The 72,089-nt window shown below is 39.3% G+C and overlaps 1 protein-coding gene across 2 annotated transcripts; it reads right to left on the bottom strand.

The window, feature by feature from the left end:
* Positions 1-1,054: 1,054 nt before the first annotated feature.
* Positions 1,055-28,122, bottom strand: pax2b (paired box 2b). Of its 2 annotated transcripts, none has more exons than XM_026315437.1 (10): positions 27,988-28,122; positions 26,302-26,467; positions 25,570-25,767; positions 22,326-22,405; positions 22,095-22,214; positions 13,826-14,001; positions 11,152-11,266; positions 4,458-4,559; positions 2,657-2,743; positions 1,055-1,495 (listed from the first exon to the last, which is right to left on the bottom strand). In XM_026315437.1, the coding sequence occupies exons 1-10, from the start codon at positions 28,028-28,030 to the stop codon at positions 1,374-1,376; spliced, it is 1,209 nt and encodes a 402-aa protein (XP_026171222.1). In that variant the 5' UTR covers positions 28,031-28,122; the 3' UTR covers positions 1,055-1,373. The 2 variants fall into 2 exon arrangements, with proteins under 2 accessions (XP_026171222.1, XP_026171223.1); XM_026315438.1 differs by having other exon boundaries at positions 1,055-1,514.
* Between the last annotated feature and the right edge of the window lie 43,967 nt (positions 28,123-72,089).

Here is a 72,089-nt window from a genome sequence, read left to right on the forward strand (position 1 = left end):
ACATTCACTTGACAGATGAAAAAACCATCGTTCCAGCTTGATTGAAAGAAATGACTTGGCCTGAAACATGTGAGAAAGTTAAAGTCAGGAGGGAACATGTTTAAGGCATTTTAGCTGAAATCATTGCCCTGCTTTAGACCTTACTGCAGTCATCAGAGTCATCCTATCAGTGAATTTGGATGCTTCTGGCATCAAACTGGGCAAATGATTATACTGGTTTGATACTGGGATGGCTGTTATATCCTTTCTGTGGTTGAATGCCAAAGACTTAATCAACTCAAAATAAAAATCTAAGCTGTGAGAACATAATATAGTGCACATCAAGGCAGTGACATGATGGGCCTTGACTTACAGGACAAAACTGTTAAAACTGTAAGTGCCTTTTCACACAGACACGTTTTTGACTTACAGTCTGTTTTATGAAATAAAGCAAATATGCATCATCACTTTTCTGCATAAAAACGCGCCATTGTTGCAAACCTCCAAAATAGTGCAAAATTAACAAAAAACTTTTGCCTGATGGCCTCTTGTATTGTGACAAATAAGAAATAGTAAAATGCTAGCCAAGCAGTCTGCAGTTTAGTCATTACGAATTATAAAAATGAAATAAAAAATTATTTTAAGAATATATTTACTAGTTTGTTTTTTTTTTTTGTTTGTTTTCTTTTTTTTTAAATCTTGCAAATAGCACGCCATGGTGATATAGTGTCATGGCTCCCTCTATTTTCAAACTGATGTTTGTTTATTTATTTCATTTTCATTTTTACATTTTGATTGTGTATCACAGAGAACATGTCCTAATCTTCTCATGGCATCAGAAACAATAGATTTACTCATGCTGGGTGTTTGGTTGGTGCCTGTTCAGATGGATAAAACAATGTTAGCTTGCCACAGCCTTCATGTGCTGCTGCTAATCTCCTCTGATCTCACTGTGCTGCCATAGGAATCGAATGGCAGACAAATGGAAAACGTTTAAAAAAAAAAAAAAAAAAAAAAAAAGGTTGCTGCTACATTTTAAGCTCCGGACAGCGTCCCTGCAGAGAGCTGTCAAGAGAAGGAATGTACAGTATTGATCCATGGTGGGATGGAACTGTGATAGTGCTACAGGAGCAAAATAAATTCTGGATATTTTTTTCTTTTTTTCTAAACCACTGCAACTGGCCACAGGTTTTGTTGTATGTTTAGTGCCTTTCAGTGTCTGATGAAGTCTAGATTTTATTTATTTATTTATTTATTTTTTTGGTTTTGAATGTCCAAAAAAGCTGTGAGGAGAGAGGAGAGAAGTTGTCTGGAATCCCAAAAACCGTTTAGGTTGTCACTGTGTGAGCCAGTTCTTTAAGCGCAGTTGCTCAGTGTCCAGCGGACCATGCTGCTCACACCGGGGCAATATGGAGGCTGAGGCCATGGTCCTGTAGGTTGATTTGGTTTCCATGGTAACTAGTGACGGTCATAGGCAGTGGCAGCAGTGGGAGGGGCGGAGCCTCTCGATGCGGCACTATAATAATAAGGGGAACCTGAAAGTTAACAGAAGAACGAACCATTTGAAACAACAATTACAGTTTTTACTGCCATTTACCAAATTATTATAATTTGTAATTGGTGGTAGCAGTAGATTTGATTAAACTCTTCGTTAACGAATCATTTCGTGCTTAAAAACTTTTACTTTTTGTGGTTGATTGACTGTTGTCCAAGCCCTTTGGTCACTATTTCTACTACTGCTGTTTACAATGATGATGGTCGTCCTTACCTTTGATGACCTGTGATAGTGGCATTTTTAAGTTTTTGAAACAGTGGGCCTGTGATGTCAAACAGAGCCTTTTTTCTGACTTCTGAACTTTTGATCCATCAGTGTGCAACAGCTTTTTTTTGTAGTTACATCAAGAAAGCAAAAGCAGGTTTCTCATTTTTAGCTAATGACAATCTGTTTTACAGGCTGAAATGACAACTTTGACTGTATCTAAGAAGCCTGTTAAGCTAGAAACATGTGTTGGCTGAAAACCTAATCTCCAGTTGACTTTTTCAATGTGTCCACATGGCACAGCATTTTAATGCAACCTGTAACTCCAGATATAAGTGTAGCTCATTGCAAGGTAGACATCCTCAATCTAATAGTTTATGAATTAGTAAGTATGATTAGGAAAATGTAATATCACATTATATAGCTCTTTGTTTGCTTAGCATGAAAATCTAAACAGATGTTATATTGATTGGTTTACAGACTGAGATTGAACTGTATGTTTTGGCTTTTAATGTCATAAGAGGAAATGCTTTTAGGAAGATCGAAGATCAAAATGCATTGTAATCCAGAGTAGCTGTTTATCTAAGCTTTCTTTGTGCAATTTGGTGTCTGTATATCATCATTCAATTTTTGCATATCAATCCACTGTTTTTGTTTGTGGATTCCAAAATAAGGACTAACCAATTTGTTTGGAAGATGTGAAACTAACCTAGCTTTGGCCAACAAGTATCATGACCTATAATATTTCTTATGGATCATTTGTTCCTAGTGTTAGAGGCCTATTGGAGATGTGGAGACATCCAAAGCTTGACTTCTAGCCGTGCGTAGTTGTCATTGCTAAGGTGACAATTGGTGTGTGGGTGCAGGGTTTAAATGGTCAATTAATTGTTCTCATCCAGTGTCTGACTCTCTACTCACTTAGTAATGCTGGGTTGCTGAATCGCCAGGCTTCATTGTAGGTTGTGTACTGTGGATGACTGTAGGGGTTCCCCGAAAACTCACTCCCTGCAAAAGAAACCAACAAATCAATTAGCATTTGAATGCATCATACCATTACTCCTTCACATGCAGTCATTTCTCGTCATTCAAAACAGGATGCAATTTGAGGGGCAAAATGATAGTCATTGATGTGCAACTAGTCAACCAAGTAATTTATTTCTTTTTCATTTCGCTTAAGTTATGCAACACTGAACAATACAGGATGTGACACTGAAGGCGGCTTTCCCTGTCACATTTATGGATGTCTACCCATTCTTCTTTTTCCACTATATTCCAAACTGGCCTAATAAATGCATAGTGGTAATAAACAGTTTCATACATAATTTTTTGCTATGCTGCAGTAAATCCTGCAACCTCTCCAGGAGGAATTTTAACATCTCCAATCAGAAACCCCTGCAGCCTGAGCGCTGGTGTTCCTTGCAACAGAATTTCATTGCCAGGGAAGTAACTTGGAGTATGTCAGTGAGCACTGCTGTTGGTTCAACACATTTCTTTCTTTTTACGAGACAATAAAGGCTAGATTTTATATGAAGCTGGTGAGAAATGGCTTTGCTTTAACAGTGTTTTGCGCCTGTCACTAAATCTTAGTGGTTGTGTATAGGATGAATGGGTTGTAACACAAAACCACAAGCCATGGGATTAAGGCCCTCATCTTTTGCTTTGTGCCACATAAGAACAAATGGAAAGTAAAAGCATGTTTGACTTGATGCTTTTCCACTCACATGATTTAACAGTTTTATTAGTCAAAATCCAAAAGTAAATCTGGATTGCACTGCCATGAGTGTGCAACCAAACATCCAATTCTTCTGACTCAATTATTTGCAGAAAAATGCAGAAAATGTAAAATTTATATTTTTAAATGGCACATTTTTGGATAAAAATTCTTCTGCTTGTCATTTTAATGATATAAAATGAAAATTTCTGTCTTGGTCCGTATTTGTATCAAAACACATACAGTTACAAAGCATCATGCAATAAGTGCAGCAGAAGTAAGTGCAATATTTAATGAGAAAAGAAGGACAGGGCCTGTGATGGGTTGTGTGATTGGTAAATGATATGCTATCACAGCACACACACCACTGGCTTATTCATCCATGTGGTGTTATCGCATAAAAACAAAATGCCAGCTTTGTTTTGGTGGAAATGTGTGTAGTGGGGCTGTAGCTGAAGAAGTGTTTAAACCCAGCACCAAAACTGCATCCCTATCCTGTTCCTGGCAGTGAAACACCAACCCGGTCTCCTCTGAGAGACACCGATTTGAATATTTACTGGGCTCCCATGCCTCTGCCTTTTGACCCTTAACTGTTTGCTGTGAACCTGAACTGCAGGTTAAGTAGAGGAGGGGAAAGGGATATGCTCTGGAGCACAGAGGCTGCGGAGGGCTGGTGGGTGTGTTTATCAGTGGCTGGTGAGAACAACCACAGGGGGAGATAATGAGCCAATAAGAAAGAAAGTAGGAAGGAAGGCAGAGCAACTGTCCTCTCCCATGTCTCTGATCACTTATTCAGCCTGTCTAGTCCAATCATACACACTGAGCTAATATATGGATGTGTGTGCCGCTTACTCTGCAGGTCAATAATCATTGCCTCTTTGTGTCACTTGGCGCTGTAGTTTCCTCACTCTGCTTCTTAGCTTCTACACCTGTTCATTTTGAGCGCAACACCACCTGTTAAATAGTCCCTAATGACAGTATGAAGCCCTGACGTTAGTTCTCACCCACCAGGAACCATTCCAGCGAGCGTGGAGGTTGGGTAGCTGCCCTGGCCTGTGGGGGGAACGTGAGGGGGATACCCAGGTAGGGTTGTGTTGGCCATGTCCCGACCTAGAGAGACAAAACAAACAGAAGCATACATCTTAAGTGCATTTTAATTTGTGTGTGGGAGAAATATCTTCTCAAGCTGGACAACAAATTGAGAGATGCCTGTGATGATGTTACTTTGTGATAAATCCTTTTGCGGAGCTGTTCTGCAAAACGTGAAGAATGACAAGAATGACTCCTAGGACTTTGAGTAAACATCCCTGGTGATTTTACGGATTCAGAAAAGAAAGTACTATTTTTAACATTGTTGAACGGAAAGAGGAAAAATTATTAAAGTCACATTTCGCCATTGTAAAAAAAAAAGTCAATTTTTATCTGGGTAAAATTAAGTATTATCAAAATCCACTGAAGCTGACACCTTTTCAGTGTTAATCAGAATATTATTAAAAATATTCAGTTACTGAAATATTAATGTATTAATGTGCAAGTGATATTTTAAATGATGTTAAAGATGTTTATTTTATTCTTAATTTGACCTATATATGGCTGTTAGTTCTTTTGAAATGTGTAACAATGAATGCCTTTGTTTTATATGTAAAATCTGAATCTGAAAAGTAAAAAGTTCTGGTGTTTTACAGAAGAAGAATTGTAGGTCATTGTTTAAACTTCTGTAAATATGGCAGCTTGTCTCTTTTTCTCTTTGGCTGTAAAGACTGAGCACGCAAGACCGTCTGCAGAGCTCCACCCATCTGCAGATATTCAGCTCTATAATTGAGAGTGACGGTTGGGCTGTCCTTTTTTGCTGTGGGGACGTTTGGACTATGGCACGTAACCCCAATCTGCAGCAGGGGTAGGAGAGGCCTACCCGATAGGGGTAGGGGCCTATGTTGTCAGCTGTGAGCGCCATGCAAAGAGAAAATCATCTCCCATAGAGGTTTAATTAGGACCTAGAGGACAAAATGCGTCATAATAACCACCCAAGACAACAGTTGTCTTGTCAAGAACAGATGACATGCTGTTGCATTTAGGAACAAAGATCTTGGCATCAGACTCAACTATCTAGAGGAAAAGTTTTATTTTATGACGAGCTGGTATAATGTAGCGTTCCTCCAATTGTTTATTGAATCATTGTGTCACAACAGTGAATTTTTGGTCGGGTCTTGTTTGTAGTATACAAAAGCATTTTATAAGATCAGGATTGACAATGTGACTGCTGAATTTATTTTCACTACTTTTAGATTTTTGTAGATAATCATATCTGTTGTTGAATTTTACTCCTTTATTGAATTATAACTGGATATTTTGTGTTTTTCTTTATAGTATGTCAGTTTTTTTTAGTTTGTGTGTTTGTATTTATTGTCTCTGTGCTGATCTTTTTGCAGCATAGAAACCTCTTTGCAGGTCTTTGGTAAATTTGAATTTTTAAACATTAACCTTGTTGCATAAATGAAATTTAAATATACTTTTAGGGCTATTTTATAATGATCAGCATATTTTGTTTTGGCAAACTGCACCACACCTGAAAGACCCAAGTTTAAAGGGTGTGCAACATGTCTTCAATATGCAGAAGAAAAATTGCATAATAGAAAAACAAAAAAGCAAAAACTTAAAAATAAATGCCATGCTACATGCTGAGAATACAACCCTAACATAACTTTAAACCACAGGCAAAGCCAGTTATTGACTTTAAAACAATCACATCCATGTGTACAATATTATGAACAGAGCCCTCTGGACATTGGAGTATCTGATACTATAGGTGGGCATACAGGCAGCAGCAGGGGCCGCAGAGTCAGTAAATGACTGACAGCTGGTAAATCTGGTGAGGAGGCAGGGTGGCAGGCCTAGAGGTCCACAAGACACAGGCCTGTTGGGGAGGCGTGAATGGAAGCCATGGAAGCTGTGTATGGCTGCTTCGTAATGATGGATGATTGAAGGCCTGATTTGATGAATGGGCTGATCTTTATGGTTTATAAAATGTTCCATTTCAGATCTTTTTGACGGCCCTGGAGATCTGGGGGTTCTTGCAGCACGTGCTTCTTTACTCCACTACTTTTCAGAAATATTGTACATTTAGATGTAGCGAAGTACATTATTTCACTCACTGTAATTTACAGCTACAATTTCTTTTTTCCATTTCCATTTGTTACCATAAATTATATGATAAAAAAAACTATTCAGTCTTATGTTCAACAACTGTTCCCTATTATTTGCAAATCTCAACACCGATTGCTGTATTGTACAAAGGCCTGGTGAGAGGTGTCTCTTGGTTAAAGCACTGAGACTGGAGGGCTGCTGAGTTAAAGAGCTTTACAGAGAAGAGTGAGGTCATGCTGGACCTTTCATTTATAATAAGAATTAGTTAGCCACAAGCCAGTGCACATAAGTCAAAGGGAGCCGTGGGAGTACTGTAGGTGGGGGGTCCAGCAGGGGTGAGGCCATTGTGTGTGTGTGAGTGTGTATGAGTGTGCGTGTGAGTGCATGTGAGTGTGTGTCTATATGTGTGTAGAAATTGCTAACATGCTATTTAATTAATAATAATTTTATTTAATAATTTAATTTTCACATTGAAAAACTGATTTTTGTAACTAGGTTTACATTGATCTCTTTTTTTTTTTTTTTTTTTAATCTTTTTTGTTTAGCTGTTTTCAGTTTATAATCTGTACTTCACTGCTGTATGAAACATCACTTTTTAACTATATGCTAAAGCTTTTAAAATTACGTTTTTATAATTTTATAACATAAATAAATGACTAAAATTTGATGTGGTTCGGTCACTTCTAGCCTGAAGTTAATCGATGTTGGCCCTAACTAACTGAGCTGGATTGGAGCATCAATGCTTTCCACTTAACCTTTACTGGTGATTTCAACCTAAAGCAACATTTAGACACACAGTTTGATCAGTTTGTTTGAGTTAGTTAGTTTTTGGAGTACATAAGTGAAAATAATAATAAAAACAGCCAGTGTCTCTACTGTATTTTCCAGGATACAGTTGGCAGAGAGTGCCAGCAGCTCTGTGACTGTTGCTTTATGTCCCCTTTAAATCACTCTTTCAGAGAGGCACCAGTTCAGAGTACTCTCTGTACAGCGATGATAGCCTCATTAGCTGCTTCCTAGCCTTTGTTGTTTTTACAACAGAGATGTGTGTCCAGATTCTCATTAGAAGATAGGCTTCTTTATATTGTCTGCTTCCTCTGACAGTCCCCTTAGATTGAACGCCAACAAATCAAGCTATTTATTTTCCTCTGCCCTCCTTTTCTTTCCCTGCAAAAATCAATTGAAAGATTTTTTGGTTTGCCCTTACAAAAGCCTGTTGATTTCTGTCTTAATTTGAGGAGTGCCTTGTAACTGTCGCTGTTGAGCTGGGAATACAGTGTCTCCTGCTATTGTGGACTAGAAATATTTGTTTGTATTCGTTCGAATCTTGTGCTTTTGCAGATATTTAACAAAAAGGTACAAACACAGAACAAATGACAGCTGGTACATTTCTTTATGAAAACATACAATTGAACCTATTTTAATTATGAATAGAAAACTTTTTGTGAACAGCGATTTACAGGTTTCAGTTTAACCCACTACAACATTACAAGAAACATTATGCAGAGATTTTGCAATATCAACTCAGTTTCTTAAAACAGAAAATCAGGGTGACCTTCTCTTTATTTGGCGCAGAAACAAAGTCATTTGTGAATGACTCTTTTGCTTGCAAGAGTATTAAATTTAGCATGACAGGGACACCTTCATGTTTGCTACAACAACAACCAAAAATCTTTGACCTCCATTTTCTAGGCTATATGCAGAATGGGCCAATTTATCACAAGCCAAAAAATCTCAGCACCCTAATTAATTACAACTAAGTAAAGAATGTTTGGAGAGCCAAATTGCTTTAATTCCCCAAACACCAGCTGAAAGTCATTCATTATCAAATGTGTGCTCAAAGGTTAGTTTGCTTTTGTGAAGACGAAATAAGCATTAATTTCAGAGCCCGTGTCTGCTTTTCCCCCTGTGGGGAGACAGGCGAGCGGTTTGTCATGGGCCCACACATCACTGACGGCAGGTTCGCCGTCTGATCTTTGCTCGCTGCTCACTGGACAGCGACAGGTCTTGATGCTTTCTGTCTCGTTTACCCACAGAGCACTCACTCGCCTTAATTGAATGTTGCGTGGAGAGTTGTGTTTGCTGCATGAAGTCTTGTTTATAAGAACAACAAGGAGAGATAAAGGTATGTAGCAGCTGCTTGAAGAGGAGAAGTGTCATTGACACAGGAGCTTTAAGCCTTTGGAGACCTCCATTAACAGGCCCAGCAGGGAATATGCTTAAAGAGTCTTCAGTATGCACTCACTGAGTGGAGATGTGTAAAACTCCCACTGAATGCTCAAGGGAATCTGCTCAGTACTTGCAGATAGCTCTAGAGTCTGAAGCACCATAGTGAAAACAGGTGGGCTCTGACTAATTTCAGGAAATACAGAAACTATAGAAATAGTGGACAATTGGCCGTATCAAGGCCATCTCTCCATTTATTTCTCAAAATACACTAAAAAGTTCCAGCTCCTCCTTCTGCTATTCACAAATTCACCCAGGGCCCACACTATTTGAATTTTAAGCAGTTTGAATGAACAAGAATAAGAAGCACTTGAAATGAAATCCATCTCTCGAAGGGAATTCATCAAAGAAATTACTTCCCATATCAACAATAGAAATTACCCCACAATATGCAATTGTCCTATCCACATATTCATGGAACCCTTTGGTGTTTTTATGGGGTAAGAGGGACTATTTAGCAGGTAATACAGCATTAATGTGGAGGAGAGGGAGAGAGAAAAAAAGCTGTTTTAATGGAAGTGGCTTCTTGCCCCTGAATTTCGATGATGTGCACAATGCCCTTAAATCCCTTTCTTATTTAAGCCTGCTTTGCAGGTACTTTTGCGCCTTAATAGGATAAGCAGAGGACACAAAAGATTTCTATCTCTCAAGTCTTTCAGTTCAGTTCATCCCGATCTCTGGCAACGAGCACTCCATGAATCATTCATTTTTAATAGATTATGCAAATTCCAGGACATAAAATCAACAAGATCAATAACTGCAGGCGTTTTAATTGGTGTTCGAAAACATTATAAGGCTGAACGTAATCTCCAGTTCTTTCCCCCGTAAAGACACAATTAATTTGAAATTGGATCTTGGCCTAAATACTGCAGATAATTTACTACTTTTTGCATGGCTTAAAATTCCTCTGGTAGGCTTATCGCTGGCAAGTAAACTATAATACTCAGCCATTAGAGAGACCACACACCTGAACATCACATATTATCCACACCGGCAGGCACTGAGGGAAAACTATGCAGAGGAGCCACTAACCAAATACTAATTACCAAGTGGAAATCAGAGCAATGTTTGTTCCATTAGTCTGACCTCTGTGTGCTTATTTCTCTGACACCAGTGAGCTCTACCACCAGAAAAGGGCATAAAATAAACATATATATACTAATACATGAGCATGTCATGTGCTTTTTATGTTCAAACACACACACATGCACACACTTAAACACACTGGCATGCAAACAATCCATCTTTCTTCCTCTACATGTTTCTTTGCACCTGTAACACGGTAAGGAGACCCTCTCAGCAGAGACTTTCTAAAAAATCCCAGGTGCAAAGCAGAACCCAGCCTGCTTTCTACAGGGCCATCAGTGCACAAAGGACAAACACACATCTTTCTTCTCAGGAGGCCTGCCTTACAGGTGAAACCTACCTCCCACATATTAATGAGAAAAGGGCCCTTTCTTTTCTCATAAGACTGCTTGGCTATCATTTGAGAAAGGGGGCCGCTGCAATTTTCAATCACCCTGTCCTCCCCCACACAGAACTCGTTGCCTTTGATGGCGGCTGCATAATTATATGAATTTTAATAAAAGCTCTGTATATTAATCTCAGGCCACCGACAGTCATCGTAAACTTTCAGTAAACTTAACCTTCTTCTCGGTAATAACACAGCAACAACGAAACAATATTTCAATTAGCCAGGCAGTCATTAACTGTGACAAGGAGAGGAGACGACGAGGGGGGAGGAAGAGAGCGAGAGAGATAGGAGGGTGAAATAAATGATCATGGTGTTAGAGTTAGGCGGCAGAAATGCCAGAGCGTATTTACCGAGGCACATTACCCGTGCTTTGAGAAGCACAAACTGTCTCCCCGTGAACAAATCACAGGAGCAACACAGCAGCAGCCAACAAGCAGTCAGTCCTGCATGGTGGCCTTTTTTGTGAGACCTTGCTCTGATACACAGTCATAGTTCTGATGTGCTGACACCCAAAGGTCCTTGTCCAGCGGTGACTGAACAGCTTGCCCCCCCTCCCAATCTCTCTTACTGCCCTGCTTGCTCAGCAAAAAAAAAAAAAAAAAAAAAAACAGACGGAGGACAGCTGCTAAGCTTTTATCACATCATCGTACCACCTTTTCAGCTCAGAGTAAAAATGGTATTAAAAAAGTCTTCACACTTAACTTTTTGGTTTGCTTTTATTTTCACACATTTTTGGTCATTTGCACAAGCATGCTAAGCAGTGTTTGCTTTTATTTTCTTTACATTATTGTTCAGAACCCCTCAGCTGAAGCTGTGGCTCAGCAGCATAAAGGCGTATGGTATGGCACTTGATCTTACCTACAGGGTAGCTTTGCGACACGCTGGGGCCCAGGTCTGGGTTGGCACTAGAGGATAAACTGGGCTTGACTTCATCCAAGCTGGAATTCAGGGCAGGGAGCGAGTACTCATTAGCCTGGGAAAAGGACAGTCGAATCATTACACAACCAAACAATACCTAGATGAAAATCCTCCCTTCTCCTCCTCCATTAAGCACTCCACACAGGCCTGTGCGAGTATAAATTTGTATGAGAGCATTGTGTGTGTGTGTGTGTGTGTGTGTGTGTATATGTGTGTGCGTGTTCAAGCTGCAGGGTGGCAGTTCAAGCATATCATGAATGTATTTTTGGTATTGTCTGAGAGGAAGTGGGATTTTGAGATGAGTGAAAAGCCAAGGCGTCAGCTGGCCCTTTGTGCTTGACTGCAGTCCTACCCCTGATCAGCCAAGGGAGAAAGCAGTTCTGCTTTGTTACAGGCACACCATGTGGCCCTGTTTGAAAGACACTATTCACCTTTTTTTAAGATTTTGCTTTTAATTTGGAGTCCAAACCACCCTTAAATTTCATTACTTCTTAGCTCTGGAGCGAATCATTAGTACAACTTGTGGTTTTTGTTACTGTGGAACTGTTTGAGATTTAGCTTCAAAACTGTATTCAGATGTTTGCGTTGAATAGTTTAATCAAATTATAAAGAACGAAACAAAGCATGTTTTTAGCTGTAGCAATGCAGATAATTTTTTCTGTGCAATCTCAACCTCACTTGATAGTAGATCTACACACTCAGTGGTAGGTTCTCAGGATTACTGAAATACTTACGCTTTCTGAGTACCTATTTTTTTGTTACCTACTATTTACATTTCATAAAAGAAACCAATATGGTGGGAAATTTGGATAATTATGATTTAAATAAATCAGCACACAAAGCTATGAATCTATGATTTGATGGCATTTTGGTAGTTGTTTCTTTGTGTTTGTACCAAAACAGTAATTAAAAATAAGATGCAAAACCTTATTTAACTGCAGCATCTCTTTCCAGAAACAAGGTGGTTGCTCTGGATAATTCAGTTACTTCACGGGGGTAAAAGCTCAGCAAAGTCTGTGGAATATCCAGTTCCACAGGAAAAATCCCATTCATGAACTGAAAACGAAAAATGATGAACTGGCTACTTTTAATTAAAAAAACAAAACTAATTTCACTCATTTCAAAAAGAATCTCTTCCCGGCTTCTCTTTCATCATCATGTTTCTTTTTGTAAATCTGCTGAAACACCCATGGCAGATGTTAGCAGTGTTTTTTTGTTTTTTTAATGAGATGAGACTTCCGGACTCCTCGTGTTGATAGTGTTTGTCCAAAGCCCAGTTTGAGCATGAGTGGCTCAGTGGGCCACGCTCCCACAGGGGGACGCCTGTGACCCCTCGCTTGTCTGCCTCTATCACCGATAAACTCTAATTGTCTGCTACAACTGTTCACTGGCACAATGTCGGATGTTTTCCTCTATTCTCTGAGGCTTCAGACGCCAAACAGACGTTTTATCATGCAGATAAAGGGCAGGAGGGGGAAAGCGAAAAGATAGGCCTGAAAAGGATGACCAAATGGCTAGCAGAAGTGTGGGAGGAGTGAATCCATTGCGTTTTGCATCTCCAGAATGGCTTTTTAATGCCCCTCTACAGAACCCAGACACTGGCTAATAGGGCCACATTTTCCTGAAAAAAAATGTGAGGCACCCATGAAAGGGAAAGTGCTCTGATTAATATTGCATCAAATTAAAGCTGATTTTTCTCGACTGTTCCTTCCTCACTCACCCTCTTTTTTTAGTCTAACCCCTTTCCCTCTGCCTTTTAATACTCTCCCTGACGCTCTTTGTGATTGCAAGTCATTTCCAATTCGTTTTGGTATTGATCTTCCAGTAGAAATCAGTTTTGTAATTAGCTGCAAATTAGGCCCTCTTCTGGAGGTGAGGCCTGTCCCACTGATTTATCACCTGCGTAATTCGCTCCGATTGGAGAGAAATTAAAATGAACTCAATTAGGCGACTGCTTTTACTTTATGGGTCCAACTTGTAGGTTGGTGGGAGAAATTAATAGTCTCTAGTTGTTTAATAGTATAATGAAAGTAAATAAAGGTTATCCATTGTAATAAGACCAGAGCTTTTTATAAGCAATGGTTTCTGGCTGACGTTTTGGCATGGGGGTGGCTGTTCCCCAAATGTCTCTTAATTTTTGAAATGAGGATGGATGGTGACTGTGGGTTTCATATCAGAATAAGCAGTAACATATAGAAGTTGCTCACAATGTTTTAGATATCAAGTAAACATCAAAATATGACACAGAACTGAAAATAAGCAAGAAAGGTGAGAAGCAGCAGTTGAATATCAGCAAAAATGAAGAAAAATCTAGCTATTGATTAATTTCATGTTGCCTTACTGTTATTCTCAATTATAAGGGAAACAAGGAATGTGTTTTCATCACAAAATCAATATTGTGTGGGAGTTTTCCTGGTGATCCCTCTAGCATTATACATGCTGGGTTGTAATCCAGTGTTTGGCCATCTCAGACGTTTATTTAATTAGCTGTGGTTCTGATTTGGGAATATTCATGACAAGTGTTTTTTTTGTTTTTAATGCTGGATTCAGCATCACATGCACAATTTGAGTGCATTTTTGTAGAGGAAAACTGGTGAGCTGCAGTTGTACTGACCTGTTCGGGTTTGATATGCTCCGTTGTAGGGAAGACATCAGGGTACGAGGGGCGTTCAAAGACCCGGTCCAACGCTTCCAGCTGCTGCTGGGTGAAGGCATCAGCCCTCAGATGTTTCCGTAAACTCTCCACACTACCCTGAGAATCACTGTTTGGGCCAGACCCATCTGAACCATCTACAAGAAGAAAAAGCAACAATCGAGACACTGACCCTGGGAAGCTGGCCTTTACTTTAGCTATGCACTTTATATTCTCCTCATGTATTTTCTGTACCACCTCTGTGGGGGATATGACGAGGACAGAAAAGGATGGAGTGCAGTTTTTCTGCACCTTTAATGGCTGTAGTGATCCACTGGCTACATCACCCAGGCTTTTCCCTGCACCCCACACCTCCACACTGTTAACATCATGATCTGAAAGCCTTCTGGTAATTGATGGATTACCACCACTTGCATATATATATATATATTATATATATTATATATATATATATTATATATATATGTTGTGGCAAGCATGTATACTAATGAAAGCAGCAACCAGCCCATTAGAGTGCTCTTTCTTTTGAGCTGGAGCTGGATTTTTTTCTACTGGTGCTTGCTGAAATAAAGAGCAGTTTTTTAAAAGCACAATTTCCCTTTCACAATTCAATACTGCTTTCATTCTCTGCGTGTGTGTGGTTCCATTTGGAAACAGCAGCGCAGGACAAGAGGCTGAATAAAATCGTACAGTCTAGTTCAATCATCCTGCTCTCCAAACACAGGAATTTCCTCCTGACTCCTGACCTGATTACCTGACTGTTGGGAGAAGGATGCCTTTGCTTTTTCCATTGTCACTTGTGTGCAATGCTTTTAAAGCCTTTACAGACCATTGTACCATACCTCCCTCTCTCCCTTTTTTCCTCCATCCTTCTCCATCGCCCCCACCTCTCCTGGCTGCAGTGGCTGTGTCTGTAGGTCTACTCCCTGGATCCCAGAAAGCTTCAGCTCCCTTACAAATCTGTCATTCTAAATTTGCAGCAGATTATGTTCTCCCTTCAGTGGGAGAGTGGTGATATATGATATGCAAGGCCCCTATTGATTGCCTGATCTGGTGGCAAGAGGGAGCTGAAATGAACTTGAAATGAACATCATGCCTCAACTCATTGTGCGTATAATACTCTACTTAATCCCACATTTTTCTCTGCCATGGAATTCAATTGATCAATCATGTCTGTGTGATAGTACCATTTGGGAGGGTTATTGCCATTCTATTCTGCTGCCTGACCTTTTTTCACAGGCTGAGGCCAGAGGATGAACCCAGCTCTCCTGTGAAGAGCTAAAGGAGCTATAAAAAATAGTGTGAGTGGGTGTGTGTGTATGTCCATGCACATATAAGTGTATATAGCCTCAAATTGTGCTGATAGCTGCAAAAATGTCAAGCAATAAGTTAAGAGTTTGCTAACAAGAGCTTGTTACCTGTTTATTCTCTCTTCACAATGAACGCAGACCTGTTTATAAGCAATGCACGATGCAATACACTGGATCATTATCAGTGCCAATATTGATCTTATAAAGCGGATCAAGTATTGGCCATGGGTTTCTTTGTCATTATGAAAATTAAAGGTTTCTGCTTTGAGTTCACTCAGTCATGGCAGGCTGCTGAGTCAGTTTTAGTGATAAAGTAATCCCTGGCCTCATGTTACCTCAAATAAAATGATTTTTCTCAGTTCTGCACTCTCAGGTATGCAGATTATAGGTGTGGAAAAAAAGGGCATAGTAGTAGCAGGGTGGTGCTTGATATTGGCAGGTAAACTGAGCTGAGTTTTGAACCACAAAACACACACTTTTAAAACTGTTGGTTTGGTGGAATGCAGCATGATAAAAGCAATACTTTTACTTTTCTTTAGCAAATAGGCTTATTTACTTTCTTACTGAGGGTTAGATGAGAAAATCAATACCACTCCCATACCTGTCTGTTAAATATGAAGCTACAGCCAGGAGCTAGTTAGCTATAGCTTAGCATAAAGAGTGGAAATAGGGAAACAGCCAATCTGGCTCTGTCAAAGAGTTTAAAAAAAAAAAAAAAAGCACCTTTAAAGCTCAATAATTAGTACATCACATATTTAAAACAAAAAAAATACAAACATTGTAGTTTGACAGGTGTTCAGGTTTTGTACTTTGTAAGTTAACCATCTCCTGGACAAAGTTCCATTTTCAACAGCGATTGGCCTCATCTAAGTCTCAGCAAGAAAGTGGATTAGCACATTTCCCAAAATGTCAATTTAAGGTTGACACAATTGCAGGGTGAAAAAAAAAAACAAAAAACAACAGCTTTGACTTTTTTTCTGATCTGCTGCTCATCTTGGCACACTCAGGTGAATGTTCAGCATGTTTGGCTCTCACCTACTATAGCTGCTGCTTGTCACTTTATCAAACTCAATTGTTCTCTTTGGTTCCAAAGCAAATAGAGTCATTAATTACTTTCCATCAGCCAGCCTGAGCCACAACACCTGATCAATACCCTCCACCATATTTGTCATTCACCACTGTGGAATACACTTCCCACACACAAGACAAACCATCCTGGGTCAACCTACACACTCTTCCTCCCACTCAGACTGAGGACAGCCCCATCTGCCCTCCCAGCTACTGATTCCCATCTGGCAAATCAGCATCGACTGTGTTTTAGTGATGAAGATGACTCTGGTGAAATTTTGATTTTGCATTTACTTAGCTGTGTAATTCTTCTTGTACAAGGTGCATAAATCAAGTTTCAGGCATCATTCTTAATCATTTCAGGACTGTCACAAGAAAAATGATGACAGCAGTTGCCTAATACCAACATGTTTCCTTCAGCCAGTGAATACTTTAAACCCACACCGTGACCTTTTAGTATCCATATCCTAGTTATTTTGGTGCCCAAGGACTGGATAATACTAGAAAAGATTTAGTTTGCATTACGTCTTGTCCAACCATGGTAGTTTCCTTGTTTTACTATAAGTGATTGCACCCTGTGTGAAAAAGTATTTTCCCACTTGACAAAATTTCTGTTTCTTTTGTTTGTGCTCAAAGTCAGCAGAAAAATAGTGATGTGAGGTGTTCATGCACCAGTCCCACTGAATGAGAATCTGATTTTAGTAGATGTTGGGTTGTTTGTTTTTATATGGTGCCCAGGAGATGCTAATCTAATCAGATTTAACATGCACAGCTCTGGTCAAGCAGATAAGTTGAGTTTTGAGTGTAAAGCTTATTCATTTATAAATTGTGATGTATTTTGAAATCTCTAACTTTGATTTGTATTCAGTCACGTATAGCTAAAGCTAAAGAGTGTCTATAGACACCTACCATCTCTACAAAAAGTCTGATTCAGTGTTTGGACATTTCCTGACCTGCAGCTGTGACTAATCTTTGACCACAGTGGCTTTGGTGCTGTGTCACGTGCTTGAACTGCTCTGTGGTCGTTTATTGATCATCTCTGGAGTTGAGTGTATTCATCTTGACACCGGTCTGTATTAACACTCTGGTAACGAGGGATCAGCCTCTATCAGATCAGATAACCAGCTCTATAAAACAGACTCCTCTCTGCGGGTTTGGCACCCCGAGGTCACGACCCGTAGCAGGAGTCTTTAGCCAACACAACACTGGGTCTGATGGTGAATCCGAGTGACTGCCCACTAAACAAAAACAGAACAGTTATTGGGAATGAGGTGCAGATTGAGTATGAATAGTTTCTTTTCTGAAGGTCTGTAATAGGGGAAGAGAATGATTTCAGAATAAAAGTTTAAACTCTTTCACGCAGTGATAATAGAGCTTCTAAGTTCTTGTTAGATGCATGATGGGGAGTTGAGCTGGCACCTTGAGGTCATCAAAATGTCCTTCAGATGAATGAGCTTACCCCTTCACAACCCCGTCCCAGCCTAGTCGCTCCTTGTTTAAATATGTCACCGCACTGTCATACCCTTAACAAATTATGTATTTCACAATAGTACACCTCTATAATTTCCTGCCCGATTCAATACATGTCTAAATGAAATCAAATTAAGACTCATTTGCATCAAATTGGATGAACTCTGGTGCATTTTGTTTTTCTAATTGAATGTTTTGATTATGTAAACATAAATGAAATACAGTATTCGGAATGTAATATGTTTGTTCTGCATCATCGGAGATCTGTGATTAATCCTGAAAGGAATTAGATGATGAATTCATCAGCTGATCCACTAGAAATTAATCAACAGCAATTTTATCAATGCATTAATATTAATGCCCAAACATTATCTGCTCTTTGTAAACTTTGAGGGTTTTGGAGTTGTTGGTCAAACAAAACAAGAAAATTTGAAGACATCGCTTTGGTCTTTAGGAGAGTATGTTTCTAGTGGTTTTTTTTGAAGTTTTATAAACCAGACAATAACATTTTAATTGGAACAAGTGTGATTATTTCTATGATTCAGAGAAGAATATGTTGGAAAGGCATTAAGTAACATTTTCTGTGATGCTCTTGGGATTTTAAAGGCTTTATCAGTGTAGCTTGGATGTTGCACTTAGTGCTGACATTTTGCTTTGCTCTGGGCTCCTGTGTTGAATCTTCCTCTCTCCCAGAACAGATACTGATACACAGAGCAGGGTGTGACGATGGCCCGCTTCATCACTCATCTCCATCCACACACATCGCTTCGGTACTCATGGCGCTCAGAGATGAGAAATAATTAATTCAATAGCTACTGAAGCGCAGAATCACATCCATTCTGACTGCCACTGCCTATTGTTGTTGGCTTTTAAAATATATGATGATCATCTAATCATGAAATTTCTTTCTTGGTGTTTCTCTCATAAATCAACACAAAAGCCTGACACAAAGCAAGAAAGTCTTTGGAATGGTTGAAATTAAGAATCCTCTACAGGTCTGATTGTGCCAATAGTGGCCCCCTGTGAAAGGACATGTAGTACGACTTTGAAAGACCCAACACACTTCATAGTCACCATACTACCAACTTATCTCAAAGCTTTTCGTTCAGGTCAGTTCAGCTCTATCACACGTTCACTAATAGGAAGACCAAACAAATGCATGCATAAAAGCAGATTTTTGCTGATGAGGTGTGAAAATGTTTTATTTCTCTCTCAGAGAAGGTTTCCTTTGTTTTTTCTGAAGCTTATGGTGTCAGTATTGGGAAGTGGTGGAGCTGGGATACAGGAGCAAGGCGAGTGGTGGGGTACTTGGATGTTAATCTATGAGGTAATAGCTTTTCTCTGCAGAATTGCAAATTCTAATATATGTCACTTTGTAAAATGCGCCGACAGCCTTGGTCACCAAAGACACCATCTCCAGGGGTCTCTCTCCCTCCCCCTCTGTCCGTCTGCAACAATGGCTGCCAAGTGTAACATGCTACTTTTAATTTGCTATAACACGTGACAATAGCAGATTAATGGCTCTTATGACACCTGTGTCCCTGAAGCTCCTCTTGCCGAGACCCAGTGTACATAACGTGTGTCACACTACATTATCTCTACATCCCTCCTGTAATGGGGGACTTTTTTTTAAGGGCACTGCTGACTTGGAAACTTAGGAGCTGTCTGCCTGCTTGGAAGAGTGCCACAGCTACTGTCTAAAACAAATACTCTGGGCTGCACAGCCAATCCATTTCACTAAGGCTTGTGTTGCACAGACCTCCCCTCCCCAGCTCTTCCCCTCCTTCCTTTTCCCTCGCTCATTTTTGTTCATGTTTTCAGCCCTTGATAATGACTTCTTGTGCCATAATCATCATGAGGCTTACCAAGTTAAATAGGGCTCAGGCAAGTTACTGTGCTGTGAGGAAATTTAATCCAAGCATTAACTGACTATAGACTACTGCCTACTGAGCGAAGCAAAATACGTCTGAATAGCAAACAAGGCAACATTGAAACACAGACCTCAGCTTTAAAAAAAAGATCTGCTTTGAACTAAAAACGGCACAGCCATGTTTCTTACTGGATTTTACGAGAACTAAGATCTAATATGTGGCTTTCTTGGATATGGAGTAGTTTTTAAATGCTTAAAGTTATATCATTTTATCATTTTTAGAAATTATTTTTTAAGGTCTTTATTTTTTTAATATAAAAGTTACAAAAATGCAAACACTGAAGCAAAGATGGCAGGTCTCCTCCAGCACTGTAATGCATTATGGAAAACATGGCAAAATATGGCATTTACACCAAAATACACCACAAAAATGATCATATGTAGCTGCATAGGCCCACTACAGGTTATGACATAATATAGCTGCTGCATTTCAAAATAAAAATACTATTATAATATAATATATTATAATGACGTATGATTTTCACCAAAACTTAAGAGGTTTATAGGAGGACGGTCTCATTTCACAGAGAAAATTCTCACATTTTTCATCTCAAAAAAACAAAAAAAACAAAACAAAATGCATGAATGGAAGCAGTTGAAGTTGTTGAAATAGATTTCTACATTGATTTTATGACTCAATTATGATATCTATAATGATAATCCATATGTGTATATGTAGGGCCACATAAAGCATCTTTTAGAACATACTGGAGCAGCACATTGATTTTCAAAATAAAAGTAGTCACTGTTTTCTTGTTGATACTTGTGATTTCCCTCAAAATCATAAATGGCATTGTGTTACAAAATCATCCAACCTACAGAGGACAGACCTTATTGTAAGTGTCCTAAATGACAGCTATGGCCCAGCTTGAGGAGAGATTTCATCCTGGCAGTTACAAAATCTTGCAATTCAGGCATTTGATAAGGTGCACTTTAAGACAGCAACAGGACAATAGTGTCTACAGGGTAACATCATATGTAATATACTATTCTTACAAACTGTGGCTTGAGGCGAGACATTGCTTTTGCAGCCATGTGTGCGGCCAAGGCCTGGGGTTTTTGTTTTGGAAAGATAAAGTATCCCTAACCCCATGGTTCCATGTAGGCACCAGCTGGCCATTCATAGAGTATATAAGAAGCACCCTCACCCTCAGTGCAAGTCCTAACCTGATGCAAACACACACACACACACACACACAAGCGTACACATTGACACATAGCTTTCTTCTCTTTCATCGTAATGCTGGCCGAGCACCTAAATCACAGAAATGGCAGCACATCAGGGGAATCATTTGAGACTGAATAGCCATAGAAACATGGTGCTGTCACCTGGAAGACCTCTACAAAACAGGCCATCTCTCGTTCTCACACACACACATACATTATTCCTCTCCGTGCCCTTTAATACCTCTTTGCCCTTCAGTAGCAATCTGCATAGAAATGTGTGCATTCTATCATTCAGTGACTAGACATTACACCCTGGCTAATATGAGAGGTCCTCGAATGACTGAAAATGAACCCTTGAAAATACCAGACGTTTGCATTATGCCTCTGCGATTGCATCTCTTACAGGGAAAGACTTGATTATGTCATTTGCCATGTCCACGTCATGCTGGTTTTTATATCTTTGCCAGGAAATCTACCTCTGACAGGTCATTAGTCATCCCTCCCTCCCCGCATGCACATAAAACATCAATTCCACTCAATATCCTGCAAACCCCTGTGCTTCTCAACAAACGCCAGAACAAAGAAGACGCTATGTAAACTGCTGCCGTGCTCTGATTAGCTCTCATTCCAGAGCACTGCAGAAATAAGGGACTCATTCCCCACCCTGTTTGAGATAACTGCCCCTTTTCAGCAGCCACATCATCCCTCCATAACCATACACGCCTCGTAACATGAGTGCATCTGTTTAGCTATTCTCATCAGCTACTTATGTAGTGACATTAAGGAAGCCTATTGCTTACCGAACCAATAATCTATATCGCTTCAGGGCCCCTTATATCCACTAACCTACTACTTCAGCAGCAGCAGAAGTGGAGACACTTTTGTTAAAAAAAAAGCCCTCCACAGAGGTATAGCAGCTTTCTTGACTGACCTGGGTGGTTGGCTACATCATCTTGACATGTAATTATCTAAAGCCCTTTAATCACTTCCATAAAGATTAATTGCAGGAGACAACAGCGGAGGTCGTGTCTTCAAATCAAAAAACTCCTTGGCAGATTGACACAGCGGTGTAACAGAGTTCAGACTTAGGTGTTTTATAAGGGTCATCTACTGGAACTGAAGCAGGTTTTAAAGCTGTAATTGCAAGTTCAGCAAAATGGGTTTTATAGCATAAAGCTGCAAAGAATTTATACAAGATTTTGGTTTTTTTGTTTTGTTTTTTTTTGGATGTTAGATATTTTATGCAATCCTGAACTGTTCCCACATGACGAAGAAACTGTCTTACCTTCATCCCTTTTCCTCTTTTCACCATTAGATCGTGGAATACCCAGAATCCCATTGATGGAGTAGGATCCTGCAGGGTCATTGGAGGCGCTAGTTACAGGCGGAGAGGTTGTGCTTGGTACTAGAAAAAAGACAAAGAAATTTAAAAAACAGCTTGTATTTAATAAGGAGGACCTGCTTGTACTGTGACGCCTTGTATTTCCCATGCTGATCACGTGAGCTGCAGTATTACCTATTGTATGGCCTGGTGTTGAAAGGGACGTCCCATCAGGTGATGGATGGAAAGGCTGCTGGACTTTAGTTCTGATGATCCTGGGGAGCAAAGGAAAAGCAGATGTCATTACTTTTCTATGGCTGACTTCCCTTCCTGGAGATTGAGCGTACTGTTGGGTCACAGCAGATGCTATGGAGAAATTAAGTGATTAAGATATCAAACACAACTCATACACAAGAAAGGATCTAGTCAGTGGTTCCACCTCGTAGGTGAGGTCTGGAGAAAAGTCTCCATTGCACTTTTGGTCTGAGTGATCTTGCAAACAAAGCATGAAATCACATCAATTCACCTCAATGATCAGCTTCACTGACTCTACCTGGCCCACACTAATCAGCTGCCCCCCATCCCACTGTGGAGGGAGTTTCACAGGGGCCATTGGCTGCCTTATAGTAGCCCTTTGCTTCCCAGATCAAACATCTCTGTAGAACCAGCAGCTTCCATGTGCCAATGCGGATGAGGTTGTATTGATTGGGGCTTGGGGAGAAAAAGTTGGGGATTAGTCACTCGGGCAAACAGATGCAAATAAAAAGCTATAAATTATATGTGACAGGAAAGCAATAGTTCCTTATTGCCTTGCACAAGCTTACGCCAGCATTAGATTCCTTTAATCTGAATGGCACTTGGGGAGAAAAGGAGCTGTCACAATAATTTGTAAACTTTTAAACTATTCATCATGGATGCACAAGAGCTATTTTAGAGTACAAAGGAAAGAGTTTGGGCGAGAACTACAGAGGCTTTCAGAGTTGATTTCTTTGCAGAAATTAAATTTTGGTCCATTGTTTTAATTTCTTTGCATATTGTATTGCAGTGAAGTAAAAACTGCACAATATGTCGCACTCAGATTATAATGTTAAACCAAAAATACTCCTTTCATTTTATTTTCGTCCTGCATATTATCCAGAAACACATAAGAGGATTTGGATATTTATGTTATTAGGTGCCAGGAGGCTTCAGATGAATAAATCCAACACTGTCACAGAAAAGAAAAAAAAATCAGAGGCTATGCTACCTTACAACAAGCTTTTCCAGAGAGCATGTATTGATGTTTTAATTTTTTTCACTTCTCCTCATAACAGTTATTCGACCCCTTGACTCGCATGTGCTACATAAATTCAAAGACTTTATTTGGTATCCATGTTCTTGATATTGAATAAGCAATTTGGGAGAATGAATTAATGACTTGGCTGTTGCTGAAAATCCCCTGAAGAAATATTAAAATTGCTTTACTTCGGAATCAATACTTTCGAGCGCCATTGAGGACCTGTGTTTTTTTCCTACGTCTACCAGCAGGGTAGCGTTACTTGTTGGTTGTGGTGGCCCTGACACATAGTACAACATTGTCGCTGTAGCATTTAATAATGCATGCAGAGGAAAGGTATTTAAATAGAGCATCCTGTTTTGTCAACAGTCCTGAGGTCAGACTGTCTGCCACAGAAACCCACAACTGGCCCCAGTCACAACCATCAAACTGGAAAAGACTCTGGCTCCAGTCTTTAGAGATTTTTTTTTTTTTTTTTTTTTTCCTGAATTTTCTTAAGCCCAGTTTAAACTCCTGTTGTCATTTATTTTTAAGACTGAACCACTTTTTCTAGTGATTTTGAAGCAAATTGAATTGGCATCAGATGATCTGGAGCAAAGTCTGCTGCAGTGTTCAATCCACTAGGGATCTTTTCATTGATTTTTTTTTTTTTTTTTTTTTTTGTGGACTGCTCCTTTAGAAATCCAAGCATGTATTGAAACATTTAGCTCCAGCTAAATCAAAACAAATGTGTTTCACCTCATCTGTGTGTATGTCACTATGTCACTGAGTGTGTGGTGCCAGAGAGCAGAGCAGTACATTGAAATCTTACATTTATTCTGCTAAAAAAAAGAGAGAAAAATAGTCAACATTAAGCCATAATAGAAATTCAAAGTAGCTCTCATATTTCACTGATAGAATTACAGCTCTTTGTACTCACAATTTAATTTCCCACATAAACAAAGCATAAGGCTCCCACCAGACCAAAATAGAAAGCTTTAATTGGGAGTGGAAAAAAAAAAACTTTATAAGGCTCTTTTAATGATATTAATGTACATTTTGAATTTATCACATACATGTGTCTGAGCCTCCTTAAATGGGGCTTTTTAAGCAGCCACGAAGCATGAAATGAATTTTCTTCAGCCTTTTCTCTATTTAAAAGATGTCTTGTGTGGAGCTGTCCATGCTCTCCCATCAGCTCATTAAAATGTAATGCTGATGCTGGCTCTATGGAACAGTGCCTCTTAACCAAAGTTCATCACCAGGGATCTCTGGTGGGGTGGAGGGGTGGGGGGGGTTAGATGGTGGTAAGGTGGGGGTGCCCTGGGTCCTCCTGTAGCTGCCATGCTCAAATTATATTGCTGTTTATGAGTGTTTTTAGGACAACCTAAGAATTGTAGCCTGAACAGTGATGCCTGTAAAGTTAGATTTAGACATTTTACATAGAAATGGAGGCTTTTAATACTACAGTCAAGGCAAATTGATGTTAAGCTTTTATGCATTATCATTATGTTACATTAGTAGACCCATTAATTATAGCAAGATAACACCTCGAATTAAAAATCGGGAGGTTTATTGATAAGCAGAAATGTTTTTAATGCGTCATCTTAAGCTCTTAGCCTCACAATAAAATATTTTAGCTTCATTTTTCAAAATTTCCCATGATTCAGTATTTTACAAATCACGGCCCATCTGTTCTCCCTCATTTACCCTTTTCAGAACATTCCTTCAAAATAAAATCTTGCAGAAAAGCCAGTGGTGTTCTCTCCGTGCAGCAGCTCCAGCACATTAGATGTGCTAAAGAAAATTGGCCTGCTTTATAGCGCCACGGGATCTGGTCACCGAATATTGATCGGTTTTCATCTCGACAGATTCACTCAGTCCTGGATGTACTGCTGATTGTTGAGGGAGTTTGGTCTGAAAGATTGAATTGCACCTCTGAGACCGCAGGCAGCCTCGGCGTGTCGGCCAGCAAAGTTGGTCAAACAATAATCTGCTGTGGGTGGCGCGTTAACACACATATACTGTGATAAATGATTTTCCATTTGCGCTTTGCCCTCTTCATTAAAGTGTTTACGTCCTGCTGGCCGATGTTTAACCCAACTACATTTATAAAACGCAAAAAAAATCTGAACATCCAGATTTTGGGTTGATTTTTAGGGGCTATTGTAATTTGCTTCGTACCTGTTAATGGATGAGACGCTGGGAACAGTGTCGTTGTCGCAGATGCCCTCTGCCAGCAGTCTGTCTCTGATCTCCCAGGCAAACATGGTTGGGTTTTGTCTCTTGTAGTCCGCGATTTTTTCCACGACCTTTGGCGTGGCCACTTTAGGTTTGGACCCACCAATCACCCCTGGTTTGATGCTACCAGTCTCGTAATATCTGCAAAAAATAATATTCTCCATGATAACCTGCAGTATTTCAGACGTGGCGATGCCGAGACCTCTATAAAAATAGGCGTTTGATTTTATTTTCACCCACTGATGCGCCCAAAGACTAAAAACTGAGTCATTATATTTTTTTTACATGAAAGTCACACTTTTTTTTATCTAAACGTCGAACCTGAAGGTGGTGTGAGCAGAATTAGCGCATTCAAACATCCATTAAGTGTCACAACAAACAGTACTTCCCTTAAAAATCCTTTAAATAAAAAAAGCTCACACATTAATACACAATATAGATGTAATTCTGTAAAAGTGCTATTGAATCCTTTCAGTAAACCACCAGTATCCACACAAAAAATGGACGAGGACCCACCTGAACTCTAATTCAATAGAGAGTGATAGTCTCTGTTTTAGGATAACTAAAATATATGGAAGCCTATGAAGAACCAGTATAGTGCTGTTTTGGGGCCATTTCTTTGCAGCCTCTACCATGCAGCCTGCAGGGCTACAGGCCGGGCTCTTGGTCACCTACCTGCCCAGGATCTTGCTGACGCAGCCGTGGCTGACCCGCAGCTGCCTGGAGATGTCGCAGGGCCGGACGCCTTGGTGGGCCAGCTCCACTATCCGCTGCCTCACCACGTCCGGGAGGGGTCTGCCGTTCACGAACACCCCGCCGAGCTGGTTCACACCTCCGTGCCCTACGTGGGATACAACAGCAGCACACAACCGTAACATTACATAAAGTCGTTGAGGAAACAGGCGCAGGTGGGACAGCTTTTTTTTTTTTTTTTTTTTTTTTTTTTTGTCATTTTTGACCAAATGACAGAAAATAGGCTGTAAATAAAACATAAGTTCACGTTAGTGCCGCGACTTGTTTGTGTGCAGAAGGTGCGTTTACATGTTTGTGAGAAGCTTTTAAAAAATATGCACATTAAAAGTATCAGTTTTAATTTGATGCATTTTATTTATAAGGCTGTTTACTTGCGTTATTGTTACACCACACTGTATTTAAAACTCATCATTATGAGCATTTATTAGAAATGATTCCAAATAGTTCATTCTAATTTGTATTTAAGAAAATGACTGCCTGCAGATAAATGATTTCTGGGAATATTCTATATATATTTTACAGTTTGGAATTAAAGTGGACATTGTAGCTGTAAAATGTCCTGGCTGTGCTTGTCACTCTGTGTGCTTTTCTCAATCAACTTTAACTTTTTAAATGACTATTAATTACTATGATGTTTTTAAATGAATTAGCTCAAAGGCTTATGCCACCTAATTATGTAGTACATTTATTTAACCTATTGTGAAGCATGTGCTAGTTGCTCCTTAAATTCTGGTTACACGAACCTGTAGGTATATGGGCTTGTGTTATAACTGCCATCTGATTTCTAAAAAAAATAATAAGATTTTCTAAGATAATTACAAATATTAATTTGATTGAGTCTTCAGTGCCATAAAGTTTCTCACAGTCAGACCTCATATTTTCTTTGCAGCCCCAACGCCTCATGTTTGGTATTTAGTTGCAAGCTCCTTCATTTTCCCTCCAAGGTAATTTTAAATAATTAAACGAGCTTTGATAACTCATATTACATATTATTTTCCAAATAAAAAGGCCATCGATTTTCCACACACGTTCACCAAATTACGCGTAAACCACACACTGTACACCACAATGTATGTGGACTTATGGGACTCCCTGTTATTTGGATAATTTGAATAATAGATGTGTAACTAATGTGTTGTGACTTATTAGGCCTGAACACACAGACACAGACACACACACACACACTACGCGGGAAGCTGCAGGGTGATACACGTGTAAATTACAGAGTACCTGCCAAAGCATGTTCTTTGTTTACTATGGCAAGTTTAATTTCTGCACATCAGTGCTCCGTGTACCGAAGTACTGCAGTCGTTCGTGATATTTTTGCGAGTGTTTTTAAGAGATAATCCGCTGAAATGTGCACACATAAGAATAGGTGCGAAAAATGAGAGGAACATTTAATCCACTATCAGCTTCACGTTCTCATGCGTTTGCCTGTACGTCAGTTTATTCCCTCGTAACTTTGTCTTTTTCATGCACCAAGATGATGTTTGTGCCTAAAATCCGCTATGTTCTGAGCTGCAGGCCCGTGTATTAGGCAGAAATGATAGATTTCTTCTGGTTATTTTTATCCGCATACATGTAAAAGCTGCAGGTTGTTCTACTTACGGTGCATCGCTGTAAAGGGGTCTGCTTTGCAGTGAATATCCATTGGATAGCAAAGGAAAGAGAGATAATCAACTGAAGTCGCCGTTTCGCCTTCCTATCAAGGATGAAAATGGGAAGAAAAAAAGGTGATTCTACTCGATGAAGGGACTTAGTTTGCCCCCCCACCCCCGCTTCTTCAACAACCGATCTGATGGCAACTTCTTCCCCAAAAGTTGCCTGCCTTTTCTTCAGCAGTCCGGTCCGGGAGCGGAGGTCTGGCAGGTGCGCAGCATGACCGAAGGCTTGTTTCAGGGATACGACCTGTGTTCAGTTTATCGGTATTTTTCAAAGCCTGGAGTGACCAGAGGTAATTCTCACAGCATGCCAGCAGCGAGCAGACCGCGTTTGTTTTAACAAAATGAAACGTTCAGGTCCAGCGTGCAGGGCCCGGTATCTCCTCAGTCCTGGTGGCCTCGATTCACGCGTCAAAACGGCGGAGAAACACGCACACACACCTCGGGGTTTCTGCTTCGCGCTGGATGCGTGAGGCTGGATCTTTGGGCTGGGAATGAAGCCTCGCTCTGTGTCTGTGGTTCTAAAAGCTGCAACCCTCCCCTCTTCTCCCCCTCTCCTCCCCCTCTACAGACCCCCCTTTTGCTTATATGGATGACTTGTCAGACAAAGGCAATAGATGCCAACACTTTGTGATTCGCCAACGCAGAAAACCCGGGGTCCAAATGAGGAGGTCTCTGGGTCTGACACACGGGCAGGAAGGGGAGGGAGATAAATAAGAAATGGATTCGGAGTTTATTAGACATTATAGCAGCTCTGACTTTTATGCTCGCTTACAGGAAGTTTTTAATGAATGAATTAGAGATTTTTAAATTTGAGTTTCTCTCTGATCTTAAATACACGGACTACCAGCTTGTCTCTGGAAATATAAAGGACATCTATGTGTGCACAGGTCTCCTCTCAATCTGGATTTAGCTCGAAAACTTCTCTGAATTTTGTCTTTTTATTTCTTTTTCTTTCTTTTAGCGTATTTTTGGCCATCCGTCTTTATGTCCGCTCTGGAATCAAGTAGGCCAAAAGCAGTTTCAGCCTTTTTTCTTCCTGTAATTTGATATAAGATGATAACTGGTGGCTAATATGTGTATCATGCTGATGTTGACCTTTATTTCAGTGAACTGATGGTGTTGATGATTGCAGTGCGCTGTTCGAACTGGGAGTAGAGGTGGTGGGTTTAGACTGGAGGTGAAACTGACCTGCACGCAGCAGTGCCGCTGAGCTTCTGTAGATGGCGCTGTATAGTTTCTCAAATTTAAAGGTGCTGTCAAAGTAGTCCCAGAGAAGTAAAACTTCGGGTGCACTTGAGTGGCTGTGATCAAACTGAGAGGTAAAAATATTCTTATGGAACAACTATCTATAAGCTATGGATCTATGTAAGGTGTTGCAAGTTAAAGTTAAGCAGCTGGTAAGATTTGACCCACACCTGCGTAAAGTCACCTGAATAGGAGATTAAATTAAACAGTGCATGATGGAGTCACATGAAAGTCAAGGTCCTGGATCCAATTTATATCGTAGGCTATTAAAAAAATCTTAAGTGTATAGACGTTTGTCAAAAAGGTATAGTTCACCAACCAAATCTGTGACATTCTGCATAAATAAATAAATAAATGATAGTGAATATATAGTCTTATGATAATATACTTAAATTGGGAAGCACCTTTCTTAATACAGTCACAAAGTTTTACAGGAAAAGCAAATATGTAAATAAAAGTAAAACCAAAAGCAAATAAATGAACTGAATAAATTGTAGCGTTTTTTTTTTTAAAAAATCTATGAAAATGCGTAAAAACAAATAAAAGTTGCAATTTGACATAATAATAATAATAAGAAGAAGAAATGAATAAATAAATAAATAAATAACTTTCTCTGCACATGACCTCGCCACAGATTTGGCCATGTTTGGGGTAGGTGGGGGTGGGTGGGGTATAGGTGGGGCTAGGGAGCATCTCTTTGGGGCAGACAGACACCACCTCTCGCGCTCTGCCTCCTGGTCAGGTTAGGGGATGATTTCTCTTTTTGTTACTGTTTTTGGAGTGAGCTTCTGGTACAATATGTAGCACTATAGGCTGTAATTTCACACCCGGCTGCACACTTCCCTTAAAGCTACATTCTTTTTTTTTCTCCACCCTATAAGACCCCCACCACCATCACAACTACCCCCCGCCCCCTCTTTCTCCTGTGCCCTCCTGCTCCCCACAATTTGATCTCCCCCACTGCAAAAATTAAGCAGGGGACGGGGCGGGTAGGGGGATAAAATGCTGAAATTGTTTTGTGAACACACATCCAAACGAACACACCGTTTTCACGTGTTTACTTTGTTTGGCTTGTGTTTGAACTGCACGTGCTGTGTGGCGTGTTTGGCTGCGGTCAGAGGGGCCTTACGACCCTTCTTTTTAGGAGGGGGGTCACTCCATTCAGCCGCTACAACCCGGGGTCAGAGAGCTTCTGAAGGAAAATCTGAAACATTAGGACGAGGGAATCAATTATCGATACATTAAACCCTGAACACTTCTAGTCATGTGGTCTAAATGGCGAGTTTCAGAAAAATATAAAATGCCAGAATTTAAATCCAAACTGTGTCAACTCTGACGCACAGCCGCAATATTTAAGACAACGCCACTGCACTGTCAAGAATTTGGAAAATGTTTTTGGAGCTGGTGTGCACCCATTAGGAGAGGTGTAATGTATTGACAGAGAGCCATTTATCTTTTGCCCCAATTCCTAATGGCCTGTGCAGAGGAGAGAGGAGAGGTGGCACGGAGGAGGAGGTGGAGGAGGAGAGGGGGACAGGAGCACCGAGGGTCCAGCAGCACCACCCGCCGAACATCAGCTCACGCTTTAGGGAGGATGACCGAGGCGTCTGGGGCGGTGGTAAAGAACTTTTATTTCTGCAGGTGGGAAGAGGTGTCATTTCCTCCTGTTTAGCCTCTGCTGGTTATCTCGCGTTATTCCAACGTCACCAATCGATCAGAGTTCCCCTGCAGAGGGGAGCTGACACCACTGGTTGTAAGTTGAATATTAATCCTTTTGGATCTAAGGGAGGGGTCTGTCAGGCGGTTTATGGCGATGTACATGAAATTGGAGGCGAAATCGAGGCTGATTTTGGACAATTTGCACATCCTGTAAATCTGACATTAATATGAAAAATACGCTTTTCTGCATGCTTAAATACAAATCAGTGAGATTTTGACTTCGTTTGACTAAATTAAAGAAAAGTAGCTTGAACTCCGGCTACTTGCTCCTGAAATCTACATAAGTGAATTTTTTTTATTTTAATAAAGCAGCTGCAGCCTCTCCACGGATGTCCACCTACATGTGATACTGTAACACTAACAAAAATACCTCCTGACACTCTACTGTACATTGGCTTTCCACTCTGTCTCCTGTTCTCCAGCAGCGAGGCTACTATACTCCGGGCTACAAATCTTGCTGGCATGAACAGATGGAGCATCAATTTGATTCCATCCTCGACACCGTGAAAGATTGATTTTGCACTTGCTTTTAATTTTGCCCATAATTAATTGGATCATTACAACTGCTTTCCATTGATCCCGCCGTTTAAATTTAAAACTAAAGGTGAATTAGAATGTGATCTATGTGTCTTATCGTTAGTTTATTTTTTAATTATTTGTATATTTATGTGGAAAAAAGATCCTGCAGCAAAAAAATCCTCTTTTGTATAATTGAATATCGTTTATCTCTAGTGATTTGAGCTTGAACTACCTGTACAACAAAACCTCGCTATATATTAATATTAGTGATACAGTCATTATAATCTCAGAATCTGGCCTATTGATTTGAACACACACACACACTCACATACACACTCGCCCTGTTCAGCATCTCTAAACGAAAAATCGCTATAATATTCCTATATTTTTTCAGATGTCCTTATAATTTTGCATATATGATTTTCCTTTAATATTTTCCATATTATTCCTGCGTTTTCCAATATGTACACTGTCGTTTTGAATTTATTATAGGATTACCGGGCTTTATTTTACCGTCATTAATCTGTCATCATGCTGTGTGGCTGCATCTCTTTTTAATGCATCCATACATCTTTAAAAAAATAAATCACCGATGTTCAGTAAATAAATAGCACGTTTGTTCTCCATAGCTCAGCAGATACAGGGTAGATATTACACTTTCAGCTTCCTGTGCAGGTAATACCCTGGATTAACTGTTAATACTCGGACATCGTGACCTGACAATATTCTAAATAAGCATAAATAATTATATGTATATATGTGTATTATTGTTTCTATAGGTTGTTGTCGCCATATTTATAATTTATATTCAATCCACTTTATTGCTCTGTAGCTTTGCTTTAAAGGATAAATGTGCCAGAAAGTTTAATACGTCTAATTTAACCGTTTACTGTCGTTAATGGGAAATCATCAAAAATTAAGAATAGGCGTAAAAAGTCGATGCGAACTTTTACAGCTGTCAGAGTCGTATTAATCCAGAAGATAAAACACACAGAGGAAGGACAGTCCACTGCCCTCACACTGTATTGCAACTGTAAAAACTCACAGAGCCTCGTTAAAAAGCTGCATCCAGTTTGGCGTCAGCTCCAATTAAACTCTTGGTTTATCTGCAGCGTTTTCAGGTTGGTTGTTCAGCTGTCCCGGCATTAGCCCTCGACACCAGCACGAAATGTGATTTTTTTGTATTGTATTGTATTAAAGATCCAAATGCAAGTGGGATCAGGTTACATTACTTTGATTAGAAAACACTTTGTTAAATTACTTTTCATACCCTGAGCACAAAAGCAGTCAGACAGTTGAGTCTCTGAGCTTTTTCCCTGCCTCAGGTACAGCAAATCATTAAGAAAAATTAACATCTCATTTGCATTTAAACATGAAGGAAGGACCTATTTACAAAAAACACAGTTTATAGTATTAATATTATTTTTTAGATGTTGTTCTATTCTGTTGTATTAAAGGTAGATTCAGATGCAGAATATTCTTAATTGCCATAAATATTTCAACAATTTTCAGACAGTTGTTCCATCTCCTTTACATGAACCCACTAAGTTGTAGAATCAAGTCTTAAAATGCACTCTTTCTCCTCATTCATTATGCAGATTTGCAAGTAATTGTTAAATATGCCCTGCAGTGCTGGATTAAAAATAGAACTGTATCTTTTCATTTTCAAAAGTATTCTCTGTGTTGCATTTATTGTATTGGGAACAAGGGCTGAATCCCTTCTCCTCCCCATCAAAGTTTCCACATGAATAGTTAAATGTGTGTCCCTCTGGTTGGAACTGAACGCAGACTGGAGAGGCTTCACAGAACAGGAAAATTATAAGGACATCAGAAACTAAAGTCAGGAGGATTGTGGATTGTATCTTTATTTTTTCTCCAAAATGTCATCCTCATTATTACTGATATTCAACTTTAACATTTAACAACAGTTTTTTTTTTTCTGTTGTATTATTTTGCACAAACAAGTCATGCAACCTAAAAAAAACAAAAATCATTTTCACCTTCACCTCCACAACCACCAGAGCTGCACAGAAGCCCCTCTTCCGCTGGATAAAGACAGCACACAGCAGCCAGTCCCTCCCGTAAGGCCCTGAGTTTTTCACTGTGGGAGAGCCTGGATCCTTCAGTGGATCACTGTGTGTCTGTGTGTATGTGTGTGTGCAGCAGAGATCAGCCTGAGGCGGCTCAGAGGTGTCCCGCCAGCTGCCTCTGTCCCAACCAGACAGCCAACAGCTTCCAATCACATGTCAGCAATATGGGAACCAGAGCTTCTGTCCAGTGGGCCGCTGACATGTGTTAGCCTATGGCATGTGAATGCATAATGTAGCAGTCACCTCCTGGTGGCAGGCTTTGAACTCACAAATGTTGATTTATTTGACCCCAGACAAAGTAACTTCTTTAATTTTCCCTCTTCGTCTTGTTGTTTTCTTTCATTTCTCTTCTCTGTCTTTGCTAGTTATCTTGATAATGATACGATAATATGAGGAATGTCAGCTGCACAGTTTGATTTACTGATTAGTTTGTGTGTCTGTGGGTGTGTGTGAGGCTGTGTATACACATATATTCCTCTCCCCAGAAATCTACGGATGAGCAGCTCCCACATAAGCTCCTGATCACTTCTGTAAATGCTTCCTGTCACCTTCAGTGGTGTAATGATCATGAAAATTGTGACCTTGATCTATGGAAAGCCATAATGTGACTGAATGGCCTCCTCCCACGTACTTTCTCACCAGCTCCAAGCTCAGAGGTACGCTAAAAGACGGCTCTGAGGAAGATTGTTTAGTGGTAATAAAAAGCCGGTAGTTTGGCTTGTAATGGTTTGGGCATTCCTCCTCTCCACAGCCATTTGGCTAAATCTTCAGTGATGGAGGCCTGTATGAATGTAGATGAGAATTGGGAGATGTTGACGCCTGTCCTCGGGCATCGGGGATATTTTATTGTCTGGTGGGCCAACACAATCAGGCACACAACTGTGTTTAGGGGATAAGAGAGTGCAACACTGATGTTATGTCCTGTGCTTATCATTTAAGGTCAGAATTTAAAAGTCTCTCTGCCATCATGATGATATTATGCTCATACTGGTGTTAGAAGTTCTCATCTGTTGGTTTATTATCATTGTTTACTTCTGAGCTCATGGAGGAGAGCTGTAATCTGTGGCTATGACCAGAAAAATACATACTCTTATGGTGTCAGTCACATTAGACACAAAGCTTGGGTTTGTTTTCTAAAGTGCATTTTGTGCTTTAAATAAAGTATCTGTTTACATGAATTTTAATGTGCGAGAGTCTGATATGTTTGGCACTAGAGCAACTTTTCCAGTGTTTGTTTTTCATTTTTGTTTTGCTCCAAGTGAAGATAGGGGGGAAAAAAAATCCATCTCTGGCATGGTGTTGCTTGAATTCTCATTTAGTCTGGAAAATCTGGTTTGCGCAACATTGTTTATGATCACACCCTTGCCAGCTTTTCATATTTAAACGAGCAAAGGTTTAATTACCAAATGATGACAGTGTCATATGGTGCCATGATGGCACAGGGTGTCTAATGAATGCAGAGGAGCGAGGGATGCGTACGCGACACTGAGTGACAGTGGGATGCACAGATCATAACAGAAAAAATAAGAGGGAGAGACAGTAAAACATCTGTAATTTGCAATTCACTAATGTTCAATGGTTGCTCATGGATTAAGAATTTTAAACTATTGTCTGCCAGATGGAAAAGAAGAGGGAGGGGTTGTAAAGGAGAAGGAGGGGGCTTCTAAGGAGCATATTTACGTCTGTATATTAACCCTGGATTTAGTAATCAGACAGAAGAAAAACCAACTGCCTCCAAAAACACTCAGGGCATTGCGTCTATCACGTATTTCCCAACAGCACAAACATTAAAGAATGATTGTCCCATCGTTTTCTGAGGCGTATTTAAATTTGCCAGGACAGCTTATGGATGGTTGGGAGTTTTGTGCACCACTTGTTCTATTTATCTCGATATAATCATGAGACAGTTTGTAGTGCCGGACCCGGGTCTGCTCACACATCAGAGTTAATTTCACCAGGATGTTGATGTGCTCTGAAATATTGCACTGAAGTAATATCAGTTAGTGGGCCGCCAAAAGATGTACATGCTTAACCAGGCATGAAACCTTGCTGAATTACACCGTATTTATACTTATCTCAGATCAGCGCTTTTGTCATTAAAATTTGGTCTGGTTGCCTGTCTGTTTTATGGATCTGTTTAATGATGCACTGTGTAATAGTGTTACATATAGCCAAGCTATTGGCACATTTCACTCAATGGCATCAATAAATAACCACAGCAACCTTCAACTTTCAACTAAACTCAGAGGCTTCTTCTTTTCACACAATCCACAACTTGGTCTTCACAAGTTCATCTCACCCCCCCTCCACACACATAAATACTGTACAATGCACCCAATCAAAATATCCTGATCCTTTACAAATAATACTATGTACACTATATTAGAATACTGTTTCAGTATTACTGATCTCACAATATCAAAATAACTGATACAATAACCTACAGAAACACATACACATATTTCAATGCTACATGTTGTTAATAAATTACTGGATAATTTCACTTTTTCACTGATCTAAAAGTATTAAATGAATTAATCACACTTTTTATTGATCTCTCCATGACCTGTAGACAAACATAAGCTGTGAACAGGAATAGACACTAGCTAGGCCACACTGAGATCAGTGCTTTTGTCAGTAAGAGGGTGGAAGCCTGGGATCATGTTATTACAATAACCCTGGGGCATTTGTTTATCATTTCATTCTCTTGTCTGTATCTACTCTGTGCTATTGAGTAAAGAGAGTAAATTACCAATAACTGAAAAATAGGGAATATAAATATATAAAAGTTATATTCTCTGAAGTTTTACTGTTGTTAACTGAAAGATTATATTTATTTAATCATTCAAAGGGACCCACTCTTGTCATTTTGATGTTTAAAGAAAAGAGCTTACTCCTTGTTTTCAATACACTGAGGCAGACACATGTAGCAGTTGTTGCCGGCAATATATCCAGGGCCTCTGACTGTACAGGTCTCCCATGGCTCTCTCCCCAGGACTGCGAAAACATCTGTCACAGCGGCTGCCATTTTCCTCTGTGGTCAGAGCGTCAGGTGAAGGTGCTGCCTGCTAGCCTCATGACATGGTACACATGGGTACCTCCAACAACAGTGCTCATTAACAGGCAAATGGAGCAGGAGCCCCAGCAAATTGAGCAGCATTTCGCCAGGATCGGCCCTGCCAGATTGTTCAGATAGCCAAAGTGACATCACCAAGTGCCAGCCCCCTTTGCCACAACCCCCCTCCAAAAAAAATTAACATCCCTAATCATCTGCCAGGCTAAACATTATTCTTCATGATTCAGATCAGCCATGCTTGCCCTCCACTCACAGAGTATCTCTCCTCTCTCTGGGCCAAAGGCAGCCAGCCTTGGACTGATTGCTCAGCCTTTTGTGCCCTTCGTTTGTGAGAATGGCAAATCGATTCAAAAATCATCACCCATGAGCAGCTCTCATGCAGAGCTGGGCGCGTGAGTGTTGCAGATATGAAATGGAAATCAGGAAAACAGAAAATCAGGCCCTATTTTTGGAATGCCACTCAGAAATAAGTTTCCTTCCATATAAATAAAATGATCCTTCTGTGCGAAAAGCACCATTTGTAATACAAATGTAAGTACAAAGATCACCGCACCACCAAGTTCATAACACAGGACTGAAACCTTAACTTCAATGACTTATTCTAACAGCTTTTAAATTAGGTTATTAAAAAGTTATTGATTTCTTTTGATTGCAAGTAATCAGTAATGATTTTAAAACATCCAGTTTAAATAATAGTCAAACCAAAAAAAAATGCTGATTTTCCCCATATTAGAATAAACTTTTCATTTCTGTACATTAACTAAACTGTAATTAAAAATAAATAAATATACCTTTATTTTACCATTATAATTCAAATTGTAGAAATTGCTATTAATTTAATTGATTAACTTCTAATGAACTAATTAAATTAATTAATTTTGAATTTTCAGATATTAATGTGCTCTCTTACTTTCTAATATGCTATAATAACTTTAGTAGAATACTGACAAGTACAATTTGTTTTACAAGATTTTGCCAAAATGAATCTGGAAGAGCTGTTTGCATTTTTATTTGCAGTAATATTAAGACTTTATTAGTGAATATAAGGAGATCAAGCCCAAGAACGACATGTTTCTGCAGTTATCCATCTTACCCCTAAAAAAACTGACCAAAAAAGTGAACAAGAGGAAGAAAGATCAACATATGGAACAGAAAGGAAGCTTGGCATATTTAATTAATTACAGCATATTAGAATGTTTGTTTACAGAAATGAAGTGCTACAAGAGGTCTGATGTTAATTAATTTAAAGTGTACTTCCCCCTCACTCCCCACATTGTGTTGATGACTGCTGCTGAGGTACTTTCATGGCAGGTAAACCTATGTCTCATTGGATTTCCATCAATGGCTCTGAGGTGTGTATGGAACAAAAGCTTGCCACACAGATTAGGGAGAGTGTTAACATGATTGCTGATTAATAACGCCAATTAGAATTCACAGCAAGGCAACAAGAGCAGATCAGCACCATTATGACAAGAGCAAGGAAGATTGTCTGAGTCACAGTATACATAAGCCAGCTCGGCCGTAGCGTTTCCCAACCCATTTTCAGTGTCCAAATGTTGAAAGAAGGCAAAGTTAAGTTGTTTTAACTGCTTCAACCAAGGAATAGTTATCTGCCTCCAGTTGTATTTTTAGATTTTGCAGAGTGCTGAAAATAAGTGAGAAGTGCTTATCCATGTGTCTTGTTGACTTTTTTCGTTGCCACTTTATCAGTGTGTCTGGGAGTGAAGTGCAGGGCTGCACACACAGTATAACCAGAGTCTCAGGAGGTCTCTCTCTGGACAATGATGTATTTAAGCCCCTCCAGAGGTCAGATGGACTGTGTCCAGAACATCACCTGCAATCAATAGTGTTGGTAAACCAGGCACAACTGAGCAGACATGGAGGGTTCTCTTCTAAACACACTGTGAGGGAACCGCATGGGCCATTGCACTGCTAAAACTGGGAGAAGAATGGCTTGACGCGCTGCTACTTAAGCACTGGCAACTGAAGGAGGACTTATTTATGTTGGGATCCACTGGTCGACTCGCATAGATGTAACACCTCCAAAAAAAGGATTACAGAGTATATACTCATTGCACAGAAATAAGCAGTGTTATATGAATTTATAAATAAAAGTTATAAATGTCATATTTATAACATTAGCAATTTCCATCGTTTTGATAAAGTTATTCTTAACAATTCCCTTCAAGAGAGCACATTAAATACAGTATCACAATGATTTTTTTTTTCCTATGTGAAAAAAAAGTTTTTTCTCAGCATTAAGAGTCAGTAACAGTCCCATTTGTTCACTGCTTTAGAGTTTATTTTGATGAGCAAAAACAATTTATTCCAAAAATATCATTTTCTGTGTAGATTTTAAATGTAAGAGAAGGGAGTGAGGCAATAGATCATGGTTGTCATCTGAGTGGATAACAGTGCAGAGAAAGTTGGCTTATTTATCCTAAGATGAGAAATTCACCACAGACACAGTGACAGTGTTTTATATAAGTATATCTGTTTATTTTCTTTGACATCCTTATTTATACTTTTGGGTGATTTTTGCACATCCAGTCACCACACAGAGAATAAATAATGTAAGTTGCTGTCATGTTGACACTTTGTTGTCCAAACATCAAGTTATGGAACAAACTTTTCAAATCAATATATGTGTAATCTTCTACAGTAATTATATTTTTGGTTTTATATGTTCAGCTTTAAAAAGTCTCAGTGATGCTGTCGATTTTAATGTGGCACACGTTTATTGCAGATCCCTCTTTTCTACTTCACCACATCTTCTACTCTTTATTCAGTGTCTTTTATTCTTCACTTTAGTAATCTTTGAGATACTAGGGTTCAGTTAAGTTACAAATATGACTGCCATGCATCTAAATCTTTATCCTGAGCGAGTCTTTCCAACGTGGGCTGGAGTCCATCATGTGTCTGCGAACCTGAGCCCCAAAAACAATGAATGCAGAGGCACCAAGTGTCAACTGCAAGTGGGTTTTGAAGAATTGGCATAGTCATTTAGGCAGCACCTCACATCCTTCACAAACAGATGAAGCCCCCAGTGCTTCAAAGTGAGATTGATCTCCTTTTGAGACTGTACAGAACACTGGGATTCTGAATATTGAGAAAGGTGCCACCCCCCTATGGAAACCCAGTATAAGCCCTCCCTTCCCCCCATCCCATCCTCCACTGGAGTGATGTAGAAAGAGGAACCCGGTGGAGTTTTTCAACTTCATCAATATTCACTCATTCATCGTGAATCCTGGCAGCAAATTCTCGACTGTATTACTGGATGGATGTTCTCCTTTGTCACTGTGAGGAGTGTCTGAAATGGAATTTTAAATTAGAATAGAACAATTCCCAATTTTTATGGACTCTGGTCACAGCCATATATATCACTTAATGATGGAAAACTTTTCAATTTTCCTGTGTAGGTCTTTGGCACTATCCAGCCATTAAATAGGTCAGGGATGAATGTGCATAGTTTACTCTCAATTCTATAAAAGAGATGGGAAATCTTGTATTATGTTGATAAAAGTGCTTATTTGAAAAAGTATAATCAATAAGAAAAAACAATTGAATTTCATCTGCCTGCCTGTTTTATTGTGTTTCTTTTAGTTCACTCTGGATGCACATCTCATCAGTGTGTTAAATATATATAAATCAAGTGATGATAAAGATGTTTCTAGCGGGTTTAAAAGTCAGCGAAGCCAGTAAGTGAACGGATCATACCTGGTCAGCCTCGCTTTCAATGACCCATGTGAGCATGGGTCACAACATCTGTAAAAGCCTGTGACCGAGAATCTCTTTTCATGGTGTGCTGTCAATATGTGTTGAAATTTGGTTATTGCATGATTAGCATGACAAATTCCCTGCAGTGTAATTAGATTAGCATTCATACATGTCAGTGCAATAAAAGAGAGGCCTTTCTCAATGTTTGTAAGCTTGTACCTATCAAAACAATGCTCTTTTGTGAAGATGTGGAGAGAGAATCCATCATCTATGGTGTAAAACAAAATATGAGAAATTGTTCATTTATAAAAAAAAAAGTAGCCAAATGTCCTGTCTTCAAAAGACTAAAATTGAGTTTGTAGTTAATTATTCCTCTGTGTAATCCAAACCTTTAAATCCAGATTAAATGTTCTTTAATCACTCAGCTTGAAACCTGAATTAATTACAAATCTGTTACAAAAGGGTATTTTGTCATAAAAATGTTAATTACCAGGGGGTACTGACCTCCCTTTTGGCGTTGTGTATCCCCAGCTGAGGACAGGGCGTTTGTCCACTGTCGCCACTTAATGACGGTAATATTAAACACTCACAGAATGTTGTCGCGCTTTTGTCTTCATTCATATCAAAATGAAGTTCTTGGAGCCCCGCATTTATCAATCACGGCAGGGCTCCAGCTGTTCGCGAGTCTTTGGCCTGGCTTCAACAGCCGGGCTTACAAATTGTCTCTGAATAGCGTTGAGCAAGGCCCCTTCAACCCCCTTTTGTCACTGTCTCCTGACAAATGCTCCTCGGCTGCCTCTCCCAGACACATGCCTCCTTCCTACCTTCTGCTCCGTGCTATCAGATGGCCTGCTTTGCATTCTCGCATGGCTCACTATGAGCTGCTTTATCTCCACAGCTGCTGGAAGCTCAGCATCAGTCAGGGTTATATTGCACTCACAGTTATGGTCTGTATCCAAACTGCTGAATTCTTTTTCTCTCATTGGCTCTGAACTGGGATTATTATGCAAAACCCATGTACTGGTTTCTCACCTAAGACACTCTTATGTATTTCTTTTTTGGTACGAATGGTAATGGAAGGTGCATGTGAAATGCATTTTTCTCTTCAAATATTGTGAAGTTAAGCAAGTTAGAAGGTGCTATCAATTTCATTGACTTTTGACAGTCAGAAATGCTGTGATTTTAAATAACTACGATATAACAAATAGAAATGTCAGTAACGTGGGGGATTTTGGGGGATTCAATGTTTAATTCACACATTTATTTGAATCCAATAAAATATGATCAGACATGGACCATTTGATGAAATTCTCAAAAAGCTACACAAGTTTGGATTTTTGTAGAATGTGACTTGTTAGTATTCTCTCTAACTTTTTATTCTTTGTTGGAGTTTCATGAAGTCTTTCTTGGAATGACAAATAAGGTATAATTGAAAATATAACTATATCCAACAATATCAATGAATGAGAAAAATCAGTACAGTAGAACAAATATGAGGATGTAAAGGATCATCTAAAGGTAAACCAGTCATTTACTAGAAAAGCATTGTTCTTTCTCTGTCTACAGCATCATTTAAAGCTGTCAAACATGCTGCCCTCAGCTGACCGACAGCTAGTGCTCAACCAACATGTTGAATCATCTGTCAGACTCTCAAAACCTCCTGCTGATGGAGACCAGCTGAAACTGACGAGTGCTTCAAACTGCTGCTCAGCAGCACTTTGTGGTTGGTAGAGGACAGTTTTAGCCCTGAGTGATGCAGTGTTGAAGGACAGGCAGAACCACAGTCATAATTGTCCCAATAAAGTTAAAATCAGGACACCTTGCTCACTGAAGCATTCACATCTACTAAAAATGATCAGTTTATCAAAACTGGTTAGGTATGGTTTGAAATCAAAGCAAAGACAGGAGACTGCTCCCAGTTTAAGTTATGTGACAGCTCACAACTCACACACTGTCTTTCTTCATTCCACATTCATTCTTTAATTTCACCACTTCTGCAGAAAAGTGAATGCAAATAGATCACAAGGTCTCGTAGGTATTGTTGGGCTTAAATGACTTTTGTTCATTCTTGTCATGATAGTCTTGTAAATTCCTGGTGATTTGACCAATCACATAAGAAAAGAATGTGACAAAGAGAAGCTGCTTGAAGATTTTTTTTTAATCCGTATTTTGTTGTATTGTTTGTATAAAATTGTTTAAGTTCCTCATCCAATAGTTTGTTGATTCTGCTCATTGTTTAGTCGGGACTCATTTTCCACTGTGTTCCCACAGAGGCCCTGGTCTTGAAATGTGGCTGCACAAACCAATTTGTGTAGTGTTGTCCAATTGCAGGAATTCATGGCAGAGAAATGCTGCATCATGTAAAAAATGGAGGCATTTCCAGCACATAAAAAATGAAATTGTCACCTGAGAACAAATGAAATGTTCAGTTTGTCTTTTGTATCAATTTCAGTGGAAATAATTAAGACAGATGGACAGATGAATTAGCTGTCCTCCAAGGTCAATCGTTGATTGCCTTATTACTCTATTATTTCACTCTGGTAGAACCACTGACACTTTTTCAGGATTTTTTTTTTTTGTACATCCGCACCAGAAGAGAGAGTGAGAGCAATACAAATTGATTGTTTGGCAGCCAAATCAGTCATAGTCATCTTCGGCAGATGGATTAATGGCTTTGATGGCTGTTGCAGGTTGAAGCAGAGAGACTGGCTGGAGACAAGAGAGATTGGTTTGAACCCCTGGGAGCTGAATAGATGTGAGTTGTATGTAAGGTTGCTTGGTTTTGTTTAGAGGGAGGGGCAGGTGAAAAATGTGTGGTGGAGTTTGGAACGTCCTCAGGATGTACTTTTGTTCCTTTGCTATTAGAAGTGATTGACTAGCATGTTCACATTTCCCCAATGTGTGTCAACCAGCATCTCTGGTCTCATACTTAAGATGTCATCTTTAATGTCCCGTTTTTTTTTTCTTGTTTTTTTTTTTTAAATCCACTGAGCATGTGGTATGTTTTACAATTTTATATTTCTTTTTATACAAAGGTTATGATGGAATTGACATAGTATAGCTAAATTTATAGGTTAAAACAACCTAATTTGATCATACAAGACTTAAATGAAGCCTTTTGTGTTGCTTATATTCAGCATTCTGCTGTTTTATTCAATATTGTGGGTTTTAATATAATGATTAAGGGTTAAATGAATTAACTGGGTCCTTTAATCTCCCAAATTAAGTGGAATTTGAGCTGTGATAGACAAAGTGGAATAAAAAGTAAACAGTCTCATTGCAACACATTTCATTTTTTAACAAATTTACTTATTATATCCATCTTTTACTACTTATTGCAGTTAAAAAATATTCTAAGTTGTCTCTTTGAAAAGCAAATGGATCTCTAATTGATCTCAAAGAATCTCAGAATCTGGTGAAATTATTCAACTCCGCCCTGTAATTTCAAATATTTGTTGCAAGCACTTGACTGGGGTCAGTGCTTCAATACTGTATCCCGGGAACAAGGAGCCCCATAATGATTTATTACCAGGCCAGCTGCACATATTATTATGAAATGAGTTTATTAGTTTTAAAGCTAGCAGTAATGTGCTTTTGCTTTAGGGAAGCAGGCATGGGTGACGAGAGCCTGCATTGACGTGAAGGCTCCATTGTACTACATGTATGCCTAATTTGGTTCAGTACTGTGACATCATGCACACTGCACAACAATTCAGCTGTGTTACTTAAACGTATAAGTTGAAATAGGGAATAATTCTGTCAGTGTTCTGACAGTGTTCTGTCTCATAATCTGAAACGCTTTCATGTCATTTTTTTTTGTTTTTGAAAATATCAAAATATCAGTGCAGGCATCTAAAGGTTTGCAATATTTGTTCAGGTCCATTATAAGATGTAAAAGTTTTTCAATAAAAAAGTGCAGCATGTGGCTCCTCACTTCTTGTTTTCATAGTCACAGGAGAATCATAACTAAACAAGAATGTTACTCTGTAATGGGAGCGAGACAAAATGGTTTCTCTCACCATTATCAACTCCATTTCTTCCTTCCGTTCCTTCTGATGATCAATTAGATCTTAATGGATAGCCTGCTGTGCTGTGAGATGATGACCACCATGTTTTTGTGTTGTAAAGTAAATGACAGACCCATGTACACAACAGCACAGGACTGAACCCCCCCCATTCAAATCAGTCCCCATATGTTTCAGTCATCGCTTACTTCATATTAAATGTGTTGGTGCTGGATTTGTTTGGTATTTTTATGTAATTTATTTCTACTGCTGTGTTTAAAATGAATGTTAATGTCTAGAGCTTAATGAAAGTTTCTGTACCAGTAAATCCTGTGTGGCTTTCAGTGTTGCTGTCTGTTCAGCTTTTCCTTGTAAGTGAAATTTTGCAACGTTCTGTTTTGATTGTGTTAACATGCAGCATGGTGGGGTGGTGGTTAGTACTGTCACCTCACAGCAAGAGAGTTCATGGATCAAATCTAGTTTGACTCTGTGTGGGTTTTCTCCTGGTACTGTGGCTTCCTCCCAGGTGTGAAAGTGAATGTTTGTCTGTCTCTGTGTGTCAACCCTGTGATGGACTGGTGATCTGTCCATGTACCTGAGCTCTTGCTTAGTGTTATTCAGTGTAATGATGCTGTTGTGCTAAATTTTCAGACGATTTTTGTGGTAAACGCAGGATGTTGTTTGTCAACATCCAAGGTTTCCATATGGAAATTGATGCAATGTGTTTTTTCGGCTTTTGCAGTAATTGTTATAGACCTTTCAAATTTAAGACAACTCTTGGCAAGTATTTCACTTGGAAAGCTTGGGCTCCACTTGGAAAACTGAAGCTAGTTGGTGTAGTTCACTTATTTTAGCACTGATTCCTGGATTTCAGGAATTCTAAACAAACACTAGAGATATGTTTATTGATTTCTTAGCAAAAATAAATTTAAAGTTTGGTTCTAGCTTCTAGTTCTGTGCGACTTCTTTGTAACAAAAAATATTTTTTTTGGATATATATTTCACATGCAATTCTGAGAAAATGTAAATGTGAGTGAGTGCACTCTAAAAACCTCACCACACAGTGTGCCTTTTTAGACCAAACTAGACACATAGCTAAATGTTTACATCTATCTTCATATTGAAGTGTAACAGTATAACATGGTGTTTCAGTCCAGTTCTCATTTCAACACAAATGGCAACTCTCTATTTCAAATGACAGCACCATTAGTAGGACAAATATTCTGAACGAAAGCAGGTGAAGCCACCAATATTCACCTGGTAGAGTCGGAGTCCTGCTCCTCTCACAGTGTTAAGTCCCAGCACACTCTGACAAAAGCTGATCAACACCCAAGGTTGCTGCTTGTCAGCTGAATAATATATAAAGATAAATGATATTATGTTAAATTCCACTTAATGACAAATTTTTAATTTTCTGAACATGGTCATTTTCTGGCTAGTGAATCAAGTGTAAGTAGCTAATTACGTGAGGATCTGAGAAAAAATAACTCCTCATTTTCAGGGATAATGGAAGAGAAATGCTGTAGATTAATGGCACTATTTATCTTTTTTAAATTTCTATCTTTCTCTGGTGATGGCTGTGCTCCCTAAGGAAAATATTCATAAAATGAAATTGAAGTCGTAACTTAATAGGTTATTAAAATTTTTGAGTGCATATCACTTCTCTTTTTGCAGCACTGTAAATTTAAATTGAAGTTTGTGGCGTTCAGAGTTACCAGTGGAGTTTTTTTTCTTTTTTTTATGATGGGACAATAGAGGAGGAACATGCATCTTTGTCAAGAGGTATTTGCTATTCTAATTTTACGGCAGGCCAGATTATCAAAAAGGAATGTCACAGTGTTGGCTGCTGACAACACCTCAGCCTTCAGCCATGTGTTTCCATTAGGGGCCCTGGGCCGTCCAGGGGTTTGTTCCCCCTATTATTTTCCATTTCAGTCTTTTATCTTGATTTAAAGTGAGGATGGCTGAATATTCTCTCCCACTGTCATTTGATTCCCTTTTTGGGAAGTGAGAAATGCTATACTGTATAAGCTGTATAAGGTTTCGCAAGAGGGACTGGTGCTCTCGAGGGAGGTGATGTAGATCGGTTCAAGGTGGAATAACTATCTTTAGCCTTGCAGAGTGTTTGGAAACAGAGGGAGGGACAGAGTATCTGGAAGGAGCAGAGAGATGAAGCAACCTGCAGCAGAGTGTTTCTTTCAAGGTCATAGGGCAAACCCTCTGTTCTCAGCCAAGTTTATGATACATGTTTTACTGCTTATTATGAGGCTGGCCACAGTCCTATAAATTTGCTTCAGTTATCGGTCAACAATAATGAACCTGTTTTTATTTGGCTTTCTAAGGGAAAGTTTTATGTCCTTTTTATCGAAACTACAGCTTTGTCATATGCCAAATTTCCTATGACTGAACACCTCTATGGATGAACCCATATATTTAGTTGACACTGGCTTTGCTTCTTTATTCTTTGAAGTTAATTATTGCAAAATCAACTAGTTTCTTTTCTTATATTTTTCTGACCTTATTTATGTAAAAAATATAAAAATATACAAGGAAATCTTTGTTATATATGTTATGTGGGCTATGCATGAATGCATTTTATTCTAATTGTTAGCCAAAAAGTCATTCACAAACAAATATAAATTATATCAATCTACATATGAACTGGTTTGTTTTTGGATTCTTACATTCATCATTTAAAGAAACTGGTACAAATCCCCACTAGCAAAGATCCCAAAGGACTTTCTTGGGATTTTGGATGATTAGTGCAAAATGTCAAAACCCTAATACAGAGCAAATACAAATGATTTTCAGAAATTTAGGGAAAAACACAAAAAATCAAACTGATTTAACATTAAACATGTTTCTTTTTAGCTGTTAAAGAAGCCTCAGGTTCTTCAAAACAAACCTCGAACAGAACATTATGGATAAATATTGATAATTTACTGCATTATATGAAATATAGGCTAATAGAAAGGTTTACAATCTGTAAAATAACATTTTAAAGAGTAATCACACATTTTGGATACATTATTGACAGACTACTTTAAACATCTTTTAGCAACAATTTCCAAGCCAGAATAATCTCCAATATATTTTCCCATTATACAATCTACTAGTCTCATGCCAGCCCTGTAAGACATTTCAACACGTATGGTCTCACTTTTCCCTGGTCTCCTAATAAAAACCTTTGTTTATTTTATCCAGCTCTTCAGCCTGGATGGAGGCTCTAAGTGTGTATCTATGGTCAGCTATGAAACACTAATAGTTTTGTTGAAGTCAGAGACCCTTCAGAGGGCAAGAACTGGGGCTTATTACTGTATATCATTTGACTGCCTCAAGACAAGCTGGAGCGTAGGGATGCTCCAAAACAGTCAACCCGTGCAAAAAGCCGAGCTGGAGCACCTGTCAGTCAATCATTCTCTCCATGAGAGTCATATTACTTACAGTCTGAAGAACTGTGATATGGAGGTCTCCAGTTGGTTTGAAATTAATAACATTTTGTTCCCCCGTTTCAAAAATGGACACAGTGCAAATTTTTCATTTCTTGGGCAAGAGGATCTGTGGCATCCCCTTAAGGATCCTTTCTTTTTTCATTTTTTCCCAGTTTCTATTTAGAAATTCTGCAAGCTCAAAACCTTAAAGTATAACATATAGAGACGCTCATACTATGCTGACCTGTTTATGCGGTATGAAGTTGATAGGCTGTCAGGCCCCCAGCGAAAAGGCCCAGAATAAAGCGAGCTATCCTTTAAATTGCCGGGGTGATATTTGCAGATAATAAAAGAAATAAATCAGACAATGGGGCTGAATATTTCATTTGTTATCCATATTCCTTATGGGCGAAAAATGATATAGAAATGTAAAAACAGCAATTCCACTTTACCCCCTCTGGAATTGTAACACTTGAGATGCTGTTTTCATGTCTGAAGACAAAGTGCATGCTTTCCCTCAGCCTGCAACAGATAAATCTAATAGGCAGCCAGAATTACTGGTTGTAATGTTGTGTAGTCTTAACCTAGTCTGCTTTCACTATTTTTATTTCTGTCAATCTCTCAGACTAAGAGATACTCAGCATAAATAACTGAGGGCTACTTTCTGTTTATAGATTTAAAATATATATTAGCTAAAGAGAGATTGAGTGAACATATTTGAAAGTGTTTTTTTACAGTGTGAAAAACAAGCAACAATGAATATAAAATTTCACCTGGTGATTTCTTATGAATAAGGCATACCAAGTGGTAATTAAATGCATTTCATTCCCAAAATTTCTTGTGGCCTAATCCATGAAGAGGCTTCAGTTTAATATAATGATAAAAGTACAAATGAAAAGTACAATTTGAATTAGCATCCCTTTGCCTATTCTATGTAAACGTGACAACACATGACATTGTGACTTGCTGCTGCTGTATAATGGGTCTTTTGCAACACAAGGTCCAGAGCATATTACTCATCACCAAAGCTGTTGTGTATTATGTGTCTGAGCTGACACCTCAGACCTCCCACAACCCCTGGGTGAGATTTCCTCCCCTCTGCAGTGGCACTTTAATCTTTATTTCGTCATGTCCGTCCTCCCTGGACCTCTAATATACTGTCTCATTTCTTCTTTGCCCATTTCCTGCTAATTCACCACCATCTGCCTTAGCATCTGTTTGAGGGGAGAAAGAGAAAATTCACATTGAGTAAAAAGTCTGTTCTTTCTTCTTCTCCTGCTTCTTGTTCTTCGTCTTCTTCTTCTAACCTTCTCTCTTACTCATTGTGTCCTCAGGCATCTTTGTCCGAGCCAAAACCTCCGCCCGTCTGTCTTTCTATTCCGCATAAGCCTCCTCAAACGCTTTTTAAACTTAATGCTACATGTAAACCTCAGACCTGCTTCCTTACTTGTTCATGGAGGCCCCCCAACGACGAAAAAAAAAATGGGAGGAGGGAGAGTAAGGGTGGGGGTCATATCCTTTCCATGTCCAACCGCTTAGTCAATAACCACTGTCAACAGGAGAGCACAAAAGATCAGAAAAGTGCAATTGTAATTTTCTGACAATGGCAGGGAGCTCTCATAAGGCCGGGCTGAGAAAGGGACACCACCTCCCTAGTCCCCCCTCCGTTTGGCTTCCTCCTTTTCCTCTTTGAGTGTTGCTGACAATAGGAAAGCCTGCTGCATTGCCGGGGAGAGCCACGGGATCACCTCAGTCAGCCTGCGGATTACAGACATTCTTTGGCAGGGCCAGTGTTGCTGCGGAGAGCCCCGGACCTCGTGGGCCCTCAGAGGCTGCAGCACCGCCTCGGGCCCCACTCCCTCCCTACCTCCTTTCCTTTTTTGTATTGTGTTCAGATGTTTGACAGACACAGAGCCTATAATAATCTCTTTCCCGCAGGGACCTGCACCATTTGTTTGGCAGACCCTACAAACAGTTTCAATCCCTTTTCTCCCTGCCTTATCTTTGCTGCTGTAGCCCATCACTGTCATTTAATTAATGCAGCCTCCCTTTTCATCTCCACTTCCTGGTCATTGTTTGATCCTCTCCCCCTCCTCTTTTAAGTCCCAGATTTAAAAGTCACTGCCTCTGCTGGTCATCATGCCATATTTAAGTGGCAATGGATTAAAAAAGTGTCTTTTCTTTGGATTATGGCTTTCTTACACACACATTTTTTATCATTACTTCTGTTAATATCCTCAGAAATTGAGTTAAAGAGGTCAGGGTTCATTTTAAACAGAGTAAAAAGGATTAACTAGTTCATACGTGCCTGTTATTTGAAGCAGCTTCATGTGATTTAATTTGCAGCTAATTGTGTACTTTCACATTGTTCACAAAATTAGCATTTTAATTAGGATATCCCAAGAGGCATAGTTATATTCTGTGACTATATGTCTGAAACACAGTAGATATCTGTTACATAATGATATATTCAGCATGATTACCAAGACAATAAGCCTCAAAACCACACCAAGACAAAACAGCCATATGAAAAGAAAAGTGTTCATAAGAGACAGAGCTGTGTCGTGGATTTAAAAGTCTAAGTCTAAGTGGATTTAAAAGTCTAGACCAAATTGTTTATTGTATTTTTCCCAGTTTCTACGGCCTAAAAACAACTAAATGTAGTTTATATCTTTGATTGTTTAAAACTCAGAAAAATGTCAACATTATAAGGCGATAACTGATCTGATATAATAATAATAATGAATTTTCTATTTCTTTCACAGCTGAACTTAATACTCTGCAGTATCGACAGTTCACAGTTTATGGGAAATAGGCTTTATTCTATTATTCTATTACATTTCTAAAATACAGTAACACTTGTTTGAGCTTTCATATCCAAATTTTATATTTTTCATCTCAAAATGTGTCACACTGCAGTTTTACACCTATACACTGCAGTGATTACAGATCATTTGCAGTCATTAAAAACACATGAAAAAGTTTTCTACTCTATTTTGAACTTTGATGGGGGGTTTTCATGCTTGCAGCTTTTTACTGTACTTTGTAAGACTATAGCTTCTGTACCCATCTTAAGGATGGTTGTTACCTTTAATGACACAGACAAACAAGCATCTCCATATGGAGTGATATAGTGATATACAGCCAGTGTACACAACTATAGCAACCTATTTATGACCCCACCCTCTGTGAAAGAGAGATTTGAGAAGCTATAATTGGTTCTCCTCACATGTATTCTCCCCAGTGTGCGCCCTGCTCTCTCCACAGGGAGCACTTTGATGATAACTTGCTGCATTACACGCTAACTTTTCGACAATGGCTACACGTTCTGTCTTTATTGCCCTGACTCCTAATGGCTATCTTGAAGTGCTGCCTCTGGCAATCTGGTCGCAAATAAATAGAAGCTGACACAGTAATTTACTCAAATCTTCTCTACAGTTTTGCCCCATTCTCCCTCCAGAGATTACGCCTGTAACAACAATTATTTCAAATGTCATTGATTCCTGCCTGCAGGGCACAGACAAAATGAACATAAAATCTTTTCACATGGTCAAAATTAAAATATTTAGGGTTTTCAAGGACAAGAAGGGTCTCCTGAGGTGAACAACAAATGTAACCATTGTTTGCTTGTGTTTGTGTTCTGGATCAGACAAAATCTGCAGTTTTCGTCACCAAATGACTATTAACCTTTATCTAATAGGGGCAATGGCTCTCATTTAGAAAGAAGACCCAGCGGAGGACATATAATTCCCTTTCAGTGGAGTCTTGTCAAGTCAGTGCACTAAACAAGACGAACACGTACTGTAGCTATAGTACTGCTGTCTAGCTGAACAGTCCTACCCCTGCAGAAGATATGGCATATGAGAGCTTGCCAAACTATTTAAATAAGCTTGTAAACAGAAATCTAAATGTAGCAGGTACTTTTATTGTGATAAAATCAATTCATATTTGCAGTAATTTCATGTTCCCATCCTTGTGTATACATGGTGTGTGTGTGTGTGTGTGTGTGTGTGTGTGTGTGTGTGTGTGTGTGTGTGTGTGTAGCTGAGGGGGGTCACGAAAATGTTTGTGGCTCATTTCCTTGTTTCATGTTGTTGTGCAAGGCACAGCTCAGTGGAGGGGATCTTAACATGTCACAGTGTCATGCCAGTGTCTCTGTCTGGTTCTACATGACCTCTTTCACCCTCTGCTCTCCTCTCCATGGACTCTGCTTGGCCAGATACACCAGATAATGTAATAAAGATATTTCTGCTCCAATACGAAATAAAGAAGGTGTCCTTGTGTGACCAACTGGTATTGACCTGTGCTTTTTCACCTAACCTGTGAGTGTAGGTCTGTAATGTTATGGTTTAAGCTACACTACAATCAGATAGTAAGATACAGTATAATGTGAAACAAAAAACATCAGCTCTAAGCTGGGAAGCACTTCACTGAATGAACATATATCTTCAGGAAGATTACCCAAATGTGCCATTTAGTAGAAATAAGTACAACATTTTTAGAAAATTTCAATCATGCAAATTGGCTTATAGCAATTTGTGTAAATAAGCAAGTCTGGGAATATTAGGGCTTCATGAATAAAACATGTTATTTCTGGCAATGTGAAAAAGGCTTTGATGTTTAATTTTCATGTTGGGAAATAAAAGTTTATTCAGTCAATCAATCAATGAATATATGAGCAATTTACAGGGACAGGACAACGACACATGACACATGACACATGACCTCTGGATGTAAGATGATCTCTGTAAACCAAAGTCTCCAGTGGAAAAGATTATTACCCATATGCTTTATTGTTTAGCTGCTATGAACAAAATGCAAAAAAAAAAAAAAACCCACTTTGCCCATTGCCTAACTGGCCACCAAATGCAATTTTTGCAATATCCTGCCAACTAACAGCCAAACAAAGCAAATGGGACTGAAATTATGATGTAACAGTGGGCCTGCTCTTACGATAGGAAACAATAAACAGTCCTCATTTTGCAAGGTAAGCACAGTGAGAACTGTTTAAAACATAAAATGCATGCATAAAATAAAATTTGCCCCATCATCATGAACCTTTCTGGATGATGATCAGTTTTAGATGAAGCAGCCAAACAACCTCTCTTTGATTATTATGCTTTACAGCCATTTCCCATCAAACAGTACATTCCAGGATTTGGCTGTAATAAGCCCTAAAGCATATCCACAACTGTCCCAGATTGCTCAATATTCAGCTACTGGCCCAGTTTGTTGATTAGTTAGCCTCTTTCACAGAAATACTCACTCACACAGACAGACACACAAATGAGAATTGCACCCATGGGACACAATGATTCTATCATACTTTAGCTAAACATAGACTGGGAATTAGTTGACTGGATAATCAATTTGACAGAGTGCCTCAGCAATAAGTGACTGAAATGCACAGACAGTGCATGTCGGATGAGCTTGTGTAAGGCTGACATTTGTCACACAGATCACACACGTAATCTACATAAGAAAATGCCTGGAAAGTTTTGAATTTTTTTTTTTTTTATACCAAAATATTTTGCCTGAACAGGTCAGCTATCTCTGTTCTTGATGAAACCAAAGATCATAATGGCTTCTCTATTGTCCAATATGAAGAATTGTTCACCTGATTAATTTAACCTTCAATTACCCCAGTAAAATATATTAGAGAAATCAATTTGCTTTCAAATGTGCAGTATATCTTCTTTACATTAAATTTGCTGGGGCAAAAAAATACTTCGGGGAAAAACTTAGTCTTTGGGCATCATGTCAGCATTTTGACTGCAAAGTGGATAAGCACTAAACACCTCTAAAAGTAAATGACTTCAGAATAATTACTACCTATAACCTCTGTTCTCAAGGGAGCAATTTAGTGAGCCCAGATGGCCACCAAAATAGAATTTAGGTGCCAAATTGACAACATTACTCACACAGGGATTATCAATTACTTAACTATCAATTGCAGTGTAATCTCATTGAATAAGGAAAAAGGTGTCTTGGTGGAGGTGTCACTGAGTGCAAGCTATGGCCTCCCTTCTGAAAGGCAGTGGAATAACTTAGAAGTATAAAGTAGCAGAAAATTAAAATAATCAGGTGCTGTCTGAAAATATTACAATTCTTGATTAGGTGTAACTGTTATTTTGTTAATTTGCACCACTGGCTGACTGGATGACTTAGATGGAATAATATTAAGCTAATGTATGTTTTGTTTGTTTTGTCTAGGTTATGGCATCTATCCTTCTGCACATCTCTGAAGACAAAGGCATTCACACCCCAGGGATTGATAGTTGGTGAATTCTATCCCGTGAGTGCAAACCCAAAGAGGTATGTAGATGACATATACTGTATGCATATTAACTATGACACTTTTGAATCATGGTACAGAAAAGTCACTGTAAATCTGAAATTTTATTGCTGGATCAAAATGAAACATTTTGGTGAATATTTGGTCAGTAAGGGAAGGTAAGAAATGAGAACCAAATCAAGTTTGATCATTTTTTTATAGCATTCATGCTATAAATCCTCCCTATGTGAAGCTTAAAATATCCATCTTTTGTTGTGACTGTAAGCAGTGGCGAAGGCCTTTAGTTTGTGATGTTGCTGTATTATGAACACAATCTGTTTGCCCTATGCTGACGGTCATCTTACCTGGTTTGCAAAGATTTTCACTGCATGAGGTGAAACAGTTTTTACACAATAATATTTATGTGTTTTTGCATTAACTTAAGAATGGAGATGCATAAATATTGGAAGCTGTAGATCCACCTGAGAGATAAACTAAATATTTCTTACAACCAGACTAGACTAGAAATCCAGTAGATCTAGTATTTATTACGCACACCTTTATTATGCTTAACTGGCAGGCTTTCTGTGAAACCTTTCACCTTACATCCTATTATTTTTCCATCAAATTGGTAAAGTTTGGATGCATGTAATTAAGAAGTCAGGCAATGTAAATGAAACGTTTCAGTAAGTTTTCATGACAGTGATATATACTACATAGATCATCTTCACTTATTTTGACTTGCTAATTAATCAACATTATTTATTCAGGAAAAAGAACTTTGTAATTAGCAAATGACTTGATCTGTTGCGGCAGACTCAGCAAGATTTAGGAAGTTTGGATTTGATCTGGAAGTCTAAATAACTCATTAGCATTATGGTTTCGTAAATGTTACATGAAGCCAGGCAAAAATGCTGCTAATGCTTGATGTGTGGATAATTATATTAGTTAGTAAATTAACAGACAAATTAATCTCTCAGGAAATAACCCTGTAATGTCTGAACACAGGGTTCCCTACTTTTTCAGGAGTATGTTTACACTCACAATTTGTAACACTATAGACTTTGTAGATGTTTGATGTCCTGGGGGAATTTCATTTGCTGGAAAAATGAATTTGTATTGACACTTACATGTTACTTTGGTTTGACCAGGTGAAAGAAACTTTTGTTGGATTTTCTTAATGCAACATGAATACAGTCATCTTAAGGACCATTTTCAAGTAAAGCTGCATCTTGAGGATGAGGTTTGGGGCTGGAAGCTGGTCTGGTGCTTTGTAGCAGGCAGTGACTGAGAATGTTAATCTAATGCATCAGCAGGCCCACATTTGTTTTAATGCAGACTGAATAGAAGAAATGCACTGCATCTCAAGGGAGAAGAAGCTTAAAATTTCAGTCTAATGATAACAGATGATAATGTTAATGAGTTGTCCAAAGATAACAAATGGAATAAATTACTGCCTTAGAACCAAGTTCATTTCATTAAAATACAATAAAAAGGAAAGATTAGTTTTATATGGGAAATAACTTTCCTCTTTTGAGTTATTGATGAATGTAAAGGAAACATATCAAGGTTGGCTTGAGCCTCTGGTCAATAATGCTAAAATATTGCTACCGTACAGTGTAGCCGTTTATCTTTGATGCTTATGTGATAGTAAGCTAAATCAAATCATTATCGTGGCTGTTGACCCGTCAGTAGTCAACATAATGTCAGCACTGATCGAAGTATCAGGCTGAGTTTTAGTGACTATTGTTTTCTTGTGAGGCAAGATTATCCAGATTAAGAACCCATGTTCGTCAGAAGCAAGAGGTGACTGAAATATATGTTGGCCAAAACCTTATGCTTCCATCTGTCTTGATGATATCATTCCCCAAGTAATGTTCTTCCACCTTAATCAATTTTGTGGTGGCCTGTGTTCATAGTGGCCAGGAACACTGGGATTATGTGCTGAGGCTACTCTCTCTCTGAGACGACCTTGTCTGTGTAACAGTACTGTTAGCCCCCGGCCTCGGGCAGTCAAACACACACTCAATCACCCCTGTAACCCTTGCAGTCCACAGCAGACTGTCACAGCCCCATTGCTGCAGTCTCAATTTGTATTTCGTCTCAGGCTGTGATGACTTGACAGAGAAAAATAAGAGGATTTGTCTTGATCTTCAACTCTCCCTTGAGGAAGTAAGTCTTCACCTCGAAGTTTAGTAACTGAATGACCGCATGCTCTCGACCAAACAGGTCTCTTCACACATTACAAATCTAGGTATTTCTCAAACGCCCTGCACTTGGCCTGAAGTACTACAAGTACTACACTTGGCCACTTTGCATTTTACAGAAAAATGATTATTAAGGTGAATCATCAGGAGCGAATTATGTTATTGTGTACACTGTGGGCTTTTCCATCTGATGATGTAAATCGCTTGCTAGTAGGCAAATGGTGTTTTTATTAATTTTCATAACATTTCATCACAGCCATCAGTTTCACAGTCCAAAACTCAAAGACGTTCTGTTTGTAATCATATAACTTATGATACGACAGAGAAAAGCAGCAAATTTTCACCTTTGGCAGCACATAAATGTTCTTTAAATCAAATAACTGAAAAATCAAAAAATTTGACTGTCCAAATGGCTTCTGATTAATTTCCTGTTGATCATTTAACTTATTGTCTTATCTTTCTATACTTTACTTAAATCAGTTTTGATGTTTTGCTTGTGAGTTGGCTGCACTTAGCTTTACAGTGCACCAAAATCATAGCAGCAGCCCTAAATGGTAGAGCAACCCTCTGCCAAGCCTGCATCAGTAAACACTGCAAGCCTCTAACGGTGATGCACTGTAATGGCTCCGTCTTGAGCCTAGCCAGAACATCGCATGAGGTGCTAAACAGTGACTGGCTATAAATATAAGCGGTGAACACTGCCAGTTGCACTCTTGCGGCTGAAATGAGCCCGATGATGGGAGCTTGAGACGAAAGGGGATATCAGTGGTCACTAAATCATTCTGTAATCAGCTCTCTATGCAGGATCATCCATGCATGTTCAACGCCCCATTCTGGAAAGCTCTAGCAACAGAATGCTCCAGCTGACCCCATCTGTACCCCATCTCGTTTTGCATTATCCCTAACCCATAAAAGTCTCAAGCAGCACAAAAGAGTTAATGATTCCCTTTGTTTTGTTGTGGGGAACACAACCAAAGCAAATGACAACAACAAATCCATCAAACTTAGCAGCAGTGAGCACATCAGCAGTTTTTGCCAGCCCACCAGAGGCCTAAAATGCACATATTGCATGCTGGCCCCCCAAGCAGCAGGCGGCCCTGGGACTCGCCAGCCCCTCGGTGGCCAGAGAGGACTTGATAAATGACTGGAGCAAACTTCTCTGTCACCAATGAGGGAGGAGTCCCCCACAGTAAGCTACATCATCGTAACAGCATTATTCTTTTCATGCCCACTGTCGATACAGCATCCTGTGATTGGTGTCACGCTTTGCACAGGTTAATTGGAATCCTGAACTGGAAAACAGCAGGGAAAAGTGCAAATGTCCTAAAGATTCTCTGTATGAAGACCATGAATATGTGTCAAATGTTGACAATGCTGAAGTATAGTTGGTACAAACGGTTAATAATGGTTCCTTACAAATGTTTTACCAGGAACAAGTAGCATTTCCTAAGTATTCAATACAAGGCCTATGAATCACAAAATCTCAACAGATCTTAGAAACCAGTATCCCTGACCTACATGAAATATAGAAGTCCTTAGTAACAAAAACCCTCCTTTAGCATGAAAACAACATTTACTTAGTACCTGGGATGTTCTTGTTTACTAAGTTGCAGTGTATTATTCAGGTTCATTACTGTATTGGAAAAAGGTAACTCAATCGCTGCATGTCTTCAGACACACAAAAGCATATACTCAGACCATATGTTCGTGACCCATGGCATAAACACAGACAGAGCAGCAACTTGATAAAGTGGCGTAACATGATGGAAAACCAGTTAAGACCTTCAGTGTAGCTTGTTACTTCCATCAGATTTAGAGTAAATGCAGTAATGAAAAAGTTAATTTTTGTTAGCAAGGTTATCTCTGTATTCAGGACTTGAGTCTTTAGCCACGTCAAGATGTAGGACAAACACAGGGCCATTACACTGGAATGGACAGCCTTCCTCATCAGGGAAAATAGAAGACAATGTCAGATGGCCTTATTGATAAGTTAATGAGCCACAAAACACTTCCTAGAAGACCCATCCACCACCCACCCCATGACTATCTCCTCAAATTATTGATTTACACATTATTCACATTGCAGTGTTTACATTGCAGAAATAGTGTAGGTAATTAAACGCAGAGACCGCATGAACTTCACGTAACTTAACTCTCGAGCCATAATTATCCAGTATGATCTTGCTGACATATGTTTTCTGTAGTTTGTCTACCAACAAGCAGCAGGGAAACCCCTAATGAGATCAAAAATACTTGTTTCATGTATGAGCAGTAATGGAGATTACTTTTTTTTTTGAAACCGGCACATGAGTCACAGAGACAACAGATCAAGAGTAAAATGAAGTATGCAAATGTAATCATGTTTATCAAAGAATGCTTATGGCAGAAAGCTATTAATTTTGCCTCTGCTTCTTGACACTTTAACATATGCATCACCTGCTTTGCGCAAATGATTATTTTTGTGTTTTCCATCTTCGTTGACAGAGCATTATTTTCTTTTCCATTGCGTCTTGTTATTTTTCTAAACTTTCTCTGTCTGAAGAGTTTAATGGCCTCTGATTGAAATTTCATTCAGAAAAACTAAGTGAAATGCATGTTGTGTATTTAATGGAAAAAATAATTGCACGTCAGATGAAACAAAGCATGACGCATAGTAACCAGGATGACTGACTGAAAACACAAGTCAGCAAAGAGGTCAGGCTGCTCACGCTCTCATTTGCTGCAATTACTCACTACGGTCATTCATTTACTTTTTCCATCACTCTCTCCTGTGAATGATCTATTGCTCACTTTCTCAGTCACTCACTCAGTGATTTAGTTTTTCATAAGGCAATTTGGCAAATCTCTCTAACACAGTAAGTGAGTTCACATTCCACTGTGGTCTTTCACTGTAATTGGTAAAATCAGTTTGTAACCAGGCTAACTAACCGGGGATGCAAGCATGCTGTTTATCTGTTTAGTTGCTATTAAATATCTAGCCTTAATGTCTTACAACACATGGGACAGCCTCTTTTTCAAACTGTGTCTGATGCTGTATGAACTTCACCGCCCTTCAACCACCACTAAACATAATGATCTTGAAACAACAGTGTTGGCAACCAAATAAATCTAGTTACTGGGTGTTTAAGAAGTTTCCAGATGACATCATGTTAGTTTACATTGAATAAATATATTCTACGTTCATCATTAGCAGAAATAGCCAAGTTACATCCATTTTAATGAATGCTGATTTAACCTAATAATATTCCGATATATGTAAATATATCTTAACATTACAAAACAGCACATGGCAGAACCTTCATAAAATTCAAGTACGGTCACCACCCTGATGACCCTGCATGTGTAACAAAGTCCCTCTTTTGATCTGTCAATCAATGAACTGAAGTAAATTATTCTGTGGTTACATGTTTAGAGACTTAAAATATCACACCTGTACAGTCCTTTCATCGGCGAGCAGGGATATCATCTTCAGTCGTGTGTGATTTCTGCAGAACTGTGAAAGTCACAGACATACTTGTGCTCTCTTGAGAAGCACAGTTGCTGCATTTGGATGAATAAAAAGCAACATTTCCTGTAATGACGGTCTGCTAGGAGTGCTATTTCAATTCATCCCTGGAGCAGCCCACAGGAATTGAGCCCATATCGAGCTCACTCCTGGGCTGTGAGAGTGGTCAGGAAGATTGATTCCAGAGCTGGATCACCACTCACTGAAGACTGAAGTGCATTGTGGTTTAAACCTGTGCATCACAGGACCTTGCAGCCTTGAAAACAAAAATAAAAATATAGTATGGAAAATAACATACATGATATGAAGATATAATAATCTCAGTGGCTTGTGTAGGATATTCAAAGTTCTGGTCATTCATAATTATTGTCTATCATAATAGAACAGCAGGCAGTCGTATCTTCACTATGTATAGTGTAATGACCTGTGGGTTATTGCAGGGACAGTATGGTGGTGATCACTGCATCTGCCAAAGTGCTTCTAACCTTTTGAGTATCACTTATAATTAGCGGGGAGAAGACATGCAAAAAATACCAGATGGTAACATTATTTGATAGTCTCCCAAAATGACGACCACGGTCCTTTAATTCTTGTGTGATAGTTTTAATTAAAATGGCTTGTCAAAACGACAATTTACGCTAAATTGATGCTATGCATGATGCTATTAATACAGTGTCACTGACATTCCTATTAATTATGCTGACTAGTTGATATCACACACATCTTCATTATCAACATAAAGATTAAGATTGCCTTAACTGAGAACCCTGCATTCATTTAACTCCAATTCATATGAATATTAGCTTATTTTCAGCCTGGCTCCACTCGTAAATGACTTACCTTCACTGGAATATCCTTTTCTTCTTTTCTTGTCCTGTGACAAGCTTGACCAGGAAAACTGTGGGCGGAACAAGCTTCTGTTTGATTAACCAGCCAGCAAATATATCTGATGGTGCAGTTTATTTACTTCACAGCAGAGCATCTCATATAGCAATCAAAATGCTTATTTTTAGTATAACAACAATAGTTGGGTAATTATTAAGAACAACTGAAGAATAAATGTAAGACAAAAATATCATGCATTTATAATTTAATTCAGTGAAAAATAGTTTTTGTCAATAGATTAGCATTAGCTCACAGGCTGCTCTAACTAGGGTAGCCCTTGTTCACAACAGACATTTCAACTTGTCATAGGAGGAAAGACATGTTACTAATAATATTAACATTCGCTCTGTTAATGTTATTAGAGTCCCAGTAACCAAAGCAGTTAAATGGGACTTAACCGTGATTAATTCTAAAATTTACATATGTTTTTTTTTTTTTTTTTTCCCTATGACATGTCAAAATGCCTTAATTTTATAATTTATCTCGAACAATGACCCTGAATGTGATTTAGGACCTGCATAAACACCCAATATGTAATCTGTTAAAAGCTAAACAGTGATTTTCACAAAACAATATTAACAACCTGCAAAAACAAAATAAATCCTCAGTAGATCTTTGACATATTTTGCAATGAGAAATAAGGCATGGGCAAACATACTCCACTGGTGAGGCTACTGATTGCGTTGCAGAGTTTCGTATGAGGCCCAGGTTGCAGTAAGTGAACAGTTCAGTCAGCTCTGTCTGGTTCATCTGTTTTTTCCTGTGACAGGGTAGTCATCTTCATTCCCTTTGTCCTTACTTTGGAGCAGGAGGTAATATATAAAGGTCTGTGCTCACATGAGGTGTCTCCCTCACCTCTCCACTTGTCCTCCTGGACTGAATAATGTCTGAAGCTTCACTCTTGGCTTGATATGATGAGTTATATCCTGGGTTCAGAGGAGTGGACATTTCATTTTTTTTTGTAATGTAGACATTTTATGATATGGTCATGTATGATTTCATCTCATTGGCTTTAAAGTTTTATTGTCAAATAATAACTTAGTCAGATGCTTATCTTGTATTCTGACCTATATCATTTGCTGAGGTATGTTTAGGTTAGGGTAAGTAAAAGTGTTAGTGTTTAGAGTCATTTTTAAAATATGGCATTTGTTTTTTTATTGTTACCAATATCAAAATTTTAGTTGAGTCAGTAGTCTTGATGGTCAGTTTAAATATAATTAGGTTAACCACATGGTTTATTTGATAGTAGTGCATGGTAATTGACTATAGTTTATCACTGTTTATCCACACTGTTATCCTTTTGTTTTATGGTGCCCACCACAGTGAGCTCAAAGTCAAACTCAGTATGATGAGGTATTAGCCTCTGCCACCATTTCACTCAGACATGTCAAGGTCGGGTCACTGTGGGATTGTCTCCAACCCCCAGCAGCCACAGCCACACATCTTCCCTCTGTAGGGGACACACGTTATTTGTGTTCACCTCATCACTGCTCAGATGGGCTGTGCAGAGATAATAATGCTTCTAAATGATTATAATTGTAAGAAAACAACTGCTTTGTTGCCAGTGTCAATACTTTTGGTTTTGATTTCAGCCTAGCTTTTGATGTTACTGTCACATGTGGTAACGGTGACATTTTGCTGATATGTAAGCAAAAACAGATATTTATACAGACATGATCCGTGTTTTACAGTCGCTCTCTATTGCAGAAAGACTCCAGTGATGAACCTACCCACCTGCTTGATGAACTTGTACTTCAGAGCAATGAGACCTCCAGTTTTCTGCCATGGTGTTTACTCAAAGACTGCCAAAAGAGGAAGGAGAGGGGATCCATTTGTCCCAAGGTGAGACGCACTCTCCAACACCTCGATGTTAAATAAACACTCCCAGACCTCTAGCCACCTCACTCCAGCTACTGGAATACCATTGGTGTGTCTAGATGATGGAGGGCTATTGTTATCTATCGCCTCTGCACTCTGCTGAGAGGCCAAGGAGAAGGCTGGCCATAGTGGCATGTTTCATATAAACTTGCCCACACACATTAAGTTATATTTGTTGGCCCTAAAGAAAATAGCAAAGAAGATTTGCAGACATGCTCTTAGAATAACATCTGATTGAAGAGGGAAAGAGGGAGAGAGAGAAAATTAGAGCGCAGCTCAGCGTGTTTCATCACCTGCAAAGCCAATGAGGGACAGCGTCTCCACGTCAACAACTGTAAAGCGTATCCCAGCTTCTGCCGCTGCTGCCATCTCCGCTGCACGCTACACTAACCAAGAATGTGTATTTCTGCAGATGATTAAATCAATACCATTTTGACAAGACTTGTTGGAACATGCCTCTTTATTTTACGCAATTCCTTCCCTTTCGTCAGGGAGCATTTATCAACCTGCCGGGGCGCTGTCACCTAATGGAGATTGTTCTTTAGTCTGCACTTGATAGAAGGGAACGATTATGATGCATGTCGATAGTTTACAGAGATATTGACACAGGAACAAAGAGCCAGACCCCTGTGGCTGATAGCCTTTTACCCCACACTGCCTGAATGCACCTTGGTCATGTCTGAAACATGTCTTTCTTCATTGCAGCGTCTCTTCCATATTTACTGTTAAAGTCTGTAGGCCCCCAAATACTCTATTTGGTAAAGGGACAGCATTGTTTTTTATATTTACTTTACAAAAAAAGCCAGACACTTCTTTGTAATGTTTTTTGGCCTGAGCTCTTCCTCTATAAAAAAAAATGGGTTACCTTATAAATGCCTTTACGTGTAGTCTGGGCTGTGGCACACAAAGAGTTAATGATAAAACCAGCTCAGGGTGTGACAACAGGCCCTGAATATAATAAGCTTGAAGGAGACAGGAATGAGAAAAGGTGGGATGCATATAAAAAGTGGGAGGAGAGTGGGAAAACAAATGATGAGCTCTACCTATAAATTCTTCATCTGCATTGGCTGATTGGAATGGCTTGACTGTGCGCTCAGCTGTGACTTAACAACTAATCCAGTTTGTAAGTTATTATTTATCTTCAGGAAAGTTTGTCAAACTTGGGCTTTGATTTTCTACCCTGATTTCCCTCTTGTGGCTCGCTCTCACACATGCTCCCCACATAATTTATGACTGCCTCTGGTCTTGATGACAGATTATTAAAAGTAGAATTAGTTTTTTGCTCGGGATTTCTCCACTGGGAATTGGGAAGGCAGTGCTCTCCGTGGAAGGTCTCTTACGAGGTCTCCATTACTAATAGAAGTTTTTTTTTCTGATAGGGGGCAAGGAGACTAATGATTTGAATTTAGTGTGGCAGCCATCACGTGGCATGGAAGGCATCAGTTGAACAGACAAGAGGTTAACTTCCTCCCTGTGGAGAGGTTTATTGGATTGTTTAGCAGCAGAAGGATAATGTTTTTGTCAGACTGCTGCGGCAAAACAGTGGTGTGGCATAGAGAACGGGAGAAGAGAAATGAAGGGAGGAAGGACACAGAGAGAAAGGGTTCAGGGATGGATGGAGGCATAGAGGAAAAAGGGATGAAAGAGAAAACAGCATGATCATAGCACAGTGAGCAAGGAAAAAGCAAGTTTTTTCTAATATAGGTGGACAGATACTATAAAAAACGGTGATAGTGTAGAATATCTCTACAGCTCTTACATGTGCGCAGGAAGAAAGACGCTCCCATTCAGCAGTGTGCACAAAACATAAGTACACACACATTCAGACTCATTCACATACAGACAAAAAGAGAGATGTTAGTTCCTTTCACCTGATGGCCGTTTGGAGCTTGTACTCCCAGCATGCCTCGGCAGTATGGGTACCAGAGGGGAGTCACAGCGCAGCTGAGAGCCTCGGCTTAATCTTATGCATCATTAAGCACTCAGCGGCAAGCCAGCGCTGTTCATATACATCATCCACGCTTAATAAACATAATGATGACATAAGATGTAATTCTAGATGAATTTTCATTTTATAGGGAAATGGAGAATTCCTGTGGAAAGGAAAGAAAAAAAGTAAATTATCTGGGAAGTACAAAATAAATTATGTTTTTTTTCCCACTTAGATGAATGTAGGTGTTTGGTGCATCTGAATTGGGGATAGTGTCTTAGGCTGTATGCGGATGTGGTGTTGATGGCAGCAGTGAGCCTTTTGGTAATAGTGGTGATGGTGTGGCAGGTGTGGTTGGATGAGAGGCGGGTGGTGGCGTAGCATGTAGCTGGGGAGGGTTGGAGAAAAATGGGGGTGGCTATTGTCAAACGTTTGCAATTTTTAATTCCTAATCGCAGGGCATGATGGACAGGCTGAGACACCCCAGAGTGGAGCTCATCCATCATAGGAAGAGGAAACGAGAGAGGGGAGATGTAAAATTTCAGATGGAGTTACCTTAAAGGGGGGCAAAGGGAAAATAGATTCCAGATAAAAGGGAAGGTTGTGGGACTGAAAGGGTAGCGGGTACTGTGGGAAGGCATCATGGGCCTGAGATTGCTTCATAAGTCCCTGCTGGGACTCCAGGGTAGCTGGGCCTGGAAATGAGTTCTGCTTTCAGGGACCACACTAGACATTGAATCATCCTGAGAAGTGTCCTCACCGCACCTGTCTTCAGTAGATAGCAGACATAAAGTGGTAGTGACCTGGCAATGGTAAAGTGAATACCAGTGGGATAGAATCAACCAAGGAAATGGCAGAACTACTCACACAGAAGGGACATAAATGCAACATTTTCTACAAGATTTATGCTTTGATTCATTCTTGTTTCATTTTATTTTTGAGCCTTGGTACCTGCATTTTAAAATTAACAACAAAACCATAAATGACAAGACTAAATTCTCAAACCTAAGCATGTCACATTGTTTGACATGAAAACTGGATCTACTAAATGAGTCTTGTCAGCTCCGACTGATTGTTGCATTTTTGTCAGAGCACCTTTTCACAAAGTGTTTATGTCCACCATGAGAGTACATGAAGTCTACATCAAACATGATAATGTCTCATTATTTCTGAACATTAATTAGCTTCAGTGTGTCGAGGTCCTGGTTGCTTGCCTCTTTTGAGACATAATGTGAGTTTTAGACCTCAGCAAGTTTGGAGCCAGTGGACCATATGAGCCAGTATGCCAGTGGGTGAGCCAAGTCTCTCAATGCAGGGATCATTACCACCCCTGTTTCTCTCTGTCGTTCTTTGCCTCGCTTTTTATTCTATTCTTTATTTTCATTTTTAGATACATATGAATCCTCCTTTTTACATATATTATCTAAATAATTTCAGTATGTTGATCAGACAAATGTACTGCTTTCAAAGCCAGTTACAGGTAAATGAAATAAATGGCACAGTCTATCAGATGTAGTTTAGTATCTGCAAATAGTCAGCCAGGTTGGGCCTGCTGTGATGGTATCCTCTTGGTAATTAGTTATACATAATCCCCCTCACTCTCCTTTCTAGAAAAAAGAACTGTAATAGGCAGGGAACAGTGACAGGATCAGAGAAATGGGCTTTTAACTAACATGCAAAGTGATGAATGGATTGACCACAATGTAGACTAATGGAGCCATGGAACTAATTAGGCCGAGCAGAGCTGTGCTTAAATGTAAATGGATTGAGCTGGATGAAACGTAGGAACAGCTGAGAGAATGATGAGGTCCTTCATTTGGGGGTCAATCAATGGCCAAGCAAACCCAATCTATGGGCCTCTGTAAGGTCGTAGCCAAGGAGTGTTTTATCTGCTAGAATTTGAATATTGTTGCATGTTTGAAGTATATTTGTATTTATGCTTGGATATCTCATAGATCCTTTGTGTCATTGATACATATGGCCAACTGCATGACTTTGCAGAAAAGCTATAATAAATCTCTAATCATTCTTGTCCCTGGTGCCCAGCCCTCAGACCCTGCAGCTTGGCACCTACCACATGTTTGCTGGCATGCCCTCTGACTTTGCAGTCCGTGTAGACTGCTTCTGTTGGCTGTGCTACAAAATCTGCTGCTTTCACCTCAAGAATTGCTGCAAAGATAATTAATGCGCTCAGCCACAGCACATAACCTGGGGTTCTGCTTCTCACGTTGAGCTGTGCTTCATGCATTCATTCAGTCTTTATGGCCATGCTGTGACCTTGTAAACATCTGTGAAATAAGTGAGAGCAGCATGCACATTGGCACATGTATTTCTCTGTGTTTGCCTTTGCCTGCTATGCTTTCCAGAGTGTCTTGTACAACATTTATTTTGTGAAAAGACCTTGTTTGGAAACTACAGGGTGAGAAGAGCAATAACATCCACTGTGAAGCCTACTGGTTGTTGGGAAGCAGTTCATGCCCTCTGTTTAGCTCTGTAGGCACTGCACATCCCAGAATTAATGTGAGCAGAAATGCAAATAACCTACCCCAGTAAAAGTTGACATTACCTCCTCTGATAAATTTTTCTGCTGAGGTAAGAGACAATTTAATGTAGAATTAGTAGTCACTCTCTGCCACCATTTGCATCCTTAATTAGCTGTAATTCCTCTGCACCCATTAGAGAGAGGGAGAGAGAGAGAGTGAGAGAGGACAGAATACAAGAGGAATTGGTTACGAACAAAGTGTTGCACTCCCTGTTGCCAGGCTGGTGTGTGTCTGTCTGTGTCATAATGTGCGTAGTGAGTTTGTGTATCAGTGTGTCCTCCCCAGCTAGGTTGCCTTCAGTGATTGATACACGTCTTGCTCAGTCACCAGCCATTGGCACTGGGGTGGATGTAAACACTGATTAGAGGGAGGAAATGAGGCCCTCACTTTGTCCTCTGTGTCAGGGAGCACTGCGGTGGCTGTCTCTGTTTGTCTAGTTCTTTCCACCTGAGCACGTTTCAGAGGACACCGTTAGCTACGCTTTATAGCCATTATTTAGATAGCAACACAACGGGATGCTCCTTTTGCTCTTTGACTGACATGCCCAGCCATGTGCTCTGCAATTCAACTCCCTCCATTGGACAAAGTGCCTACAAGTTTGTGAGTGCACAAAAATGATGATGTGTCAGTTTGTATGAAGGAGAGGCTGGGCAAGGTTGCTGTTGATTTGATTGGAATATGGAAGTAGCAAACACTAAAGTTTCTTAAGTGTTTTTCTTTTTTTTTACCTCAGTAAGACTTCCCTGTTGTTGTTATGCATTGCATTTTCAAAATATTAATTTCACAACTTATTTAATACTAGTTTTATTTGAATAAAAAGTGGTTTATTCTTGATATTGTTTTTCCAATATTATAAAATATATGCAGGCAGAGAGGTGTGGTGTATTTTCACATTACTGGTTATATTTCTGGATATTTATCATACTCTTTACCTGTAATTTTTCAATACATGCAAATCATGAAACTGGATACTTTTCCCTTTTGAGATTATGACAAACCATTCAATTTAGACAACAAATCAGCTTCAACTACATTGGTGGTGCCTTTTCAGGAAAAGAATAGTGCAGAAAGAGTGCTACACAGAAAACATTTTTCTTTCTTTGCCAGGAAAAATGAACTGTCAACATTTAATGATAGATATTTGCATTGTGATACAAATCGTGTCCTTGGCCCTAAACATAAGATATAGATCCATTTATAATGAATTCAGATAAAGTGTCCTTTTTGCATTCTCGCTCTAATGGATTTGTGGAGCCAGCGTCAGTGACCCTGGTGCAATCGACAGAAACCTGTGCCAGTGGTTGATCAAGACAGACATCTATCATTTCCTTTCACACCTTCTAAGACGTCGCTGATACTTAGGTGCAAATGTATTTTTTGAACTAAATGTACAGTATGTGTCACTTCTGCAAGCTGGCTGACTGTTTTTCATGGTGTTGTGAGAATGTGAAGAAGAAAGGGGGCAAAAAGACATTAGATTTTTTTTCCATCATTAAGCTGTGTCTGGGAGATGATGTGCTATCCGTATGTGGTCCAGGGGAAGTATTTATAGCCCTGCTGGAATCTTGCTGTGCTGCGTTGATAGCAGAGATAATGGGAGAGAATGGGACGCAGCGAACTGTTCTAATGACACCAACAAGACAAGAGAACAGCGAGGATAAATAAATGTTAGCCATTTTCTCTCGCACATCATTTGCATTTTTTCTTGTTAAGGTCACTTATAGACTCAGACAATAACAATGAATGAAAAAAGCTGTTGCTGAATATAAAATCAGAAATAACAAAAACAGAACTACTTAGTATGCAAGCAATTGATTTTATTTCCTAATAGTGTGACATTCAGTTAAAGATAGTGCCGGTTTTTAATTTTTAGTCGCTTTAATTCCCGTGTAGCTGCTTGAGTGGGTTTCCTTGTGAAATAGGGAGAATACAAACAAGATTTCACTTCATTACACAGGAACAAACTGTACAGAAATTGCACTTACTTATGGAAATGACTGTTAAACATGCACAGCATTACGTGCTCTGCCTGTGCCGAAAATGTTGGAAAGATTAAACCATGAGCATATGAGTACAGACAGTGAGCCAGTAAGGAGGACCAATTACTAGGGACTGAGTTTGAGGAGCACTGTTCCCAGGGATGATCAAAAGGGACAACTGATTAAAGAAATACATTGACCTTAAAATGAGCCTAATTTAATCAGCCACTGTTTCTGAAGGCGGAAGCATACTCCTAATGATAAACTGACTTTCCTTCTCCTCACAGGCTCACTGTACTCCCTAACTCAAATAGTAGTGAAAGTGCTGACAGATCTCGGTGAGCAATCAGGCTTGTGTGTGGAAAATAACCTAATTGTTTCATTTCATACTTCCATCTGACAAGTGTAGTTGCAGTAACTTTGTGAAACAGTGGGTCATTAGTGTAACCTCTGGGCCCCTTTTTGCTGCCGGAAGGTAATGAGAGACAAACAGCATGGTCAGCAGTAGGCATAAGTGCTGGGGTTTATGGCCAGTGTGTTGTGTCCCAGGTTAACACTGATGCCACCATTTAGAGCGCTGTGTTTTAGCACCCGTCTGCTAATTGAGATGACAAAGGCCATAACAGTGACATTGTTGGCCAAACGGCCCTCTCTAGACCTGCGTCTGGCTTCAGTCAAGGACATCCAGCAGGTTGTAAGTGCAACCTTGGAATTTAAGATGGTGCCTGAGACCTTATGTGTATCTAGAAAACAGTTAGCACAACTGGGGTGGGTCAGCACACATTCTCAGACCCATTTAAGTGCCAGAACTGCAGCAACTGTTCTGTTTGTTTTACCTAAAGTCACATAAACCACATCCTCTACTCATGGCAATAGCGCGTAAATGACTATGGAGAAGCAACTGGAATAGATATTGTGTTGTTATTTCAAAAATCAAGTTAGATTACCTTATTTGTCATTTATGCTTCTCATTACACACAGAGGCAGTGGGGCTGCTGTAATATGAAACATCAATTGACACCCCATAAAACATATATAACGTGTTAACAAGAGATATAAACAAGGCCAGCTGTTGAATTATCTTCGACTATCCTAAAACTGTGTTTGTGATCAATTAAGGCTCACTCTCACAAATTCACATGGAAAACAGGATGTCTTCTGTTACCAATCTAATAATAGTAATGCATATGGCAAGTGTTTTGATTAACATAATGGAAAAATAGCCCACATAATTTATCTTCTAAGTCCGAGGGAGAGAGAGCCAGATTGGAGCCTGAGGACTCAATCCACCTCAACATATGCTGCCATTGTAAGTCTCTGAATGTGGAGTATCTCGAGCCTTGTTCCCTTGATATTTATTGAAAAACATTTGACTTTATGAGCTGCATACTTAATGAATGCCTGTCGATGCTGTGGTTAAGCAGATGAGGCTATAATTCTACATATAAGTAACAGAACCACACGTGCGCCTGCAATGTTGTTTCTTATTGTGATCTATTCTCATTTTCTCTTTGTCATTCTCTGATTCAGGCTGGATGAAAGACTGGTCTGCATCACCATTTACATGATTATTTTGCAGGCTATTTTATAAAGATACATTGATAGTCCAGTTTATCTTAATCAGATTTGTTTTTCATGTACAAAAAAAAACAGGTGAACTTAGTAGAGTGACTTTTTCTATTGTGATTGGGGAGGTCAGTGTCTGAGTGAAGTAACTGAAATTAAGAGAAACATACAGAGAAACATCTTTTTATATCAGTCTCTTACACATACAGTTCTAGCTGGATACAAGCTAAGATTATGGTTCTGCACCTTTCTTTTAAGGAGATGTTGATGTCTGGTCCACCTCCAGTTTATACCCAACAAAAGACAAACATAATTCAAATGCATTGTCTGGCTTATCTTATCTTGTAAAACAGAAAACAAAACCTTGTAAATAAATCTCATTCATATATTTATCTGAAACTAGATCCGCAGTTGCTACTTAACACTACTGCATTGGTTTTGTCTGAGTGATTCACCTATCGGAGGAAAGTTAGATGTATTCCACTGATTGTCTAGCTGCAAGGAAAAATCCATCTCGGAACATCCTGCGGCTGCTGGGCCTTTATTGACAGATCAGATGGGACATTGGAGGAGAAATTGGCCTCATTTGTTTCTCATGTCACCTTAATGGCAGATCTCTTTCAAGGGGCAAAGAATTGACAGGCCCCCAGTCTCAGTGAGCAAACAGCCAAACGTAGTTTATTGGTTTCCTCTTGCAAACACTCTGCCTAATGTGGCTGGCTAGATCAGCCCCCAAAGTTGAAAAGATCCCCCAGAAAATATTAATCAAGTCCTTTGACTGATTGTCTCTGCATGATAAATTATCTGGAAAGGGACAGTGTTGCTATAGCCTAGGGACATTTATCACACACATTGGCTGAGTTGGGATTCCAGGAGAGAAACGACCATGCTGACAGGGTGGAAAGGTCAATTAGACATTTTCAGTCAGGATATACTGTATATAGCATCTTGGAAACAGTCACAAGATGTTTTAGGTTCCATTCTTTAACAGGTAGACTTAATGTTTTCCACTAAGGTTTGATATGCTGCCTAGTTAGGTGCATTTGTGGTGTGTATCTTCTGCTGTTGGTTATCCACCGCCCATCATCGCTGTCAATACTTTTACAAATCATTTTCCTCTTCAGCAATGTGAGCGTCTTGTTTCTCAGCCTGATTGAAGTTTCTGTACATCACTTGGAAGTGAACAGGTGTCAACCTAGCACAGGCTCCTCGCAGATGGCAGCATAATTAGCATTGATTCTGGCAGGCTTTCACAGGCCAGGGTCTAGATGGCTGTGACGACCAACTAACCTCCCCACCTCTTGATGGGCTACCTCTGGGACAGATCGAAGCTCATTTTACTCCTAGAGCTGTGCACATGAAAGGACTCCTTAGTAACACACACCATCTGAGATCTCTGAGAGAAGGAACTGATATTGTCAGCATGCTCCTTAGTTGAGTAAAATGAGCCATTATTAGTGTTTTAGCTTATTTAAGGT

This window comes from Mastacembelus armatus, chromosome 19 (genome assembly GCF_900324485.2).
Source record: "Mastacembelus armatus chromosome 19, fMasArm1.2, whole genome shotgun sequence".
NCBI lineage: Eukaryota > Metazoa > Chordata > Actinopteri > Synbranchiformes > Mastacembelidae > Mastacembelus > Mastacembelus armatus.

Coding starts and splice junctions, on each gene's coding strand:
- pax2b (XM_026315437.1), bottom strand. CDS start 28,030: ATGGATATTCACTGCAAAGCAGACCCCTTTACAGCGATGCACC. Junction 25,768..26,301: donor GTCAGCAAGATCCTGGGCAG/GTAGGTGACCAA, acceptor TATTTTTTGCAG/ATATTACGAGACTGGTAGCA. Junction 14,002..22,094: donor AAAGAGGAAAAGGGATGAAG/GTAAGACAGTTT, acceptor TTCTTCTTGTAG/ATGGTTCAGATGGGTCTGGC.